This window comes from Thermobia domestica, chromosome 11 (assembly GCF_964235325.1).
Source record: "Thermobia domestica chromosome 11, izTheDome1.hap1.1, whole genome shotgun sequence".
Taxonomy (NCBI): domain Eukaryota; kingdom Metazoa; phylum Arthropoda; class Insecta; order Zygentoma; family Lepismatidae; genus Thermobia; species Thermobia domestica.
The window spans coordinates 65,886,408-65,958,496 of NC_137464.1; the positions used below are offsets into that span (position 1 = coordinate 65,886,408).

General features: G+C 37.0%; 2 protein-coding genes across 10 annotated transcripts; both read left to right on the forward strand.

Moving 5' to 3' along the window:
* The first annotated feature begins 521 nt into the window (after positions 1-521).
* Positions 522-33,169, forward strand: LOC145664133 (uncharacterized). Of its 9 annotated transcripts, none has more exons than XM_081730519.1 (8): positions 4,042-4,191; positions 17,206-17,290; positions 21,506-21,657; positions 24,386-24,619; positions 25,430-25,844; positions 28,059-28,243; positions 30,848-31,013; positions 32,607-33,169. In XM_081730519.1, the coding sequence occupies exons 1-8, from the start codon at positions 4,123-4,125 to the stop codon at positions 33,095-33,097; spliced, it is 1,797 nt and encodes a 598-aa protein (XP_081586645.1). In that variant the 5' UTR covers positions 4,042-4,122; the 3' UTR covers positions 33,098-33,169. The 9 variants fall into 9 exon arrangements, with proteins under 9 accessions (XP_081586643.1, XP_081586650.1, XP_081586645.1 ...); XM_081730518.1 differs by having other exon boundaries at positions 4,043-4,191; positions 17,152-17,290; XM_081730522.1 differs by having other exon boundaries at positions 4,063-4,195.
* Positions 33,170-33,523: 354 nt separating this feature from the next.
* On the forward strand, positions 33,524-35,509 carry LOC145665154 (uncharacterized). Its single transcript, XM_081732434.1, has one exon. The coding sequence runs from the start codon at positions 33,524-33,526 to the stop codon at positions 35,507-35,509; it is 1,986 nt and encodes a 661-aa protein (XP_081588560.1).
* The last annotated feature ends 36,580 nt before the right edge of the window (positions 35,510-72,089 follow it).

Genomic DNA, 72,089 nt, shown 5'->3' on the forward strand with positions numbered 1-72,089 from the left:
ACGGATGTAACACAGAGGAAAACGGAAAGAGAGGAGTTTATATATAAGGCCAAGATGCCACACCTTATCAAAAGCTTTTTCCAGATCGAATAAGACAAGACAGGAAGGTTTGGATGTATTGAACTGCAGTGTAATATGGGTTGTAAGGCGCATAAGCTGATCATTAATACTATAGGAAGGGCGAAAGCCTGCTTGCGAAAGAGGAAGTAAATTATGAGCGGATAGATGACGGTGCAGACGCGTAACAAGGATACACTGAGAAAAATCCGTTATCCGGACAGCGGTATGTTGTACAAATATATGGAATCCTTACGTTTAGTACGGAAATCTGTATGGAGCATACGTTATCCATATACTACATAACTACTGCCTTTTTCTCACTTAGATATTACATCATGTCGCTGCAGGATGTCTGACATCGAACAAACTTCCGTATATTACATATGTATACGTATATTATATACGTCAGCTATATATTTCATACATCCATCTGTATGTGAGATTCTGACCGCCCATGGACAGTTCTTTCTTTCATCATGAGTGACGTCATTGAACAAAGAACAACTGTCGTTTTCTTGCGAGTCGGTTTATGCATATCGTGTCAGGGTGTGGAGGTCGTAACACCCCTCATTTTATATCTTCTACCTTATACTTTTAATACTTTACTACGTAACACGATCTTATTAATTTATTATACGCTTCATATATTTACTAACTATCCAACGATATTTGTTGCCTCGGGCATTAAATTGGTGAAGAAGAACAAGAAGAAGAAGAAGAGTCATTTACTGAACGAGATTTGTTTACAGGTAAAAAGAACAAAGGAAGGAAACAAGAGCCTGAGTAAGTACAATAGTTAAGTATAACATTACTTAAATATTACTTTAATTACCGATTACTTTAGTATAACTCGCTTTAAGCTTAATAAATTACTAACATGTTAACGTGACTTCTGGTTGCAAATCTTCCTATTGTAACCCGTTAGTTAAGAAGAAAGGAATGGGCGAATCTGAATTTTGAGAATTCTTTGAACATTGGCGCGTATAAACTTTTTCTACATTTCAAGGTGCACAAAGTAAATGTTGTGTTTATTTATTTCTTTTTAGACGGTCCCTTCCTCGGAGGAGATTTACTATAACATAACACAGTAAATCTCATAACTTCATAACATGTTTGCTTAGAAACCGCTTTCAGCGCGAATAGCGACTTCGTGTAGTCTAAAAGACTGTTAGCCATTTTTGCTAGAATATTTTCACAAAAGCTTTTTTTTAACGTCCTGCGATTATCCACCAAGGTGATGATGAGATAGGTGATATTGGTTGCAAAAAGAAAGTGGGATGGAACGGGAGAATCTTAAAGAGTAATCACGCACACAGTGTTTGCCCACCATAAGCTCACTTGACAGTAGCTGGAATCGACCCATGGACCCAACGCGTCAGAGGTGAGAACTCTACCGAGTCCAAGATTTGTTTCGTGAAACACTGGGAAGAGAGGGAATCAATTTGTGAAAACAGGCGAGTAGCACAGAGAGTTAAAGCACCAAATGTGATGGGGCGGAAATTATTATCAGTCAACTTTACTTAGTTTTACTATGCATGCAAATTTGCTAGCTTATCTGACCTACTTTTAAGCGCGTAACATTCCAGTTTTGGACGTTTCAAATCTGAAAATATTATGTTGATAGGTTTTCGTCATAAATACTTTCAATATAGAAAAGTAATTCACGTGAAATATATTTACGACGTTAGAAGGTCCGTGGCATTATTCACAACTCATGGTTTATAAAAGGTATAAATAATACAATGTATATATGTACTGTATGCTGTACACTTATAACATGAATAAAGGTTTGCAATTTTATTAATAGAGGCCATGATGGGTTAGTGGTAGGGCGTTTACCTCTGGTGCATGGGGTCTTTGGTTCGATCCCAACTCGCGCCAAGTGAGCTTTGTGGTGGACAAATGTGTTCATGTTTTTTCTCGGGGTTCTCCCGTTTCCACCCACTTTCTTCATTCCACCATTTCACTCATCTCTCATCATCACTGTCTCCTTTAGCCTAGCCAGCATAACCGTGGGATGTAAAACTTAAAGATTTCATTTAATTTCATTTTTGGAGTAGTGACTTCGACTTTATTCAGCGGGGGGGGGGCTCAGTGGTAGAGTGTTCACCTCCGGTGCTTGGGGACCCTGGTTCGATCTCAGCTCGCGCCGTGTGGACTTTGTGGTGGACAAACACCGTGCTCTTGGGTTTTCTCGTTGTTCTCCCGTTTCCTCCCACTTTCTTCATTTCACCATTTCACTCATTTCTCATTATTACCGTCTCCTTTAGCCTAACCGGCATATCCGTGGGGCGTTAAACTTAAAGATTTCATTTTATTCAGCGGAAAGTCAAAGTTTGGTTTGGAAAAAATCATCGAAATTTATTTTATTTCTTCGGAAAATTCGATTACGTCATTTTAGCGTTTTAGTTCTTCTAATGTCCTTTTAACACGCAACCACCGAGCTATGTTACTGCTTGTGAAGTATTGCTTAAATTGGAGCTTTTGTACGGGGCAACTGTAGTTGCTTCCTCTAAAACAGTCGCCGCCACCGTTAGCTTTGGAACAACTGTCTCGAACAACTCTTAGTACCCGGCACTCGTGAAGAAGCATTGTGTTAAATGGAAGGATTCGTACGGGGACACGGCAGTTGACGCCATCGTACCAATGTATCTTTTTTTCTTTAAAAAAAATCTTAGTTGGAGTACTGATCACAGGCGAAAAAAGCGGAATTGTTTATCACTTTATTTTACGTCACATACTGGTGTTCTCCGATGTCTCAAAACAACTAGAGACTATTTCTATATTCCATGTATATTACAATGCAGTATCATCCCTGTGATGAACGCATAAGATACCAGGCTTACATTGTTGCCTTCTTCTTTATATTTATACCATCTTCCAAATTACGTTTATAATATTGATCCTTCTGTAACGTACAACGTGCCCATGGAAGCTAACTAGTCATCTATTAGGTTTTGTTTTATGCACATGAAGCATACATATTAATCATCCGATTTGCAGCCACCGTTAAAGCATTTCTGGATGTATGTTATTACTATTATTGAGTTGAGTTGATTTTGAGTTCAACGTCCCTTTCAGCAGCGAGACTATATGAGACGGGACCTACTGATTATCGTGGAATCCGAACCACATGAGCTCCCGGCAGGAATCGAATCCGGGTCTCTCACGCCAAAGGCGCGTACGCTAACCGCTTAACCACGAAGGAACTCATTATTATTATTATTATTATTATTATTATTATTATTATTATTATTATTATTATTATTATTATTATTATTATTATTATTATTATTCAACCACTAAAGGAAGAAGTAAAGGAGGAAAATATGTTGTTGACCAAACCAAACATACATCGATGGGATTCCTCGTGGCGAAGTAGTAGAACTTCGCTGCCTATGCAGAGGACCAGGTTTGATTCTCGATGGTAGGTACTGTGGTTTGAAAAATGAAATGAAATGAATTGAAATGAAATCTTTCAGTTTAACGTCCCGTACTTATGTCCGCTAAGGTAAGGGAGACGATGAACAAAGCAAGTGAATGATGGAAGAATTGATGGAATGAGAATGTTGGAGGAAAAGGAGTACCCCGAGAAAACCCACGCACACGATGTTGCCCACCCCAAACTTACTTGGTCGAGGATCGAACAAGGGACCTCACGCCACAGAGACAAGCGATCTACCACTAAGCCACCGTGCTCTCTAATGTGGTTTGAATTAAAGCTACGGATCTACGTCTAATGTAGCCTCGGTGTTGTATCTTTCCATGTATATCTTGTGTACTGACAACCCAGTCCCACTACAGAAAAAATACGTGGGTATTGAAAGGTTTAAAAAAAACAACAGAAAAAACAAATAATATATCAGTGTCTGCTATCAGTTGCTTGACGTAAAAAGCATTTTTTTTTTATTTCCATTGCCCAATAGTAAAATTGCCCGTAGGGGTTACTAACTGGTGGATCTTTTTCATTGGTAGCATTAGCGGGCGGGTTGTCATTATGTTTGTATTACCCAGAATTCAGTAGCATAGAAGTGACTTAGCTTCGTCTTGGCTTGACATTTGATGTGCAAAATTAGTATAAGAAGGAGAGTGGAAGCGTTTTTGATCGTGGTCACTCACCTAGGATTTCAAGTAGGTTGGTTTTCTGCACTAGAAGATCTACTATTTTACATTTCAATTAGTTTTGTTTTACTTTCACCTCAGTGCTGCGAGATTCCGTAAGCTCGTTTGTTTTTTATTTACGTAAATGTATGAAGGTATGTTTATAGAAGTAGCAGTTTGTGTAGACTACGTTAATCTTTCATTAAAAAAAAAAAAAAAAGTTTAATGGGTAATAGTATACATGAGAACCCCCTTATCTGCGTTTCTTCTGTGTTCTATTACCACTTCTACATGAAATATCATAAATTTTCTTCGTAGTGCAATAGTGAGAAGTATCCATGTGCGCAAGACATACGATATGCGTTAAACGCCCCCCCCCCACACACACATAGTCATAGATAAAGTATAAGGGCACTACACATGCAGATATAAAGTACAGGTACGTTCATTTTTATTTTCGTATCAGTCGATAAGTAAATAAAAGTCGCTTTTTTACCCCCTTTGTGAGTTCGTACATAATGAATAATCCCTAAAAGTATGAGCGTCCTGCTCCTTCGGGAACTGATGCAGCTTCATGTATACTATATCCGTTTAATGTCCCACGATTATGCACTGGGGCTGAGGGAGACTGATTATGAAATGAATGATTATGATGGAATAACGAAAGTGGGAGGAAACGAGAGAACTCTGAGGAAAAAAGGGGCATGGTGTTTGTTCATCACAAAGCACTTGGGAATAGTGTATTTATTCCGTTAAGCCCCAACAGCTTTTCAACTTTGACAGTAATTACGGGGAAGGTTCTAGAATGCTGGTCCGCACATATAAGTAACGAGAGTTGGTACCCAGGATGGTTACTTTCTTTATCAAAGCTCAATATTCGAATTCACATAGTAAGGCCAAGTGATCGATAGCGAGTCAAGATTAGTTAGTAGTAGCCAGGGTGATTATTTTATTACGATTCAGTGGTTCTATTAAAAAGGAAAAAAAAAACTGGCATAATTACGTATAAATATATTTTGGTTAGGTTTGCTTAATTTTCGTTCACTGGTAAGAGTGCACTTTGAGCAGAACAAGTGATTTTGGGTATCTTTTAGTTTCTCCCCCAATCCTGCAAATATAAGATCTCCAGTGTTACTAAGCAAAATATAACTAAGCGAGTGACAGCAAGCGAATGGGGTTACACACCCCGCAGGGCTTTGTTTAGTATTGGTTCCAATGTATGTTCTGTTTAAAGTGCATTTTTGCCCGTTCACTTACATAGTAGGTCTGGACCGACGGAGTTTATAGAACTTAACCTTGGAACAAGGATTGAACAGGGAGGAATCCCTGACGTCAGAAGTGACCACTCTACCACTGAGTCACCGTGGTCCGAGCTCTCATTTCATAACTTCTTGGATTAAGTCATTTGAAATCTTGGAGCATTTTGAAATTACTCAAAGGTGTATATAGGTTGCATAAAATATTTTTTCTTTACGTAAGTAATCGAAAAAAATGTCCTATGTTAGAGGAACGTATCTTCACATAGAGTAGTATAACACGGTCATGTCCGTAGCTAAGATGTAGGCCAGGGGGGAGGGCTTGAGAACCCTTTTCGACCATCTTCAGGCCTTCTTGAAACTTTTAGCTTATTGGTATGTATATATGAAAGTAAAGTGAGCTCAAATTAGCTTCCACAAAAATTAACTCATTCCCTTGTCTTAGTAGTTTGAAATACTAGAAATTAGTAATATAATTTTGAATAGTTAGTGATGTGCGATGGTTCTAGCTTATGACGAACTGGTTCCTTGAAATCTCTGGTTAGTTCATATTTGGTCTAGAAAACGTAATTTTCAAAATTAAAACATGTTTTCATCATTTTGGATACATAAATTTGGAATTTAGGTATACATTCCTCCCTTCCCATCTGCGTTAACTTGATATGGAGAGTTGGTGTGTTTGCGATTTGTATTTGTCTTCGCACTTGATTTGATTATTAAACCATAGTTGAAAGCCATGGGTATGCACGCAAGCCGCCACGAGAGTCTGCAACGGACATTAAAACAAATGCCTGACGTGGGTTCGAATGCCAGGCAGTTTTACTTTCACCTTTCACAGTGAGACTTGTAGGATTGGACTGGGTTCATATTCTGTGGCTGGTAAAAACTTAAAACAACTGAATTTTAACTTGGACAGATGCTATAGATGTTATGAGACAGAGCATGTTACATTCAGTTATTATCGATAAGTAATAGTAAAGATATAATGTGGTTATTAACAGCAACGTGAAGACCACATAGTAGTTGGTAACTGTATTTTCGTTGTTTTACGAGTGGTGGTTCACGGTATAACCAGATCTGATCAATCAACTACTTGTATTATTACATTTTATTACGTTACAAGCAGTGGCGGATCTAGCCCGGGGCATCCCCCCAGTTTTTACCTTCTAGAACACTCTGGTTACAAGCGGGACGTAAAACTGAAAGATGTTTTACTTTGTTTCCATGTGTTTTCTTTATAGCTGTGCCCAACCTGGGCTAATGCGCCTGCCTGCATTCCCTAATGTCACGAAGATAATTGGGTCTAATTCTCTAGTTGGTATAGTTTAAGGGCACTGTCATAAAAATCGTTCCGTGATATTGGTGTGTACAGCTCACCATTTCAGATGAACTGCGTTAAATAGCATACTAATTATATACCCTGTTGGCATTTAGAATAATATTCCTTCTCAATTCTTTACACTAATTTGATTTCTACTTTACATTAAATATATTGTTACATTGTATTTTAGTAGTCTTCCCCGCTGGTCTAGTGATTTCCGTGTGGCCTTGGGGAACGTGGCTCCTCGTTCGATTCTCGGTGGGAGGGTGGAAACAAATTAAGTTACTTCCACAAACGCGTTTGCTTCTATCAATCATCAGTCTCTTTTGGCCTAAGGTCGTAGCTGTGCGACATGAAAAAAGAAAACTAATTTTTAATTTCCTAGTTTGGCTTTTGTGTAGGGCTACTTGCTGGAGTTGAGAACTTCAACGGAACAGTAAGTTATAGAATTTATAACTAGTTTAATCAGTCGGAAATTATTCCGGTTCCTTGAGATTCATTCGGTTATTATTTTTTCTTCATAGTTTTGTTTCACTATTTCTAGAAGGAATTAGGTATTAACAAAGCAACTAATATGCAAAAACTCGCTATGCTAAGCTTTGATTCACTTGAATTATTTCTCCTATTCCGTTTAATGTGTTTTGATCCCCAGTTGCGCACATTCTAGTGTTTTGTTTTTAGACCAGGCCCGCAACTAGAGGGGGGCTAGCGGGCAACTGGCCCCCTAAACTTTTCGTGGCCCCTCCAGACCTCAATACGGAAAACACAATTTAGATATTTGTAAGAGAAGTTTTGATGACTTACCCCCCCCCCCATATATTCATGGTCCCTCCAAACATATTTGGCTGGTTTCGGGCCTGCTTGAGACTGTACGTTTACCCTGCTGTATCCAGGTGGGAGGTGCAGTAACTCGAAGGGTTCAAATGAAGCTTCTTACGAGAGGGTGACTTTTCTAGATATACAATCAAAGCTATTTATATCTGATGCAATACGAGGGTTGCACTGAAAGTTTCGGGAAAATGATAGAACGCAAGAACATCAAAGTGCAATTTTTTTTTTTTTGTTTTGTTTATGAAAGTATTCCCCCTGAGTAGCAGTGCATTTTTATGCAATAAAACCAAATCTTGAAACAGGTATGCCACTCCGAGGTTGGTAGGCCTATCTGTGAAACCTGCAGTTTGTATGCCTCGATGGCTTCTTCTGGAGGTGCAAAAGCGCTTCTCACGCAACATGTTCTTTATTGTTGGGAACAAAAAGAAATCACTGGGAACTAAATCAGGGAAATAAGCCGGATGTCATGACTTCGCTTTCCTGGTCCAGAAAATCACTTGTGGTAGCTGCTGTGTGCGAGCTGGTATAGTCGTGATGCAGAATGATACGGCGGTTGAACTGTTTGCTCACATTCAGTACTTCTGATAGGCATATGGTTGTGTACCATTCTGCATTGACTGTTCTGCGATTCTCCAGTGGGACAGTTGCGATATGCCCTGATTTATCAGAAATTTATGCAATCGTTTGTTTGGAGGCACAGTGTGCTTGAACAAGTTTGATTGGTTTAGGTTCTCGTGGAACACCCACACAGCTTTGTTTCCGGTTCTTACGTATAAATCCAAGTTTCATCACCTGCTCCAATGTTAAACACCGAGATGATCCAGACTTGAACCGTTTCGTTATAACTTTGCACCACTTCACACGGGCGTCTTTTGTGCGCGACTTAAATTGTGTGGAATCCAACGAGTGCAAAGTTTTTTCACATGTAAATAATAGTGCAATATTATTTGTATTTGGCTCATAACAATGCCTAAGATTTCCTGAATTTCGCGATAAGTCACATGCCGATCAGTGTTCATAATTTCACGAACAGCAGCAACGTTTTTTGGCACAATGACCTGCACAATCCCGATCAGTCAGGCTGAGCTGGCCACACGTGAATTCCTGAAACCACCTGTAAATTGTCTGAGATGGGGCTTCATCAGGAAAAGTAGCAGTTATCTGACGAACACATTGTTGCTGTGTTTACCCTTGCCGAATATCGTAATAAATCATAATACGAAAATGCTCTATCAGGTCAATTTTTGTTCAGGATCACCTCACTTCAAACTAGTAACCCTGTAACGGCAAAGATTGAGAGTTGTATACGGTTTATCTTTAGAGTGAACAATATTAAATTACTTGGAGAGGGGAAATCTTCCTCATCCCTCTCCGTTCATTCGGATCTTGTGGAAGCTCATGTGATGCGTATTCCACGTTAAAGCTCTAGAACCAAGTCTCAGATAGCCTCGGACCTGAATTGAACGCTAAACTTACTACTAACAACGCTTGTGTAATGACTTGTGGTTTATTAATTGCGAAAGATTGGTAATGTAATGTAATTATAATGTACACTATATGTATTTTGTTAAATCATTTTTATCTTAATGTCCCAGCATTATGCACTTTAGACTAAAGGTGACGGATGATTAATGAAAGTGAGTGATTGTGAAAGTGATCGAAGCAGGGATCACGTGCAACGTCACATGTGCTACCCATTAGGTCATCTGGGAAGGTTGCGTTTTCCCTGATGACGCTAGTATAAATCATTCCCTTATATTTCATTTAAGGTTATGTTACGAGCATAGTTTTCTCTTTTTTATGCCACAAAGTAGTAGAAGAATTTTCTGAATTTATTTAGTTTAGCGTCCGTTCTAGCAGCGAGGCTATATGAAATATGGACCTACAGTTTTAACATGAAATCTGAATCACATTTGTTCCCACCAGAAAGCGAACCCCGGTCTCCCTCGCCAACTTACCTTATATATTTACAGAATTGAGTTTTTAATATTTACGTATTTTAGTTTTAAAAGGCAGATTAAAAATATTTTTTTTTGAATATTGAGATAATGGAGTATAAAGTATGTTTTGTAGGAGATCGTTGAAATGAAATCGTAATCAGTGACGCAATGCTAAAAATTTTTTAGTAGGTATACACTCCACCCTGAGTGTGAGATTCATTACGTCCCTGAATGTGAGGGATTACATCATCAAGATGCAACAATCTTGTGTATTTATTTACTTCGCGACTTTGAGATTTTTTTTCTTTCAGTTTTTAATTTTGATTATTTTCGTTCCGAAATCTAATTAATTCGTCACCGTGTCCTATTCCCACAACCGATTACAAGTTTTGCTTACTTAAGGTAATGGTTCGCAACCTTCTTGACTAAACTCCAACGACATCACGATATATTTGTTTTTAGGTTAATTTCCGATAAGCCCAGTCTCATCAAACCAAAGGTAGGCATACTAAGTAAACTAAACCAAACCAAACTTGAACTAACCTAACCTAACCTATCCGTAATTCATTGTCAGAAACACGGCACGGAGTTAACGGAATAAATGCATATTTTGTATTAATAATATAGACTATATTAGTGTAAGCCTATAAGTTTCTATAAAGTACCGACTATGTAGTACTAAAATCTTAAGTGTTGATGCTTCTGGAGGCGTTAACTGGTAATGTCTCCAAATAGATTTTAACTAAATGCTTCGTGATGTCTAAAGTTTCGGGACACACTGGTTAAAACCACTGACTTAACGAACTATGCCAATTAAGGAAGTTCACATGTGCAGTAGACTCATAAGTATCCGGCTCACGACTATTCGACTTCCGTACTATCCAGCCTAGTTTTCTTGTATCGTAATTGAGGAAGGCAAGGCGTTGCATTGGCAACATTGCCAAGGCATTGGAAGCAGGCGTTTGCTACGATCCTCCTACATGTCGTGTGCAAAACACAAGTTGTGACAGGAAAAGACCAGCGTTCTGCTCCTTGTTCATTGTTTCGTCAATGTGTAACGGACCTCAATACAGTACGCTTCAGTTATACCTGCTTATAACTGTACGGTACTGTATACGTCAATTGTTCTTGGGGTATGCTTCATGTAGACTGTACTCCGGCCTATTCGGCTTTTTTTGTTATCCGGCCTGCCCTTCCGCCACATTAGCCCGGATATTCTTGAGTCTACTGTATTCCGTTTGCAATATGTGTGTAGATGAAGCTGAGGGGAGGCATGCGAGATATGACTATAAAATTTTCTCAGCATAAATCACCACTTAATGTCTTAAATCTTACTAATTAGTAACCTCTCACTAAATAGTAGGTATGTTGGGATGAGGATTAGCTTAGTTACTCTTCGGTCATTGTAGGGAGCGAAGGCAGAAAATTAGCTCGTGGAGTTTGCGCCTACGGCGCAGGAGTGTGCACTTTCCGAAATCTTAATGGATGCGTCAAGTAATTTCATCGCTTCCACTCTCAACCTAATTGCATGGATATGAAATCCACATTTTTGGTTCCGAACAATACCTACGCTAGATAAAGCATAGGTCGGTGTATGTTTCACTTTTCATGTAACTAAGATTCTCTCTTATCTTTATTTGCTCTTTGAGTTTCCCTTTTCAACAACTTAATCATATATTCCGATCCTTTCTGATTATAATATTTATAAATCAAATGAAATACACCTATTTGTAAGTCCTATATCAGCTCACGACTTCGAAAACCAGCGAAAACAAATGAACAGCGAATATTGGTGGGTCGGTAAGGGAATATGAATTGCTAATTACATTAAGATTGTACATGATCTACAATAAATCAGTGCCATTACTTTTTTTAGCACTACAATATACAGATGGTGATCAGAAAAATGGAAACACCTGAACGAAATTGCAACTTACCAGATTAATATGGTGTCGGGCCACCTTTCACCTTCAGAACAGCCTTGATGCGACGTGGGATGGAGGCAGAGGTCGTGAATGATAGCAAGTGGAATTTTACACCATTCCTCGTCCAGGGCGTTGGCCAGTTCTGTGAGAGGAGATGGAGGTGGAAATCGTCGCCGGAGTCGTGTTTCCAAGACGGACCACAGATGTTCAATTATGTTGAGATCTGGGGATTGGGCGGGCCAGGGGAGGCGTTGAACTTCATCCCGATGTTCCTCAAACCACGCTGCAACAACTCCAGCTGTGTGAATGGGTGCATTATCATCCTGGAAGATGGCGTCATTGTCCGGGAACAACATCCGGACCATAGGATGCAAGTGGTCTCCTAAAATTGCGACATGGTAGTTGGCAGTGATTCGTCCGCTAAGTGTGACCAGTGGCCCAATGAAAACCATGATATGGCGGCCCACAGCATCACCGAGCCGCCGCCATGTTTCACAGTTGGGCGGAGACACTCCAGATCATAAGCTTCTTTGGGCGTTCTCCACACACAAACACGGCCCATGGTTGGGAATAGGGTGAAGGATGACTCATCCGACTATATCACACGTTTGCAGTCCTCAACGGTCCAAGTTGCATGGTCACTGCACCATTTGCGACGTGCGAAAGCGTTGTGGTCCCCGATGAGCGGTTTGGCCCGTGCAACACGACCCCGTAAGTTCATGTCATGTAATTCGCCGCGGACTGGGATTGTCGAAACAGGGTGGGGGAGGTGCTGATTGAGTTCCTCCGTCACTTGCTCCGCAGTCACAAGACAGTTCTGCGTGACAATGCGCTTTAATACCCGGCGTGACCTGTCACTCATGATTTTCTTCCGCCCACTGTTCCGCTTCCCCGATGTGGTTTTTCCGTGTTGTGTAGGCCGTTATCACCTTCGACACTGTCCCACGCGACATACCTAACACAGTAGCCACTGCCGTCACACTCACTCCACATAACCGCGCACCAACAATTTGCCCTCTTTGAAAATCTGAGAGGTCTCCCATTTTACACTACCTCCGTCTGCTGCAGCCACTGGACACTGCTGTTCCACTGCGCCTGACGTGTTGCCAACTACAGGTGTTTCCATTTTTCTGATCACCATCTGTATATATATATATATATATATATATATATATATATATATATATATATATATATATATATATATATATATATATAAATAAATAATAAAATGGTTTCTACGTACACTGCAAAGTGATAAAAAATTACTCTTAACTATTTTAATGACGGTATCATACAAAATTTAAGATATAATATGCAAAATGTAACTAAATTTAACCTTGTGTGTGTAATTTACATTATTGCTATTTCTTTTACTTTTATGTTTAGCCTATATATAAAGATCTGTCCACTTCAGATGCATTAGAATACAGTGCTAAATGTATGTAAAAAGGAAGAAAATACAATACCATGCTTCTTGCTTAACTTGCCCATTGTTGCGCCCTAAAGTGAAAATACACATGTTTTAATTCACGCTCAAATTCATTCCAACATAGCTATCTAATTTATAGTTAGCCAGGCTATTCGCCTGTCAAGTTTACCAATACCCTGTTTGAAAATAGAAATTTTCTTATACGAGTATTAAGGCGTTCGAAAACTGACAGAACTCGTTGGTGCGTGGTAAGAGTGGCTCGATCCAGAGATTGTGTGCGTCAATGAAAAGTTGACCCACCACCCATCGTGACCCACTCTGATCAACCACTCACCAAAACCCATTGTCATCAACTCTGCCTCATAATCCACAGTCTCGTTTCCATAGACTTTACTAAGATTACACTTGTAATAAAATAAGCCTTTGAAATTCACTAATCGAAGTTTGAATTTCTACGAGTTTGTTTGGTCAATCGTTGAAGTATCGCTCTGTTACAATACCGATGGACCGGACCTTTATGATATAAAATTGTGAAGTGTTGGTCATACGGTGAATTTCAATTTATCATATACAATTATTTCTTTGTTGAATTAGATACTTTTCAGTGAAAAATAGAATGAAAGTTGTCTTAAATCAAGGTAAAGTAAACCAACGTAAAGGAAAATACGAAACAGAGTAAAATTTTCCATATAATTAAGCATGCCGTACAAATTTAAAATTTCCATGTAATTAAGCTTAAAGTAAAAAAATTGTCTAGTTTTCTCAATTTTATGGTTCGATTGCCTAGTGCTCTGAACGCTCAATATAATAAACATAAGCTTCAGCAATTAGTATAATAGAAAGCAATGTATATCGATTGCGGAGCGCTGCAGTTTTTGTTTTTCAATAGTTTCTCAATTTATTTCTCAACTAATATCGATCGTTTTCGATTATTTTTACATATCAACCCACTACGAATTTCCTACCTATAGTAGCCGATCCCCATTAAAAGAGAATTTCAATAGATGCTAGGACACGCTCTGTTTAATAGTTAATATACTGAATTTCAGCTCTCAGTAAGTTCAACGGCTCCTGAGATGTTCAATTTGTATATAATTCATATATTACAGGTGATTAAAAATATAAATATTTATTCCAATAGTCAGCTCTTCTAAAATCGCACAGCTAGTCTCGAATGTCAAGTAGTAAGTCCTATTGCTATTATTACAATTACAAATATCAATATCCAAACGTGGCTGAAGTTCATTTTCACTTATACTTACCTCAGGTAATAAATAGAAACTAATGAAAAAGGAAGATAATGGTGGGTCACGGTGGGTGGTGGGTCACAGTGGGTCACGTCCTGATGACCCACGACCTACTAATCTACTCACAAATCTTCACCCACTTGACCGACGACTCACTGACCCACTCCACCTATGGCTCGATCCAGCCTCGTGTAAAGATGGCGTTTAATAGACCATTTCCGTTATTCAAAATGAACTGTAAATCACTGCGGATATGCATCTGAGGCTTTGGTACCTCACATAGCACTATCTACTGGTTTAACGGTTATTGCGCCCGCGTATGTACACTTGGTGACAGCTTTGATTCTCGCTGGTAGAGTATACATAAAATTGTGATTCGGGTTCTATCATTCCTAGGTTCATGTCTCATATACCCTTGCTACTGAAGAAGATACTAAACTTTAAAAAGTGAAGTGTCCTTCTCAGAAGGACCAATTAGGTTTACTTCGAAACATCGAACCATATGACGTGTTTTTGACTTTACTATTGATAGAACTATTTTGTATAATATACAGGATGTATTAAAAGTTTACCATCCTTTTTAAAATCTATAAGGATATAATTTCATTGAATGTGGAATGGGCGATACACATTAAGTCCAGGGGAACACTTTTAGAAGTATGTCATGCGGACGGCCGCGGCCGCTATCTTGTTCCGCTATCCAGATTTCAAAATTGTTATTATTAACAATAGGTGGATAATGTGATACTGTACATGACCATGAGTTAGAATTGTGTATGGATTGTCAAGTATGCAATCAAATTTCATATAACTTAATTTGGTGAAAAGTTATTGACAACTGAAAGATATGTTTACCTGTTCCACATGTCCACGCTGAGCAATTGCTGGGACACGAAGCAGAATATCGAGTAAAATTTGCGATACGTTGTTCCAGATGACAAAGATTGCAAATGTCTACAGCACAAACCATAGACTTAACATATCCCCAAAGGTAGAAATGAAGTGGCGTTAGGTCTGATAATTGGGCAGGCCATTCAACTGGCCTACGTTGATCAATTCATGTTCTAGGGAATTCAAGTAGCGAATCCAAGATGGCGATCGTCTGCATGATATACAGGGCGAGACATAAGGCGGTAACACCGCTGTAGCACACGAACGGTTGGCGTTCACACTTGGTTCATGGTATACGTTGTTCGGGTGGGTAATTGACCATATTGCATGACATTGTTGCCCTGGCGGCCATCTTGTAAGCCAACATCTTGGATCCAATTTTGGATTTTTAAATAGGAAGGGGGCATGTGGGGTATCATTTGATACGAGCTCGATCTCAGGAAAACAGTGGTGTAGTTTATTTTCACCTATCGTTCTTGAAGTTATTGCGTCACAAAGGGGGAAAATTTGGCATTACAACATGTGCTCTATGTGCTGTCCTTCTTGAGCAAGGCACTGCAAGACGCATCTGCCAATCCTTATTGACTCGCAACAGCATGTCCGGATCGACGGTTTCACAACATTACAGAAGGCGCTGCATCACATAGTGGATATCACGGATGGGTTCTTGATAAACCAGGTTCTTCAGATGGTCCCAAAGGAAGAAGTCTAGCGGCGCAAGATCTGGAGATCGTGGTGGCCGCTCTATCGGTTCCCGTCGCCCTATCCAATGTCCCGAAAATTGTCTATCGAGCAATTGGCGTGAACATAACGCATAGCGAGGTGTAGCCCCGTCTTGCTGGGAAAAGGAGGGGAAATCAATCCTCCTTCAAGAGAGCAGGGAAAACCTCATTCTCGAGCAGATCACGATATTTCTCACTAGTCAGGGTGTCGTGGATGAAGTACGGTCCAATAATGCGTCCCCCAGATTCCACATCACACCATAGCCATTTCCCCACCAATCTCTTTGCTGTCTTGGTGTCAATCTGGGTCACTCTAGTATCTATGCTTTTGTTCATTGACCTCTTCTTGAACGAAAAATAATGCATCACTGAAAAGAACACGTTGTGGGAACATGGGGTCCTCATCATACCTTTCTGTGGCCCATTCAGCAAACGGCATCAGTCTGTTCGGATCCCTCTGTTAACCGCTGCTGGAATTGTTGCTTGTATGGGTGCCACTTGTTCACACGCAGCAATCGTAGCACGGATCACTGATTCCTGTTATAGATTCCATACGACGATCCTTGTCGATCAGAGCCCGTCTCATGGAACTTAAACAACTTGAATACTGTTACGTATGAGATGTTCTTCCCTTTCGGTGGGATGCATTAAACTCAGCCACATTCACCCTGGCAGATCATCCACAACTCTTCTCCACGGTCTCGATTCGTTCTGGAATTGTTAGCGACATCTTCCATCGCCTGGAACAACGGATAAAAATATGCTGTAATGCCAAATTTTCACCCTTTGTGACGCAATAACTTCTTAATCAATAACGGTAAGTGAAAATGGACTGCACCACTGTTTCGCTGAGATTGAGATCGTGCCAATACCCATGTCCCCTTTCCCATTTAAAAATCCAGTTGGATCCAAGATAGCGGCTTTCAAGATGGCCGCCAGGGCAACATGTCGTGCACTATGGTCCATTTCCCACACGAACAATACCATGAATCAAGTGTGAACGCCAAGTCGTTCCTGTGCTACAGGGGTGTTAAGACTTATGCCTCACCCTGTACTCTCAAGTATTTCACTGGGTCTAGAGTGTATCGCCCAACTCACATTCAATAAACCTTCATCCATGTAGGTTAGAGTGGTAGAGGGCTTCTGATACACTCTGTATATATTTTTAAAATGTACAGATGGATTTCTCTAATTCCACAGTTATACCCCTATCCCCCTATATATTCTTTTACTGAACTCGTTATCTTATGACATATTTGATGTCACTATTACTGTAGTATAATGTAGTTCGTTTAAATTTACCATTTAATACAAGCAGATTCTGACTTACGGGATTTTCGATGCAACTTTGTCTGTAACTAATGAATTCTATTTTATTCAATTTAATATTTAATACAAATTCTTTTATCTTCATGATTAACTTAGTGGGTTTGTATTATACTGCAACTGATTATTATAATCCCATTATTGCTTGAGAAGAAAGAGATGGACAAATCTTCCTGTGGAGAAATCAAAGCTCTATTGGAAAGCTGGGGATTACAATCGTTACTTTCCACGTTTCAAGGTACGCAAATTAGATATTTTGTTTTATTAATTACTATCATTATTTATTACTATTGTGTTTAAAATCAATCCCTAATCTCATGATTTTGTACACTATGAAAATTAGCACAGAATATTAAGAAACATAGCTATGTCATTTGGGTAAGGAATACCATTGTAGAATTAACTTCCTGCTGGTAAGACAGTCGGTGCAGAATAATAATACAGCTACTAATATAAAAGTTGTTCATACACCTTCGCACAAAATCGAATGTTATTACTTTCGAACATTGTACTGTACATGCGACAGTCCATTCCTCGGAGTTTTAGTACAGGACTTCCTTACCATCCTAGCTAAGAAAGTGGGGAAATTCTGTATGAAATTCGTTTCGTATATTCTAGAAAACTGATAGCTACTTTTACCAGAATATTTGCCCGAGAATATTGTTTTTAATTATTTGCAGGGAGTTTGATATCCTGCGATTAGGATCGATGTTAAAGAATGAATGGTGAGATGGATAATAGGGGAATAATGAAGGGAGAGGAAACGGGAGTTACCTCAAGAAAAACAACGCAGCCTTTCTTTGATCACTATAAAGGCTTATTTATAATTCACTAGCTTATCTTACCTATTTAGTGGTAGTGCTTTTACCTCTGTTGCGAGTGATTCTGGTTCTATCCAACGTCACGAGTTTGTTGTGGACAATATTGTCCGTGGAGTTCCTCGAGGTTTTCATTAATCATTTAACTTCAGCCTACATAGAATAGCAGTACGTAAAACAATTTTCTTTTTGTTTCCATGAAATTTCTCTGTAGTTATAAAATAAGTTCGTAGATCTGTATGCTGCTTACCTGCTTTCGTGCTCAGCCGCCTACACTTCGAATATGTGGACAAAGCAAGCCTAATTTGTAATTGGGATGGTTTTGGAGGGATGTGAAATAAGTAGTTCCATGATATGTGTGAATTTCATTAGTGTAGATAATTAGTAAATAGACTAGCAGTTACTCTAAGTAAATGTACTGTCCTGTGTATTAAGTTGTTTTGGGTGCCACGGAGCTGTAGTAGAGCGCTCTCTGACGCTTGGATTCTTGGCTTGATCCCAGCTCACGTCAAGTGGGCTTTGTGTTGGACAAACATCATTTGAGTAGGTTTTCTCAGTTTCCTCCCACTTTCTTTTTCACTATTGCATTTGTTGTCAGCGTCAGTTTTCTTTAGCCTACCTGGTATAACTGTGAGACGTAAAACTGATAATCTTACGTTTTATTAGTCTCTTTTGTGAACTTACTCTTGTGAAGATATTCAACATTAATTAGTTATGGTGTTAATAAATGATAGTTTAAGCAGTCTGAAACCACAATGGTTCTTTGTGTTCTATTACTTTGAGTGGTGTTTCTTTATAACTTTGTTCCAGATGTCTCGAAGAAATATACAACTAACAAATCAGAAACGGCCAGAAAACTCTTTGCCCTGCTTTACATAATATATTTGTATTATTTCTTCTGCTCCACTAAACATTTGATCTTCAGATAGCGCATACTTACAGTACGGCTGGTTTTGATTGGTATTGTAGAGTTAACACGCTTGTGTATAACTTCCTCGTTACCATACTATTAGTGCCCGCACCTTAGCTGTAGAAGACCTGAGTTCAATTGTCGGTGGAAAGTCTTATGGTTAGGATCTGACGTTAAGCAGTTAAGTTCGTCTCATATGCCGTCTGTGCTGAAAGGGATGCTAAACTGCAAACTAACCTATCTTGTGTAATGAGATTTTTTTTATTGCAGTTGATTGACGTAATATTAATGTATGATACGTGTTTTCTGTGGTGGTGGCGTAAGCATAAACCACTCACGTACACCTCATTTGTCATTGCTTCAGAGCATTTTCAGTGCGCATGTGTAGCATGAGGGTTTTCGGATTTATGTAGAGTATTGTGAGTTTTTGATTTTTGTTTAATTTTTAACGTGTAAATTAGAAGTAGAGATGGTACCTTATATATTTGTTTTAAAATTGTTGAAAGTGTGGTGTGAAGAATTTCAGGATTCCCATGTTACGTCATAGAGCGTTAGTTTCGTTTACTCCGACTTGGATTAACCTTTTTTTGCCTTTCCGCTTTTAATATTTGGCTATTTTCTTTCTGAAATAGAATGCATCATTGTATCCTATTAACATAAATGTTCATACATTTTACTTTAAGGACTACGCCAATGAAGTTAAACAATCAAATCGTTGCATGCAGACACCCTAATAAAAGTGATACGCTTTATATGAGTTCCGGGACAATTGTTGTGCACAAAACGCTGTATTCGTAGGAATAATGTCAAATACTGAGGAATTCGTAGGAATAATGTCAATATTCACTGAGCCACCCCCCCACCGTTCTGGTCTACTGGCCAGTGCGTTTCCCTTTAGTGTACGTGGGCAATGTAGAATCTATTTTTGTTGGGAAAGCAAATAATTTGATTTCACAATAATTCACTCCTTGATCATTCACTACTTTGACTTTACAATTAATCATCCGCCTCCTTTAGTCTAAAGAGCACAATCTTGGAACGTTATACCAAAAAAAAAAAAAAAAAAACTAATTTTCTGCTCACTGGTACCTTGCTTCCAGTTTTCTATTCGTCCTTTATATTGGTTATTTTTGTGATTAAATGAACAGGATTAATTTTGCTGCTTGTGAGTATATTACTAAACATGTTCTGCGCTATTAACTTGTAGGTAATATCTAAAGATAAATTACAAATTGTTTTGAACTTGCAGGAAACAAACTGAATGTTCAAAAAAGTGAAATAGCAATAACAGTATAGAAAGAAGGTTATATATATATATATATGTGTGTGTGTGTGTATGTGTATGTATATATGTGTATGTGTATGTATATATGTGTGTGTATGTGTATGTATATATGTGTGTGTATGTGTATGTATATATGTGTGTATGTGTATGTATATATGTGTATGTATATGTATATATATATATATATGTATATATATATATATATATATATATATATGTATATATATATATATATATATATATATATATGTATATATATATATATGTATATATATATATATGTATATATATATATATGTATATATATATATATATGTATATATATATATATATATATATATATATATATGTATATATATATATATATATATATATATGTATATATATATATATGTATATATATATATATGTATATATATATATATGTATATATATATATATGTATATATATGTATATATATATATATGTATATATATATATATGTATATATATATATATGTATATATATATATATGTATATATATATATGTATATGTATATATGTATATATATATATGTATATATATGTATATATATGTATATATATATATATGTATATGTATATATGTGTGTGTGTATGTATATATGTATGTAATATAAGATCTCGGGTGTTCTAAACATGGCGCCAACGGACCACAGATTACTCTCCTACAGATCAAAATAAAGCGAAAATGTTGTATGATGAAATGCCCTGCGGGGCCTCCTTCAGCCGCTATGGGGATCAAAATTTCACAATGTGGCAACGTCGCAGATTAACTTGGAGCCATTAGCATTACACTATGAATACAAGCAGTTGAATCGATTACTACACTAAGTGATACTAGTGTCAATATCGACTTTAGCTGCCATCTGGAAAGAATCGATATAACTATTTGATAGATTGATAGATCCAGGGGCGGATCCAGGACCGACTTCTGAGGGGGGCGGTGGATTGTCATACTGCTACTTTTAAGGGCTCCAAACTTTGGGATGATTTTTATTTATATATATAAAATAAGAAATTTTCCTCTTCTGGGGGGGCGAGCGCCCCCTGGATCCGCCCCTGGATAGATCTAATTAGTTTTTGTTTAATTGCGACGTTGGCACATAGTGCAATATGTGACTCCAGACGATAACTCCAAAAGTATACAAATATATATATTTTGTGCTTTATTTTGACTTGTAGAATAATGCTCTGTGTTCCGTGGGCGCTATTTTTAGAACACCCGATATATATATATATATATATATATATATATATATATATATATATATATATATATATATATATATATATATATATATATATATATATATATATATATATAAAAGATAAATAGATGTGTGTGTGTGTGTGTACTTTAGTTTGTTTTGATTGTATGTATGACTAAATGTAAATTTTATTTCATTTTTTTAAATAGAAAATCTCGTCGATGTACCCGCTTTGCGGCTGTTAACAGAAAGTGATTTGAATCAGTTGATACCCCTTGTTGGATTGAGAGCTAAGTTTCGGGAGAAGTGGAAGGCGTGGGTTAACCCATCGAATGCTACTGATAACTCTTCGGTGGGAAGTGTATGTATTTTGAATAAGTGATTGAAAAACGTTAGCAATTTTACTTGAAAAGAGGACCTAACACTTTAAATAACATAATTTCTTAACAGCCATTTAGACTTAGTTTAAGCTTTCTCAAACTTTTGCACAGTGGAGCCATTCAAATAGTTTAACAACCGGATCTATGGTCAGTATACTAAGTTGACGTAATATTAGTACTATATAATTATAATTTCAATGATACTAACAATAGTAATTAGGATTAAATCTTATACCATCTTTAGATTTATATTTTGTATATTGTAAGGTGCGTTGCAAAATGACACGATCCGTACAAGATATCGTCATATTATATGATCATAAAGGAAACTGAAAATGAGAGGTATAATAAGTGACACTGTTGTATTTGTTACACGAAAACAGGTATTGTAGGAATAGATACGTATAGACGACAGGGGGAAACGAAAATGAATAATAGCCCAAGAGAAATGTAAAATGATACGAACGCAGACATGTTTAGCATATCAAGTAGTTTGGTCGCTGCTACGGAACATAGAGGGCGTTGGACGAGAATGCGAGATGTTTAGCAAACGAGTGATAGAAGTTAAGGTAGTGAGTGCTACGACGAGGACGCTTGTGTGAGGTGGCGAGTAAGAAGCGTAATGGACCGTAACAAAGTATTGTCTGAGTGCGAAAAGGGGCAAATAGTGGCATATAAAGAAGGTATGTTAATGAAATTGCATGTCGAAGTGGACGGACTGCTTGTGTCGTGAACAATTTTCTTAAACTTGGGATGCGGTATGGAGTAAGGAACTCATCAGGAAGGCCGCATACACTAACTCCACAACAGGAAAGACAAGTTGTTTGAAAGCTAAGTTGTGGTGGAATATCTCTTACACAGTTGGCAAGAGACCCTAACATTCATGTACATAAATCTGCCCTATCAAGAGCTGTGAAATGCTGCAATCATCTCTGATATAAGAAACACAAGCGTCAGCCACGACCCACGGTGCATCACAAGGAGCGACTGCTGGTCTGGACCAAAACACATGTGACCTGGAAGCAGAATTGGCGTCGTGTCATCTTCAGTGACAAAAATAAATGTAATTTGGGTTGTTCCAATGGCTGACTGTACTACTGCGGAAGGAGGAACAAGTGTTCTCTAAGCGACAGTACGGATGAGTCTGTAATATGGGAGGACTTTGGTTATTATGGTACTACAAACTTCGCATATTCTAAAATTCTGACATCAACCACGTACCAAACAGTACTTGCAGACAATTTGTTGCCATTTGTCGCGCGAATTGCTGGTCCCGAGTGGATCTTCCAACAGGACAATGCTACTGCCCACGTTGCTGGAACCACCAGGGATTGGTTTCGTGAGAAAGACGTGATTGTCCTTGCTTGGCCTTCCAATTCCACAGACATAAAAGCGATGGATAACCTATGGGAAATGTGTCGCTCAGTATACGCCAACGGTACCCAGTACAACAGTGTTTGCGAATTGCAGGATGCCATCATCGCTGCATGAAATCAAATTGATGTAACGCTGCAGTAAACGCTGCTAGACAGCATGTTTGATCGGGTGTTCAAGATGGTGTTACGCAATTGCTCATAGAAGTGGCATTTGTATTGCGTTCGTTTCATTTTGCTATAGTCATTATCGTATTTTGGCTGCTTTTTTCAGTTTGCCTAGCCGTGAAATGAGTGAACTATCTGTGTATATATATTCTCCTTGTCCATCTCTACATATCATGTATTCCATCCATGACATAAGTTTTCTAAAGTTACATAACATGTTTGCATCTTCTGCATAATTTTGCAACATACCTTACATTTGTATAATTTCCTTAAACGGCATCTAGATTTTTCATATACGTCATTTACACTTCGCTCTGGGTGGACAGTTATTAACATCCCTATTATCCACCATCAGTAGGATTGTCCACACCGCCATGCAAGACAATAAAAGAAAAATAAAGATAGTCATTTGACTGCTATTTTCATCAATGAAAGCCGTAGGAAATAGTTTTGTTCTGTTTTTCTGTGCACACTGACGATGTAACGACAGGAGCGCATGTGGTTCAGATTCCATGTTAAGATGTAGGTCCACATCTCATATAACCTCGCTGCTGAAAGAGACGCTAAACTGGAAACAAAACCAAATTAAACTAAACCATACAAATTAATGGATAAGTAATCAGAGGCGATAGGTAACTGGGGCAGTCACAGCAGCTTCCCGGATCTCAGAAATAAAGGGGGCGCGGTGGCTCAGTGGTAGAGCGTTCACCTCCGGTGCTTGAGGACCCTGGTTCGATCCCAGCTCGCGCCGTGTGGACTTTGTCGTGGACAAACATCGTGCTCGTGTGTTTTCTCGGGGTTCTATAGTTTTCTCCCAACTTCTTCATTCCACCATTTCACTCATCTCTCATCAGTCTCCTTTAGTCTAGCCGGCATAATCGAGGGACGTAAAACTTAATTTCATTTCATTTTCGGAAATAAAGGGAAACTTTAATTCCAGACGACACTAAGAGGTTTCTCGTCTGGTTACTGGTCACAGCAGCTTCAGGCAGCGTATTGTGAACTGAGGCCCACATCTAAGGGTTTTGTATAGGTAATGTTAGGTTGCTTGTATGATGTTAAGATCAGAGTTGAAGTTGTGTGTACCTGAAGTATAATCAATAATAAATGAAATCTTTTCATTAACGTAGATCTGTTATTGAACATGGAAATGTTTAATTTCCTTAAGGTTTCTGTTCATTCCTATAATGATGGAGACTGCTTAGTGGATATATCTGATGCTGTTCTAAGAGCTACAGGAGCTAAAAGTGCAACAGACAACGACCTTGTAGAAAGACGACAAATTGAAGATACTTACAAAGCAGAAGGACATAACGAGGGTGTAAATAAAGCCCCCTCCAATTTAGATGGAAGTCAATCCCAGATATATGGAAATTGTTGGAAGCCTTTTGACCCTTTATATGTATCAATACCATCGATATTTCCCTTACTATTTTGCTTATTGTTGCTATATTTATCATAGTAAATAGGATTGGATAAACAAAAAATGTTACAAGTTTCAAAAGTAAATGGATATTGGGATACACATTTTAATTCATACTTTTACTAATGGTAATTAAATTCTTTAAGCTTTTCATTTATATTATGTAAGTTTATGGTGTGTCCCTCCACATTCTTCACTCATATTATGTTCACTTTAGTTACATTATCCTATCAAAGGTTTGTCTTTGTATACTATTATTTACCCTCACTCTACACTTATAAATTACACTTACCAATGCCGAGCATTTAACTTCTTTTATTTATTTTTTAAATGTACAGCTTTCATATCTAGGACATTTTCTGAGACTTGCTTCCTCCCTTCATATACATATTCTTGATATCTGGGGTTTGTTTCAGGTAACGTAATGAGTTTACAAGTGAATGTTACGACTCATAGTTCATTTCATTCATACTTCTCCCCAATGGCATCACTCAATTGGTGCCACATATGACCACGATCAGTAGAAAAATTGAGAGTAGCAACCATGTAACTTAGCAGTGCACCATCTTGCCATGTTCTGTCGTCTTAAAATACAGAAAAAACAGAGGAAGGATGTCAAGTGCTAGAAAGGTCTGTGGTCTTGAGATTAGGAAGGAACAGGACGACCTTCCTGTTCTCATACTGTATATGAAGAAATGAACATGTTGTCTATTTAATCTCAAATACTTTGTTTCCTTAAGCACATCCAGTGAGTGCACACTGAAAATGTTTTCGGATCTTTTGTTTCAGGTCTTTAATGTTCTGAACGAAACACTTGATGGAAAGGCAATAATAAATTCATCAACACAAAACAATGGATTGTTGCGCGGAAGTCAACGAAAAGAAGTAGGACGGCTTTTGATTAAGCACATCCTTTTTGAAAACCCATACAGAAAAATCCAGATGTTTGACTTCACAACCTTGGCAAAGCAAATTGTAGACCTATTTCCTAAGGAAGCTGCATCTCTTTATTATACAGCGTCGCTACCTGCAACACGATATCAGACGAAGAGAAATGCTAGCGGAATATTATACGAAGCTTACATTACACGGAGAAGGAAACTTCGGGAGTTAAAAGATCCCACCTCACCTCAGAGTTGTCCATCAAGGCGTTCTACGTCTTCGAATTTATCTTCAGTACTAACAGTAGAGGAAGAAAATGAAGGTATATAGATCTTACATTAACTAGCTTTCGTTTCATGCTAGTATGTAGTTTAGATAGTATGTAAAGTAATTTGTTACATGAAAGCAAGTATATAATGACAAATAATAATTAGTCCTGGAAAGGGCTCATACAGAGCTTGTAGTTTAAAAGGGCATGGGTTTTGGGTACTAGATTTACATATTAACTCTTATTTTCTGTCAACGAATACATACTGAACGAAATGACTAAGCTATTATCTTCCCATGGTAACAAGACATTAGAAACGCGAACTTATTCTAAATGTTATTAAATTGCATGCAGTGAGTACTTAATGATATTACACCAATCATTAAAATATTAAAGAATAAATGACTTCCATGATAAATCATAGAACGTGCAAACCAGGTATAGTTGGAGCTTTTTGGTTTTATTTTAGTTTAGCGTACCGTTCAGCAGCGGGGCTATATGAGACTTGGACCTACAGTTTAAAGTAGGATCCGAACTTCTGCCAGAAATCGAACCCGGATTTCCCACGCCAGAGGCACGTACGCAAACTTCTTACCCACGGGTACTGTACAGTATTACTGGTTTTTATACCGTGAAGCCTACTCAGGTGAATTATTGCATAAACTACTTTTACTGGCGTATCTAAACTAATGATGTACGATCAAATTAGTTTTAAAACTTCGTATTATCTACAGGTGTAGGGAAATATGCTTTATTAAAATTCAGCTCTAATCAGTGATTGATAAACTTGTAATAGCAATGTCAGGCGGATTTGGCATCTAACTTTGCATGTCACTCTACCTGAAAATATGACTAGATATGGATCACTCGATCAATAAATAGTTACTGGATTTCGCTTTACACTTTTAACTAATCACTACTAATCAATTACAGGAAAAACAATATTTTTCGAAAGTAAGAAATGGTGTTTTTTTTAGCATAACAGCACACAAAATAAACATTGTGTTAATGACTAAAATCATTTTTATAATTTAAATGGCAGGATTTAGAACGTAGTTAGTAGTATCGATTAGTTCTTCACTTGTGCTATAGGTTTTTCCCTGTTCAATGTTTAGAGGTACAACATAATATACGCTGGGCTTTGCGGCATACCTGATAGAAAACATGTTAACTTCAGTACTTTTCTATAAACTTGACATAACTGATATAAACGTCTGCTTAATTAGTAGTACTAAGATGTTTAATGAGGCTTTTCGGATGGTTGAGAGAATTCGTTGTTCAGCTCAGTTTTTGGCTGCAATCTTCAAAACAGAAATCTTTTTTTTACGTTCCACAGTTGTCATAGGCTAAGAGAGACTGCACTAATAAGAATGAATGAAATGAAGTGAAGAAAGTGGCAGGAAGCTGGAGAACTCTTCAGTGTTTGTTCAACACAAAGCCCACTAGGCGCGAGCTTGGTTGAACTTGGGACTCACGCACAGAAGATGAATGCTCTACCCCTGAGCCACTGCGGCCTCTTCAGTTTTCGAGCTACAGTATACAGGGTGTTAACTGATACTTGCAATACTGGAAAGCAACTGGAAATTTATATCGATAACGAAAATACTGAAAATATATTGAAAATTGTGTAATATTGGAAAATTCCTTTTGAGACGCTTCAAGATGGCAGCCCCTTCATCTGGGTGTAGGTAGTGATAGAGATAACTGGTAACCTAATCAGAAACCTAGCTAGTTCGAGAAAGCAAATAGTTATTTTATATATAGTTACGTTCATGTAATATGTTTGCAGTATCAAGACAGTAGCACACCTAAATGTGAACATTAAACACGTTACTCTGATATTTGTAATTAGTTGGTCTTGACTGTTTCTGTACAAATGTAATGAGACTGTAAAAATATGTAATACGGTGAACTAGCTGAGAAAAGTTTGCTGTGAGGAGTGGAGGACCAACACACCAAAAAAGTGGATTGAAAGGCATTCTGAGTGAAAAAAAGTTCCAGAAAACTCTTCTGGTTGTTGTTTTAGTCCACTAGTTTGATTTTTCTATTAGCATACAGAAGACTGCTTGTGTAACATTTTACAGGCCATTCAATACCATAGCATACAGTCGTATGTGGCACTCACGTTGTTTTGGTTCACCATAGTTTTCTAAACATTTTTCGGTCAGAATACTGGAAATATTTGAAATACCGAAGTCAACTCCAGTAGACCGTACAGTTCCTTATCTTTATATTTTAGTCATTTATACTGTGTATTTTCTTTTCTAGATGAGCCGATTGTGGATGAAAAAGTTCAGTGGCTTCAGAACAGTAGCGATCCATGGGCACTAGTTGAAATAAATTGGAACGACACAGTCCTCAATCGCATGCGGGAAGTCGAAGATGGTGCAGGAACTGTCGTGGACTATTTTAACAAATATCCTGCTCTAAAACAACCTCAAGGATTTCAATTAGTAAGTGTTGTACGTTTATATATGAGAAATTAATCAATATTGGGTGTCCCCAACTCTCAGCATTTAAGATGTTTATCAAAATACGATGATTATACGATTCTAAATTCTTCTAGAGCAGTGTTCAGCAACTAGTGTGTCGCGGCACACCAATGTGCCTTGTCAAGGTGAAAGCTGTCACGTAAACGTTTACCTATTGTAAGACATTATTGAACTCTTTATCCCTGTTTCTGCGTGCCGAGGGGGTGTCAAAGTTCTCAGGAGAACTGCAATCACCTAATCACCTAAAAGAAATCCACTTAGGAGAACTGCAACAAGGATGGTATTAGTACCTTTCTACATAGTCACTGTGCCTAGCGACACATTTTTGCCAGCGGTTCTGCACTTTCCGTAAGCCTGTTTTGTAAAAGTCTGCAGTTTGGCTTTGAAACCATAGTTCCTCAGAAATAACGTCTTTCCTACTGTCAAAATAACATTCTCTGAGTGGATGCTTCATTTGTGAGAAGAGAAAGGTCACTTTGGTGGGTCAACCTTTCATATCCTAATTCCACTGCCTTCATGGACACGAGCTGGTACATTGTCTGCCAACAGTAGAACCCCTTGTGTGGCCACTCCACGATGTTTCTTCAATTCCTCTCGTGACTTAGTCAGGAGATGGGAATAATAGGTAATAGTTAGTTCCTGTCGTAGGTAATCTTCGTGATGACCCCTTCAGTCTCAGAAAACTAAAAGCATCACTTTGGTGGCCGACTTCTGTGTTGTCTTTTTAAGGGTTGGAAGGAGGGGTGTTTCCATTGTTTGCTCATTTCCTTTGCTTATGGATCATAAAAATAAACCTAGCGTTCGTCAGTTGTCATTAGTCTGCCTAGAAGGTCCTCTTCATCTCACAGCGATGCAACATTTCTTTGCAGCGTCGTCGCGATCCCTTCTGGAATGATCAGTCGTGGCACTCATCGTATTGACACTTCCTGAAAATGCAGCTGGTTGTGAGTATTATTTCAGGTAGACCCATATCCATATCTATGCACACAGAACATTTTCAATGGTAATCCTCCTGTCTTCCATTATCTCAACTTTCTCTATCAAGGCGACATCATTCATGAAAGATTGTCTTCCAGATCTACAGACGTCCGCGGTGGTCATTTGTAAGTTTGGAATTGGTTTCCACTTGGATCCTTTCATAGGATGGGGTTTCATCCTCAGACTTCTCTTCATGAATCTACTTTCGTGATTTCCCCTGCAGATGGAGGAATTTAATGACGCTTCATGCTTCAAGCTTGCCAATCATCGCACATTCAGAGGTTTATCTGGAAAAAGTTGTAACTAGTCCATGTTCACGGTTCACATACGTGGACCTAACTATAAAATGCATGTCCAAGGGGGGTTGTAGTTCGTCATTCTAGGTGATTGTACGAACTTGTTGATGCTTCCTCATATACTTGTACAGTATTTAATTTCCTGTAATTTTTTTTCGAAAGTTGTTGGATTAAAACAACTTGCATGACTGTAATACTATGTCTTTCGCAAAGTGTTCCGGAATTTAGTGATAAGGTAGTCAAATTATCACAGAGGCCAAGAACCCATTTACAATATCCGTAACGTTGCTAATGCTTCCTGCAAGGATATTATGAAAATAACCTCTCTCAGCTATTAGTGAAATTTGAAACATTCTTCTACTGAAATTACTTAGAGTTCATTTCCAATTCCATTGTATTTGTGAGAGTTGTAGTTTTAGACGTAGCCTGAAATTAAAGCGTCAAAAAAGGAGACTTCAACCATTCAATGAAGAAATGACTTGCATTAACAACTATTCCTCCACGAACCAGTGAAACGGACACAAATGTCACATTGGAGGTATAACTAGAATTATTTATTAACTTATTATAACAAAAGTATATTTATTTTATGTGTTCTGAAGTATAACTTCATACACACAGAACTAAATCCATGTACTTGTGCCATAATATATTTTAATACATTTTAATTGACATAAATAATTTATAAATGTGTGACTCAATTTGTTTAATAATAATAATAATAATAATAATAATCTTTAATAACGTGCTTAGAACTAAAATCAATAATACAACTCTTGGTCGTGTAATTCAATGATACGAATATAAACCTATAGAATACAATAAAACCATAAAACGATAGAAAATATTATGCTAATTACATATGAAATAAGTGAATTAAACCATAGTCAGTGCATTAAGTCATTGCAAATCAAGGTAAATAAAATAGTTTTAAGATGTTCAATGATTGTAATGCTTTACAGGTCTTGAGACTAAAACTTGTTTTGTTGCTAGGTTAGGTGGCTCAGTAGTACTTAACTCTCGTGCATGGGTTCTTAGTTTGATCCCCGGGTAAGTTTGTGGCTTACAACATTGCACCTGTGGGTGGATTTCTTACAGTATTAATTTCTTGCAAAATATTACCTTCAATCTCATATTGATTAAAAATAATAAACAAAAATATTTGTGAAATAGCTGCAAAAATTAATCGTAAGACTGTCCAACTGGTACGTGTATGTATCGCTGTTGGTTGAACATATGTACTTTTTTTTTTGCTCCATTGGTGTTTTAATGTTTACAATTTTCTTTTCAGCTGTTACACGATTTTTCGTACCTCTATCCAGAGAAGGACAACTGTTTCTTCAGTACTATAGTGGCAGTACGAGATAGAATAATCAATATCGCTGAAGAACGCATAAAGACTTCCAGGGATCCAGAATTAAAGCATCAAATTTCAAATTACATAGGACAAATTAGAGGTAATGCAAATTCAATTTTAATTTGAATTTTGAAGTATCTCTGAAAGTTGCGTTTCGAGCATAGACAATCATGTTACCTGGACCCACTCTGTCCTAACACTACATATTTCTAATACAGCTTAAGTGGGTCATATCACAAGTAGGTAGTATTTTGTATTTTTTTTATTTTTATTTATTTTTATTTATTTATTTTTGTTCAAAGGCTTCCATGAAAGGCTCCCTAAGCACGAAATATATTTGTTTCTGGGTACTTTACAAGAGTTTAAAAATTATTCCTCTCTTAGACAGAGTGGGTAAGGTACTGGTAGGCCCACAGCGGTATAAACTAGTTTTCCAACTAGACCAGTAACTATCATTCTTTGAAAAGGAATGAAGTTTCATCTTAAAACAAAATGCGAAAGTTATTATTCCTTATCATGTACACTTATTATGTTTCTGCTCCATATTTGTATGGCATTTGTTTAATCGTTCTGTTGTATTACGGAACTTATATTAAATTCGTTGTCACCTTATTTCTATTCTAAGGAAGGCTTTGGATGCCAGATGAAATTTCGTTGATTGAAGCAGTACTGTTGATATTGGCTTCGACGTTATGCACCAAGGCTAAAGGAGACTGTGCTAATGGTGGTGAACAAAATGGTAAAATTGTTTGAGAAGTCGAGAAAACCCACGCACACTGTTTGTTCACCACAAAGCCATTTGGCGAGAGCCTCTCCGTTGATCTAGTGACTAGTGTGTGCGTCTTTGATGCACGTGGTCTCGAGTTCAATTCCCAGTGAGAGCACACAAAAAAGTTTAGTTTAACATTCACTTTAGTTTACCGTCGTTCTGTCTTTTACCCTAATGAACATTACCGTGTAACATTAAACAAAAATGTAAATAAAACATATATGAAAACTTACGATCATGATCAGCAGAGTAGAAAATAAGGACAATTATATATATTTAGAAAGTACTAACTTGGATATTGAATGGATTTTAGAAGCTAAAACTAGGGATGACATATGTTCATAATGAGCTATTTAGCATGTGCTGAATTCGTAATGCAATCAAGAGACTGAGAACTGAAATTAAACAGAAAACTTAGTGAACCTTCACTTTTACAATAAAATAGCTTAGTTTCACATACATGTTCATAGACTAAGGAATATTGTCAAATAATACTAGGATTTAGTTCGACCTAAACAATACACTGGTATATATTTTGAAGCTAGTTGTTAATTAAGTGTTAAGATAACTCATTGGAACTCTTGGCTTGAAATCATTGAATAATAAAACCATATTAGTCATAGTAGGTAAAAAATAGAATGAGAAAATGTTTCGACATCCAACCATAATAGCGTGTAATTTTTCTTTACTATGACTGGTGTTATCAGTAAATATCAGCTGGTCGCTTATCTTCGTATTTCTGAAATTATTCTCCGCATCATTCAATAGTGATTTTATTTAATTCTTTCAATTAGTTCCCTCTTAGTTATCACCAATGTTTGTCAGTTACCGGTAACTGAAATACTCAGAAGTGTCGATTATAATTTAGCTCTAGTTTACTTTCACACTGAACGACCCGATTATAACTACTGTTGTTCTTTTCAGATCAAGATCCTGACTCAAGGAGTCTAGTGGCCCTTCCGTTAATTCCTTACATAATTGGAATTCCGCCCTGCAGACGGAAGAGAGGATTTACAACATGGAAACCATCGCGCTCAGAAATAAGAGATGGATTCATAACTCAAGTTGCATCAGGAGATGACGTACAGGTGTGCGTTGAATCCCGAAGGAACAAACTCCAACGTCTTGGACGGTCTTTCCAGCCCCTTGTGTTATTTGTTGGTGACAATCTTACGGAAGTGAAGGGAGTGTATGTTGTAGTGGATCACACATATTATTCCATGCACAGTGTAATCCAAGCTGTAGATGTTGCTTTCAAAATTTTTCAGTCCGTTGGTGCTCAATACCCAGAAGAAGCATCAGATATTTGGCTCGTCATACAGAGAGGATTTTACAACATAGAAACAAAATTCGATCGTATAAATCAAGCAGTGAGGAACTTACTAGCGGATCTTTGCCTCTTAACTATTACATAAAATGTATACGTGTTACGGATGTGCGAAGAAATTCCCTGTAGTATCTAACTTAATAAAGCACATGAGAATTTACTGCAGGAAGTTAACTACTGGTACGAGGGATTTCCGTTGCGGCGAAAGAAGGTGCTTTCGCCTCTTTTCATCGGGAGTTACTCTTAAAAGACACTTAGAGTCCATTCAACATGTACTTCGTCCCCATCAGTCATTGATTCCCAATCAAACCTAAATATTGTACTTTCTGATACCCCTTCTACACCCACGCAAGATTTTGTTCATGAAATAACAAAAGAAAACGCTATAGCACAATTTGTATCATCACTGCATGCAATGCCACTTATTCCTAGTTCTACAATTCAGTTCATTGTGGAAAACTTGAATAATTTTTTACATGCCTCAAAAAATATTCTTGAAACCGAATTTTATAATATGGTTGGTAGAGATAATGTTCCAAGATACATTCAAGAATGCTTCGAAAAAGTGTTGTCATCACATGCTGCATGTGTAACGGATCTTCGTTCAGAATATAAACGTCTTCAATTCTTTGAACGTTTGGAAACGTACATTGCTCCCATAGAAATTACAATTGGGCAACGTATGGAGTCCAAACGTTCAGGAGATGGTGTCGGTTTTGTATCTATACCTTGTACAATGCAGCTTATACCTATCAATGTTGTTCTTCAAAAATTTTTTTCAATTAATAAAGTCTTATTTGAAACCTTACAATATTTAAAGTATTTAGAAAATGATGCAATCTGTTTAGAAAACATTGTGCAGGCGAAAATTTGGAAAGATGTACTGAACACAAGTGAAGGAAATTACCTTCACCTTCCCATGATACTGTATTTCGACGATTTTGAGATTGGGAATCCTCTTGGTAGTCATGCTACTATTCATAAATTAGGTGCAATTTACTTGTCGTTGCCCTGTCTCCCCACTCACTACGCTTCCCTTTTGAATCACATTTTCCTTCTCGCATTGTTCCATTCATCTGACAGGAACAAATTTGGAAACAACATGGTTTTCCAAAAAATAATTGAAATACTCAATGAATTAAACCATACGGGTGTATCAGTGGCCACCGATGTTTTCAGCGGAGCTATTAAGTTTCATGTTGTGTGTTTATGTGGCGATAATTTAGCCTTAAATGGCATATTGGGTTTTGTGGAGAACTTTGTGGCAAATTATTACTGTAGAATCTGTACTTGTAGCAAACAGCAGATGCAAAGTATGTTGTATGAAGATAAAACGTCATTGAGGAGCATGGAAAATTATGAGCAACATTTACTCTTAAATGATACGTCGAGAACAGGTATCAAGGAGAAATGTGTTTTCCTTAATTTAAATGGATTTAAACTTTTTGATAATGTAGGAGTAGATATTTTACATGACTACTTAGAAGGTGGTTGTCGTTACGTAATGAATTTTGTTATTACTTATTTAGTTCAAGAGACGAAACTAGTTCCATTGAATATTGTACAAGCTCGATTGTTTAATTTTGATTACGGTCCGGATTCTTCGTCCAAACCTGTGAATGCATTAACAGTGGAAGGATCCAACTTGAAACTTAGAACGTCTGCTTCTGAAATGGTTATATTAGTTAGGTATTTTGGTTTACTTTTTGGCTATTATGTTCCAAGAAAAAATGAAGTGTGGAATTTGTATACAGCGTTACGTAGAATTTTGGATAGATTGTTAAATAAGAGGGTTTATAATGATACGTCTGAGCAACTGACATATTTAATAGCAGATCTTAATGAGACATATTGCAACCTTACTAAAAGTTCGCTAAAACCAAAATTCCATTTTCTTTTACACTATCCTAGTATGCTTCTTAAGTTTGGACCTTTGACCCAAGTGTGGACAATGAGATTTGAGGCCAAACATAAAATTTCTAAAATTGCTGCCAGGGCGTCTTCGAGCCGTGTGAACATATGCAAAACAATTGCAATGAAAAACCAACTAATATTGAACGACATGATTTTAAAAAATAAACCTGTGTGCTCTTTCATTTGTGGAAAAAAGCGAAAAGTGGGAACTATCATCACTAGTTTGCTGAAACAAAAGTTTTTTCTGACATCGAATCCTGTGATATATTCTGTAGCCTGGGTAAGAATTAAAGGTGTTAAATTAGATGTTTCTTCTGTTGTTACTGTTGATCTGTGCACTGAAAACTGTTTACCTATATTTGCCCAAATAACGGATATATGGGTTACTGACGATGAAAGAATATTTTTATTATGTTCTTTGTTCGAAACTAATGATTTTGACCTACACTTCTTTGCATATAAAGTTTCAAAAAAGAATGAATCTGTTTGGCTTCGTTATAGTGATCTGATGACGTACATACCAAACACATTTACAGTTATGTCCGATCATAGTCTCTATGTAACTGTTAGATCGCCTATAAACTAGTTTACATACCATAATGAACAAAACGAATAAAGTTACCGTTCATTTTTAAGTAACTAATAGGAACGATGGTACTTGAAATAGACCGCACTTAAGATGGAATCCAAAACACACGATATTAGGAAAACTATTGAAAAAAGAAATAACAAGGTAGTGAAACATATCTACTTGTAGAAGTTATAGGGCACATATGTAAGAAAAGTGGCTTACCTTGTGTCTGCATATTACTTTAGTTAAATATATTCTTCCTCTAGATATGTAGTCAGCACCATTTTTATTACGGTTACCGAATTCTTACTTTAACATCTATTAAGTTTTGCATTATTTAGAGAACAATTGCTGCAAATTATTCAGTGATTTAATTTAGTTTTTTGATTCCTTTTAATCATTGTCCCTGTATTTGCTGCCTATTAAAAAAAAAACTTTGTTCACAGTACTGATTATTGTGGAAATAAAAAATTTCTTTAATTTATTCTTTACCTGGTTATCTTTTTTGGAAACTCTTTTGCAGGTATAATACTTGAATTTTAGGACAAGGATATTTGAAAATGTATTTTGGCTTGTGTAGTTTGTCAATGTCTAAGTTATTTTTGTTTTGTTGGCACCAGATGTGAATTATTTTCGAATTCCAGGTAGGGGCAATGTTCAGATCTAATTTTTGAAGTAATGTAAATGTCCCAAGGAAACGAGATTTTGTTAGATTCTTTGTAAAATTGGTAATAATCTTAACGGTAAAGTTGTGTAAACTGGAAAGATTTGTAACAAAATGTATAATACAATATAAATGAATAATAAAGAATTATCGTTTACTTTCTGAACAAATCAACATCCAGAATTATCCTTTATCCAAGTCATGAGAATGGGGTACTTTGCACATCGCTATACTTTGTATCAGGTGTTCCATGTTCGTTTCATAACTTTGTAACTTTTCTAGTGCTGCCATCATCGCAGGTCAGTAGGAGCGTTTAAGGATTTCACTCATGCAGCCTGATGACTAACGTGCGTTCTGTTATGCATGGTACTTGGCATTAAACAAGTGCGAAAAACGACACGAAATGAGATACAATTGTCTGTCATAGGCAGTATCCACAACGAACAATGCTGAGTGTGCATGAGTTTTCTATTTATCATTTGGCTGAATTCAATGTTGCATTTACTGCTGAAATCTGTACTTTATTTCGTACTTTGAAGATGCAGTTTGATGTAAGTTTTAAATTCTTGCGTATATATGCTGTACACTTGTATCTTACACGTAACTTTAAGAATCACTCTTTAAGGATGTATGAGAAAGTTACTGTTCTCCATTAAAAGTGCAACACTAAGACGACATCGTTGGAAGTCCAAATTTACAGTGCGTGGAGCATGGAAGGTTACAGTTCATTAGTATAAGTGCCACGAAGAAGTGCCAGTTATGTCATATAGTGACAGCAAGTGAAAACCAGTCAGTCATATTTAAATGGTAAGCGAAAGGTGGTGTGGCGTGAGTGATTACAGAGCGTAGGTATGGGATACTAGAATGGAGTTGATTATGAAGAGATTGGATATTTTCTTTCCAAAAGAATCCTGCTTCTGTATGCAGTATCACAATGGCCGCATTCACTTCTCTCGCCCGTGGCACTAAGCTGGACGACGCCTGTATTTTGCTTCGCCACGTTCAACAGGCGCACAGTGTTAAGGTGTGGGATGTCGTTATGTGCCTGTTTATGGCTCCTACGTATTGTCGGACATTGGACAAGTCAACGGTACATTAACAAGGTGTTGGATTCTATTGTAGTCCCTTTATTTCAGGTCCTGCCGGATATTTCATTTCTGCAGGAAACTCCCTACACTACCTCACTAGATATACTACACTTGCTCTGCTTTCTTGTTCAGCGCGATCCTCCCACCTCTCGCCGCTTAAACATGTCAGATCGATGATTCCATAATGTTTCTCATACCTGCAAACTTCTCGAGCTACAGTTGATGAGTTGTGGCATCGGATCGAAGATGCATGGCTTACCATACTACAAGAGAAACTATTCTCGATGCCTTGCCGTGTTGCAGCCGTTCTGGCTATCAATGTTGGGCTCCAGTTCTGCTCCGCTGTCACCACGTTGCCACACAGCGAATACAGCGGTAAATTTAAGCATATTCTACACTTACTATTAGGTATCGGAATGGGAACTTTGGCGCAGCTACCCTGTATCCTTCTTGGTGTTGCATTTTTAATGGCGAGTACTGTGTAGGAATCATGTGAGCGAATAAGTTTTAGGCTCTCATATTTTTAATTATATCTATATTTTAAAAAATAACTTATCTGTTAAAATGTACAGAGAAGTTTTCTGAAAAATTCTATTCAGGCCTCTTGTGGCAATAACTTCTGTATTTTGGAAGATACTATTATGGAAAAGAAGATATGGAAGTTTGAATATAGAATTGTACAGCGGGGGACACTTCTAAATGGTACACCTTAGCCGTAAATCTCCATATGGCTGTACCATTTAGAAGTGTCCCCCGCTGTACATTGTTGTGAATTTTGCATTATTATTGAAGTGGTGCAACTAACTTACTGCAAAACGTATGATAATTTTTTACAGTAATATTGTCACATATTGATTTACTCTGTATGAAAACTAAAATAGTTTAACATGGTTAACCGCCTTTCTGCGAATATTTCTAAAATTAACGTTCGTCACTTTTCAACACTTGGCTTCGCAGTAGCTTTCCAACGAATTAGCAGGAAGTCCATACTTATAGGACACCCTGCAGGCAAATACATTTCTTTGGACAGTTTCACTGCTCCAAACTAAAATTTGAAAAGTGTAGTATTGTTAATTTTATTATTATTGGCACAAAGGAGATCAACCATATTTTAAGCTATTTTTGTTTTCATGCAGTGTAAAACAATATTTGACAACATTACAGTAAGAATGTATCATGCATTTTGCAGTATGTTGCAGCTCTTTAATAATGGTGCACTATACGCACAATCTAGATCCTAAAAATGTCCAATCCATATATTACAAGAAGGCAATACGTATGCGATACAGGTAAAATCCGTATATTTCATATAGACAACCAATTAGCTACATACATCCAATCCATACATAACATATGGCCAACCTGTACGCGACATAAGTATAATCTATATGCTGCATGCAAACAATCTGTAAGCTACATATGTGCACTCTGTATGGTGCATACGGATAAGCTGTGTGCGACATAAGGAAAATCTGTATAATACATACGTACAATACGTATACTGTATCTAGTCATGCGTACGGGGCATAAGTACAATATAGATGCTGTCTCGGGGTTGAACGCAAGAAACATACGTATAATCTATATACTGCATACGTCCAATCCGTATATTACAAAAAGGCAATACGTATGCGACATACGTAAAATCCATATACTTCATACAAACAACCTATAAGCTACATACACCCAATCCATACATTACATATGGCCAACCTGTACGCGACGTACGTATCATTTATATGCTGCATGCAGACAGTCTGTAAGCTACATATGTGCACTCTGTATGGTGCATACGGATATTCTGTATGCTGTATCTGGACAAGCTGTGTGCGACATAAGGAAAATCTGTATAATACATACGTACAATACGTATACTGTATCTAGTCGTACGTATGGGGCATAAGTACAATATAGATGCTGTCTCGGGGTTGAACGCAAGAAACATAGGTACACAGCGTATAATACATACTTCTTGAAATTATGCTTCGTCCTGAGAGTCAGTGTGTGTCATCATTGTTAACTAATATGCTGTATATGGTCCTGACGTCACAAAGCTAGATATCACCTCCGTATATACTTGTTACTGCAGATGACGTCACACGAATGACGTCATTGCACTTATGCAGACAGTACGTATAATACATACTTTTTCAGCTATACGTTTGCTGCAGGATGTTATATACGGTTGTACGTTAAGTCCAGAAACTACACGAATTACGAATGTAACCTACGTTTTTAAGTATGCCACCTACATTTTTTTTTCTCAGTGTACGTTCTAGAATTTTGCTAAACACTAGCGTGAGCTGAATGGGCCGATACGAAGAGACAGCCTGTGTAGGCTTGTTTGGTTTGGGAAACATGAGAGTGATCGAGGATTTCCAAGAAGTCGGAATGAAGCCTGTGCGTAAAATAAATGTATAGATAGCAGCCAGTAAATGAAGAAGAATATATGGAGCCTCTTTGACATGTCGGTAAGAAATACGATCAGCGCCTGGAGCCGACTGACGTTTTCTGGCGACTGTGATGTGGATATCTTCAACCGTAATAGGAGCAGTAAGATCACTATTTGCAGGGAGATGGTGGCTGGAATTGGGTTGAAGATCTGGTGTTGAAAGATTGAGATTATCGGCTGGATGGCGGCGTAGAGACGGATCAGGTGAAAGAGGAGTGAAAATTCCTTGAAGGTAATCGGCAAAGGCGTTTGCTTTCGCAGTATCGTCAGCAAGGGGTTGGTCTCCGTCTAAGAGTGGGTAAGGTGTGCGAGATGAACGGCCAGTGAGTTGGTGAAAACGCTTCCAGTATTTTGTGGGATGAGTGGTGGTGGAAAGATCATTGCAGGTAGTGAACCAGCGACGGCGTTTATAAGCAACGATGTAGTTATGGACAGTGCGTTGATATTGACGGTGGAGGCGGAGAGACTCAAGATTGCCTGTGTGAGTGTAGTCTCTATAATGCGACACCAACGATATCGCCTTCCGAGTATATCAGAAATAATTCCGTTATGGCTGTGAATATTTTCATTTCTCATAGCCAGTAAGTAGTTATTTCAAAGCTTTCCGCAGTATATTTGACATTTCTGCAAAGCTACAAATAACGTTCTAAGTCTCCTGTAATTGGCCAAAATAATCGTTTTTTTAAACTTGTGAAATGTCTGACAAGAGTTACACGGTAACGGTGGCGCCATCTGTTATTCTTATATGCTAGGACATAAGAATATCATTAGGAAAAAAGATTACAGCACTGCTATTCATGCATTGTGGTTTCGATGCAATGATTGTTTTTCTTTTTGGCGCTACTTTCTTCCTCCGCAGCCTTCCGCTTGGACCGGAGCTAACGTTGCTATTGTAATCGTGCTCTGTCAAGATATAACTCTGCATAATTTCGACTGAATAGACAGTAAATAACAAACATGTGTTGTAATTTTTGTAATACTTAATAGTCCACTTAAATCAGCTTCGATTAGACTATATGTTTCATGTATCATGACACTTTCCGTTAACCAGGTATGACTCAAGTGTTGGTTTAAAATTCTCTACGGTGACATATAGTAATTTTGTTGACCCAACGGTTAATGCAGTTGGGTTGCAAGTGACCACCCATCGTTCCTAAAAAACCCAATTTGGTTTAAATCTTTTTAACCACACCGCATGGTCACGTTTCAACCCAATCATTTTTCTCAGTGTGGGACAGTCGGGCAACTAACCAGCATTATGATCAAACCGTGTGGCCTGAAAGAACGGAGCTTATTCCAGGAACACACAATGTGATAAATGAAGCATTAGTGCCCAGGGAAAAGATTCTCATGCCAACATTACATATTAAGCTGGGATTGGCAAAACAATTTGTGAAAGCACTGGATCGCAATTCACCTGCCCTGCCATGTATCAAACAAATGTTTCCAGCTTTATCAGAGGCAAAAGTTCTGGCTAGCATTTTAACAGGGCCTTAGATTCGTGTCATGCTTAATAGTGCTACACTAAACAAAAAATGCCGGAGTTGGACAGAAACTCTTGGCAGGCTTTTCATAAGTTGGTGACGGGATTTCTTGTGCATAACCGAAGTGAAGCGTTTGATCATCAAGTTAAGACACTCATTGATCAATATCGAGCATTGGGATGTAGAACGTCTTTAAAATTACATATGCTTCATTCATACTTGGATTTCTTTAGGGAGAATGTAGGACATGTTAGCAAAGAGCACGGGGAACGTTTCCATAAGGACATTCAGGTAATGGAAAGCTGGTACAAATTAAGGTGGGACTGTGCAATAATGGGTGATTATATTTGGGGCTTAGTCCGTGACGAAGTGAACGTTTCCCATAAAAGAAAAAGAACCACTAACCTTTACTTTTGATTATGGAATTCCAGTACTTGATGAACACTTTCCTCCAATCTCAAGTACTTTTGTGTATTTTTATGAGAAATGCAATATTCATATATTTTGGTATTTATGTATTATGTAGATTTTTGTTACCCAGAAAGTTGATGTCCAAAATGTGTGTGTTATGTTTGTAGTTCAATGTTCCTATAAGATACTATTGTATAATATGTTACTGTTTCAATAAAATCTAATATGCTTATATCATTACAAATTTTGATATTACGGGAAAATAACTGCATATTTTATCTACCATATTTGTGTTCAGCGGGTGCAAATTATTAAGAAACCAATAAAAAATCAACAGAAGCACGACTACAATGTTTGTGTTATGCTTGTAGTTCAATGTTCGCATAAGATACAATTGTATAATATGTTACTGTTTCAATAAAATCTGATATGCTTATATCATCACAAATTTTGAAATTACGGGAAAATAACTGCCACACTTCTGTTCAGTGTGCAAATCATTATGAAACCAAGGAAAACCCAACATAAGCACGACCTTGATCGAAATTTGTATACCAGTGTATCTTTTTAGCAAAGTTCATAAGAGTTGATGTGTTCGATCGGTATTTTAAGGATAATTTGAAAAATGGTACACAGAATTTCGTGACAGCGGAAACGGCACTCATATTAAGGTAACTATGCCCACAATCATTCCCAAACGTTTCAACAAATTCCTGGTTTTCAATGAAAACAAACAGCAGCTTTTTTACCTGTTGGCACAAGAACTTGTGAAATGTAAGTTTCAAGGAAAGTAACTTCTGTGTACCTTCTGATGAATTTGTTAAAACAATACCAAAAGACATTGATGTGAGTGATATAACTCAATGCTCCCACGAAGAAGCTGATACGCAACTACTTCTTCACACAAAGCATGCTGCAGACGATGGACACTCAAAAATAATTATAAGAACTATAGACTCCGATGTAATTGTTTTATCTATTGGAGCTTTTGGAAAAAATAAGAACATATCAAAACTATGGATAAAGTATGGTATAGGAAAAAAATAAACAATTTTTTTCCCATTCATGAATTCTGTAACAAGTTGGCCACTGATTTACAAATAAACCTGCCGGCTTTTCACTCAGTTACAGGTAGTGATGTGAGGCGGAAAATTTTCCGTTCTAAAAAAATATCAGTAATCAAGTAGCAATTCCTCAGCAATCATGAAATTGATTGAATTCATGTATAGAAATGTTAAAAACTGAAAGATCGTTTAAAGAATCTGAAAATTTTCATGGCTCAGACAATTTTCAGTACTATGTAGGAACAAGTTAAACAATTTTTCATGAATCGACATATTTTCTGCCTTATATGGAAAAATTGAAGAATTTTTTAGGAGTCGGAAAGTTTTCATAGATCGGAAAATTTTCATCACGATGTAGAAACAAGTGGAAAACACTTTTCATAGGCCTGACAATTTTGGACATTATGTATAGTGATGTTAGGTGGAAAATTTTCCACTATATTTAAGTGCACATAGAGCTACAAAATTGAATTTCAGTAGAGGAAAGTTAGTCAGCAACAAATTATAATTTTCCAATTAGCTTTCGGGAACGGAAAATTTTGTATTTCAAGTTGGGAAATAAAAATTTACACGGTGTTTCTCTCTCTCTATAGAAGAAAATTTTTCACCTCACATCACAGTTAAACGACGATGTAGGAATAAGTGGACTATTCTTTTACGAATCGGAAAATTTTAATCACCGTACAGGACAGACAATTTTTCGATTCATGGAAGATTGTTCCACTAGTTCCTACATAGTACTGAAAATTATCTAAGCCATGAAAATTTTTAGATTCTTTAAACGATCTTTCACGTTTTAACATTCTATATATGAATTCAGTCAATTTTATGAATACTGACGAATTGTTACTTGATCATTGATATTTGTTAAGAACGGAAAAATTTCCGAAAAAATATAGAAGAAAATTCTCCACCTCACATCACGGCTAAACAACGATGTAGGAATAAGTGGAGTATATTTTTACGAATCGGAAAATTTTCCGTTTCAAAATTTCCCGGAAAATTTTCATCACTGTATAGGGCACAATTTTTCGATTCATGAAAAATTGTTCCACTTGTTCCTACATGATACTGAAAATTGTCTAAGCCATGAAAGTTTTCAGATTCTTTCAACGATCTTTCACTTTTTAACATTTCTATATATGAATTCAATCAATTTTATGAATACTGACGAATTGTTACTTGATCATTGATATTTGTTAAGAACGAAAAAATTTCCGGAAAAATATAGAAGAAAATTCTCCACCTCACATCACGCCTAAACAACGATGTAGGAATAAGTGGAATATATTTTTATGAATCGGAAAATTTTCATCACTGTACAGGACAGACAACTTTTCGATTAATGAAAAATTGTTCCACTAGTTCCTACATCGTATTGAAAATTGTCTAAGCCATGAAAATTTTCAGATTCTTTAAACGATCTTTCACTTTTCAACATTTCTATATATGAATTCAATCCATTTTGTGAATACTGACGAATTGTTACTTAATCACTGATATTTGTTAAGAACGGAAAAATTTCCGGAAAAATATAGAAGAAAATTTCCCAACTCACATCTCAACTAAACAACGATGTAGGAATAAGTGGAATATATTTTTATGAATCGGAAAGTTTTCATCACTGTACAGAACAGACAACTTTTCGATTAATGAAAAACTGTTAAACTAGTTCCTACATCGTACTGAAAATTGTCTAAGCCATGAAAGTTTTCAGATTCTTTCAATGATCGTTCATTTTTTAACGTTTCTATATATGAATTCAATCAATTATATGAATACTGACGAATTGTTACTTAATCACTGATATTTGTTAAGAACGGAAAATTTTCCAGAAAAATATAGAAGAAAAATTTCCACCTCACATCTTAACTAGACAACGATGGAGGAATAAGTGGAGTATGTTTTTATCAATCGGAAAATTTTCCGGAAAATTTTCATTGTACAGGACAAACAATTTTTCGATTCATGGAAAATTGTTCCACTAGTTCTTACATCGTACTGAAAATTGTCTGAGCCATGAAAATTTTCAGATTCTTTCAACGATCTTTCACTTTTTAACGTTTCTATATATGAATTCAATCAATTTTATGAATACTGAAGAATTGTTACTTAATCACTGATATTTGTTAAGAACGGAAAATTTTCCGGAAAAATATAGAAGAAAATTTTCCACCTCACATCTCGACTAAACAACGATGTAGGAATAAGTGGAGTATGTTTTTATGAATCGGAAAATTTTCCGGGAAAATTTTCCGTTTCAAAATTTTCCGGAAAATTTTCATCACTGGTTACAGGATGTGACACAGTATCAAGCTTTCGCAGCATTGGGAAACGAAAAATCTGGAATGTACGGACGTCTTTTAGAGGTGCTAGCACTGCATCTGATCAGCTGCGTATGAATGAAACTTCTCTAGAGGATCGTGTGTTATATTTGATAGAAAAGTTTGTTGTTTTTATGTATGATCGCTGCTCTACTTTTACAAGTATCAACGAGTGCAGGCGAGTGTTATTCACTAAAAGGAATCGTGCAATTGAAAATATTCCCCCTACACAAGATGCTCTTAAACAATACTGCAAACGAGCAGAGCGTGAATGTCAAATATGGAATAAATATTTACTACAACCTACAGAATGGGGATGGAGAAGAAATGAAGACAATAGATACAAGTCAATATGGGTGACGCTTCCAGATATTTCCCGCGATTGCCAAGAACTTGTCTCCTGCTACTTTCGTAAACAACGTGTATCGTGTACATATACAAGGAACAATTTACCTTGCTCACTGTTGTGCTCCTATGAAGGGCAGTGCTAACTAAGATAATGACATTTAATACTAAATTCTGATGTAAGTGCATATTTAGCCTCATGTTATTATGATTTCAAAGTTTGTACTGTAAATTAAACTCGAAGAAATGTTTTTAATTTCAATATACCTATATATTTAAATGTTATAAATATTTACATGTTAACATGACAGGATTGAGGGTGATGCTTTATAAAATCAAAAATAACTGTTAGAATATTTCAAAGTGTTTAGTAATATATTTCTATGTATACTTCGGTTGATTAAAGTCGCATGTGCAGTAGTAGCCAATGTTTTAATACAACATGGTCACCTAATCATATTTTTTCAACTTCCATTGACTTCATAGTATACCTATATGTACTAATGCATTCAATTTAGACATTAATGGTCCATATTGACATGGAGGAAGATTCTTGAGAAGGGATGAATCAAAGATTTTCGTGAGCTGGTGTAGGTCTGAGAAACAGATTACGGACTCCTTTTTTTTATTTCCCCACTAAATTATCCTACATTTTGGGAATCAATTTACCATATTTACCACTCATTGCTAAATTCTATCAATGGTAAATTATATAATCAATCTAAAGATAAATTAGACTTGTCCGGAAACAAATCGAAGCTTCATCTGAGATAAATAATATTGTAAAAAAAATAATAAAATATTTTTCTTGGGGGGGCGCCCCCCGCGCCTCACTTCTGGACTCGCCACTGGCTTAGAGTAAGCTTTATCTTTACACCGAATATACTTATACTTTAATATTTGTTTATTTGAAAACAAAGATGCTGATTTTAGCATCTTTAGCTATCACTTTATTTATTATTTACAGTTTTGTGACGTAATTTTGATGACATCATCACTTGATGATAGAGGGCCGGAAAAATTTGTGTCTCGGATGTTTTAGGTTCAAACATTCATAAACTAACTACAAGCCAAATAGAATGTTGGTAGCCAGCTCTGAAATATTTTTTCACTTTAAGGTTGAGCGGGATTTTCGTACATAAATAACCGATGAATAGCCGGATCATGATCAAACTTGCGGGTGACGTAATGTATTCCTTCTCGAGTAACTAGCGCCAGGAATGACGTATTTGGGACATGCGCAGCAGTTACAGCGAACATGGCGGCAAGCAATGTCTGTGGCTGTGGAGCAGAGGTTTGTAATCAAATTTCTTGTGAAGGAGAAAGTTAAACCAGCTGAGATTTTCAGAAGATTGCAAGCACAGTATGGTGAACAAACGATGTCACGGACAAGAGTGTACGAATGGTGTAAAGAGTTTCGCGAAGGACGGGAGCTGCCGTCCGCTAGAAGGATCATGGCAAGTGTCTTTGGGACATGAAGGGTGTTATCCATGTGGGTTTTCTGGACAAAGGGAGCACAATTAATGCCCAGTATTACTTCACATCGTTGAGTAGTGCTGTACGAAAGTTCATTCGCAAGAGAAAACCTGTGATGTTGTCTAGAAATGTCATTCTTCTCCATGGCAATGCCCGCCCTCACAGGCCAATGTGATAACAACTCTGGCCGAAATGCGCTGGGAAGTTTTGCCCCATCCCCCTATAGTCCAGATTTAGCCCCAGTGATTATCATTTGTTTGCACCCCTTAAAGACCATCTGGGAGGGAAGAAATTCATGACAGATGAAGCACTGAGGAACGATGTCCTCCAGTGGCTACGACAACAACCAAGTTCTTTCTACGCCGAAGAAATCAGGGAGCTGCCACAACGATGGCAACGGTGCCTCGACACGCACGGAAAATACTTTGAAAAGGACACATAGCTTGGTGCTTCTTGTGTTATCTGTTTTCTCTGAAGAAATAAGAGTCCCGGTCCACCTTGAACGACCATTCACATATCTCTCTCTCTCTCTCTCTCTCTCTCTCTCTCTCTCTCTCTATATATATATATATATATATATATATATATATATATATATATATATATATATATATATGGCATGTTCCCTTTGAATAATTAGACAGAAAGTCATATGTATATTGATATCTCACATTGTTCAATTCTTTTGTCGCTGCAAATGCTTGGGATCTCGCATTGAAGCCGTTACTGCGGATGATGGTGGTTACATGGAATAAATCTCTACTTCAATTACTATAGCAGTGTATCAAATTTTGGATTGATACTTTTCGTCATTTATTACATACGGTTGCCTTTTTGGCTGTCTCCAGTATATCCTCAAATGTCTTACGACCCTGTAATTGAAGTTTTGTTTTTTTCGCTCCTCTGAAGTGGAATTTACGAATGTCGTGAATATAGATTATGAATTTGTTTAGTACATCAAAAAGTCCCACGTAATGAATTCTATAGTTTTTAGTCCCAAGGACTAAAAAATTCTCATCCCTCTCCTACGTTATTCATTATTCATTAATTTAAAGCAAATCACGTTTTCTTGCTTGCTACTATTCTCAAGACATTATCTCAAATACCCACCATTATTTTTTAAATGTTTTCAATATACGATTATCCAGAGAACGATGTGTTGTGTTTATCCTCTGCTAAACACGGATAAAATATTATATTTTCAGTGGATACAACTCTCATTTCAAAATATGCATGTTTCAAATCCAAAAATGTACAGGTAAGTCTGTGGAGTTGAAATCAGGCGACTGGTGTAACCATTCCACACGTACACATTCTTCTGATAAACACTTATGTACTCAGTAGTCATTCAAAACACTTTATAATCGATTATGGCTAGTATAGTAAGTTGAATTATTATTATTATTATTATTATTATTATTATTATTATTATTATTATTATTATTATTATATGATATTACATTATTACATATTTGCAGGGCCGAATCCAGGATTGTGTGAGGGGGTGCACAAATAACTACCAAAATAACCAATCACACTGAAATTTCAAAGTCACAGTGGCAATATTCTTTACAGCTGACAACGTTGGTACATAGAACGGAGAAGGGGAGTATTTTAAAGAGGGTCACAAGTGTTATGCAGGAAAAATATTCTCTTCCCCTGGTTTCTGGTTTCTTCCTTACTTAACAAATGTTATATTGTTTTGCTTGGTGAATCCTTTTCCTTCAACCTTTTGAAAATCAACTTAAACTATTGCTTTTGCAAAGCACTGCTTTCTTTTAAGCCCCAAAGGGAGCTAGCTTTTCATTTTAGATAGTATATATCTACAACGAAGGGGAGGTGCACGTGCACCTTTGCACTCCCCCTAAATCTTTCCCTCCATATTTGTATATTATTTACTTATTTTACGATACAAGAACAGTAACTAGGATCAAATCATTCACTATTTATATTGGCCCTTTGTTGACAAAACTCACATTCACAGAATTACAGTTAGGGGGCGCGGTGGCTCAGTGGTAGAGCGTTCACTTGCGGTGCTTGGGGTCCCTGATTCGATCCCAGCTCGCGCTGTGTGGACTTTGTAGTGGACACACACCCTGCTCGTGGGTTTTCTCGGGGTTCTCCTGTTTCCTCCCACTTTCTTCATTCCACCATTTCATTCATTTCTCATCATCACCGTCTCCTTTAGTCTAACCGGCATAACCGTGGGACGTAAAACTTATTTTTTGTTTTTACAGAATTACAGTTCCATTGATGGCATGCTATAAAAAGTTAAAGTGTGATTTCTCAACTAAAGAAGGTCTTAATTGTCTCTTTATAAGCTGGAAAGGAAAAATATATAGCAGTAGATACTCAAAACTAGTACTAGAGAATTATATATTTATAACATATGGGGGGTGGCTGTGTAGAGTGAGCTAAGTCAAAAGTTAGTGTTTTACAGAAATCGCATTTGAAAGTTCAGTCATAAATCCAAAATTCAATTTTGGGTTTCAGAAACAAATCCAAAAAACAGTTTGTTTTCTTAACATGAAGAGCTACAACAACTAATCAGTTTCCCAAAACCAAATTTTGGGCTTATTTCTGAACTTTCAAATGCAGATTCTCTAAAACACTAATTTTTGACTTAACGCGCTTTACACACCCAGCCGCCATATTATAGGATATTATATATAGATAGATAGACATAGACAACATATATATATATATATATATATATATATATATATATATATATATATATATATATATATATATATAGATATAGATATGTATATATACAGGGTGTCTCAGGAGAAAGGGGGCATATTTTAGGAAATGGTAGTATGGGTGATTCTAAGCAAAAAGTTCATATGAATATAGGTCCTAATCTCAACGGTTTGAGAGCTACAGGTTGTGAACTATTTTTTATTTTATATTGCGTATTGCTCACCCTGTAGTTATTCTACAGAGGTGCCAAATACCGGATTTGAAAGGTAATGGAATGATCTTTCCAACGACATGCAATATGTGACAGTGGTATCTTTGGAAGAGAAGTTATTGAGGGATATTTGGAATCAGTGTTGCCATCCAATTTCTTTAAATAACCTTAACTCTCTCAAATTTCAGTCAATAGCTTCCCTTCCAAAGACGACATCACCACATGCTGCATGCTGTAAAATAGTTACAGAGTGAACAATATACAAGAAAGTCAAAAATGGTTTACATCCTGTAGCTCTCAAACTGTTGAGATTAGGACCTATGTTCATATGAACTTTTTTGCTTAGAATCACTCATACTACCATTTCCCAAAATATTGCCCCTTCCTCCTGGAACACCCTACATATATATTAAATCTTGGATCTGGAGGTTTCGGACAAGTGAGAAATTTCTATGTGACAAACTTTGTAGAGTTAAAATCAGGAAATCAGGGGACTACCGTGACCATGTCTGTATTTACGGACGAGCCACAGGGTCCGGGCCGCATTTTCGCGGATCCCAAGAGTTTCAGATATCCTTTAATCTTATTGGCCGATACAGATAGGACATCAAGAATCATGACCTACATATAGCGGAAAGTAAAAAAGTAAAGGCCAACTGCTGTCGACTCTAGTAGCTGAGCATGCTAGCGCATCATAATACTAATGAAAATCGTTTTGGCGTGGGTTCAAATCCTGCCTAAGGAAGTTTTTTTTTTATTTTTTTAATTTTCATAACACTTTTTTCATTAAAATAAGTTTGAAAATAATACTGAAAAAAGTAATTTACCGATTATTTTTTAAAAATTTTCATAACACTCTTTTCATTAAAATATTCAGTTTTATTATACGGATCCATAGTAAAAGTAGTAGTAATAGTTGTAAAAGTAGTAGTAGTAGTAGTAGTAGTAGTAGTAGTAGTAGTAGTAGTAGTAGTAGTAATAGTAGTAGTAGTGGTAGTAGTAGTATTAGAAGTAGTAATAGTAGTAGTAGTAGTAGTAGGAACGGGTTAGAAGCCCCGCAGGGATTGGTTAGGTTCTGTTCTCTTGCCCAAATTTTTCTGTACATTTTACAGACCAACTTCAAACAGCTGGCTAGAATAGCGTGCGAAAAATAATACAGAGTAGCGCGCGAATACTGAAAATCTTGGGATCGGCGTAAATGCGGGCCCAGAGAAGCAAATTTGCAGGGGTGGTATATCGTCTTTACTGGCTTTGTTTGCTGGAGATCGCTATCCCTTTCTTTCATGTAGCTTTATTGTCCTTAAGATAGCCAACTATCAACGCGTTTCTTCCTCAGCTGCACTTGCTTTCTAGAATCAATATTAGAGTATGTCGTAATACTTTGGTAGATTATATATATATTTCAAAGATTATAAGTTAGATTAGTATACATTTAGTAAGGATAATAAATTTGATTTGTAATTAGTTGAGCTTATCTTTCCACATATTGTATGTTTTAACTACTTCAAGTTAAAATATTTCGGAAGGAGACATTCCATCACTAGATGCCTTCCTACTCCTACTCTGGTTCTGTTTCGTGTTAACTGCCAAACGTAGGGCTTTATCGTTGGAGAATACTTCTGTTTCAAAGGATTTGTATTTCTTAACTCGGAGGTTGTATACACGATACTCCTATAATATTTGTAGAATATAAAATTTTCCTTTATTATTACTATATTTTTCAAGACTTGTTGACAGAAGTATGCCTCCTTCTGAGATTGGGTGAGTGTCAGAGGAGTCTGGGGTTACAGCTTCAGCTACTGAACTACTGAAATAAAAAAATAAAAAGAAAGAACAAAACAAAATACTACACATAAACTTATTTCAGTCGCTAGTCACATCAGAGACAAGGAAGTTTGAAAAGAGGGAAACTCATCTTCCTGTATTATCTCATTATAGGTTAATTCGATAGATAATAAAACTGATAAGACATTTGGTTGGAAATTATACGATCTTACTTTTACAGTATTTCATTCAAAACGACATGCATTTGTATGTCTGTCAGGTCTTCGATAATTTTTCGTAGATATTTTCCGATTTTAAGTTTAGTTTGTATTTTTTCTTTCAGGTTTCCCAAATATTAACTTTCGGTTGCGATTAAAACTATTCGGTTTTAATAGGGGCGAATTTAGAACATTATTTGCTGCATTTTCACTCAAGTTTAGTTTACACGGCTTTTGAAAAGGAAGAGGTAAAACATAGTATGATAGTTATGCCCTTTAGGCTAAATGAGACGGGTGATTCTTGAGAGACAATGACTATTATGAAAGAGAGGGGGAAATAAGAATATCGAAAGAAACGAGAGAGCCTCGGGGAAACATACAAAAGCTATGTTGTCCACAAACTCACATGATCTGGTGCCAAGCCCGGAACCCTTCACAACAGACAGCGCCGTAACTTAGATTTTTCTGGAGGGGGAGGGGGCAAGCATTAATATTTGGGACCCCTAGATAGTTTGTTTTGGATTCACCCGCAAAATTCGAAAATAGGTCCCTTCTTTCCATCTTTTTCTTACTCTTTGCTGGCCTCCGGAGCCTGTGGGCCCTCTCCCAGCCCCCTGGGCCCGTTCCGTATACATGGCAAAGTAATTTAAGGGGGCAACATTGACAAAGCCACACGAATAAATATTATTTCTAGGGTCCCTAATAATATACTTTTTTTCTTTTTACAGAAATGGGCCTACGACACATTTTTGTCTTATTTAGATTTTGTGTGCTGTTTTGTTTATGTAATATAGTGAACTTGTTCCATGGTTCATTTGTAATTTCATGTTCGTATCGTATATGAAGTAAGAAAATTTTATCTTAAAGTGGCCCCCCTCGAACGGCAGGGAGCTTCCCTGGAAGGGCAGTTGCCCCCTGCTCCCCACAAGTTACGGCCCTGACAACAGAGACCAGTGTTTTACCACTGATGCATAGTGACCTCAATAATGGAAAAAGTCATGGAATGAAAATAGAGAAATGAAATGGGAGAACTTCGAGACAAACGCATATGTTGTCTTTCATAAGTTCACATGAACTGGGACCTTTCGCAAAGAGATGCAATCTCTAATGTTGGACTATCGTAGCTGTTTTGAATGGTATATCGTCTAAAGATCTTGGCTGTCGATGGTATGATTCCCGTTCAAGGCATGGATTGTGTGTTGTTCTTTTATCTTTCATTTCATTATTTCTACTTATTTCTAATCGTACCCAATATCTGTAATGGAAGAAGCGTGGAACGCAAAATTTAAAAGTATAATATAATATCACACTAATATATTGTGTTCCTCTTGCAAGAAAAACAGAGTCACGTTTGTTTGGACTGCCTGGAAGTTCAATAAGTCATTTCTTTGGCATCATTTAATTTCTCAAAAATCCACCAACATGAACTAAACGTACTTACTCTTACATGAACGTTCTGTGATGCCGCTATACTATCAGCAGCCGAATTGATGTTCGCCAACGAACCAATAAGAACGCGACGTGCTATTGCCACATCTTCGATAAGAAATTAGCTTTCAGCGTTCGAATGTTGACACGGTTCTCATCTTTCTAAGAACATACAGTATATCAGCCGAAAGCACACTACGACATCGCAACTTTGGCAACGTCACCAAAAGAGGATTGGTTAGCCGAGTTGAAAAAAGCAGTTTAATTTAGCTGCCGTGCACTATAATAAAGTAGCTAAACAAAAACCCATGAAGGCGGTTATTGAAAAGGCTTATACTATTGCCTTTCAAATGTAACACAGTTTCACGTGACAGACTACTACCATAATAATACAGTGTGCATTTTCCCCATCAACTGAGGACAGGAATGCGAAATAAATGGAAGTATTAGGTGCTATGTAACAGCTAAAACCCACGCCAATTGTTTGTATTTTATTACGTTTGTCGTCCTTCTCGACGCAGTAATTTGTCAAAGGACGAAAGCAGATGGGAGTTGCATACCTAAACAAAGTGACCTAATTCATAAAGTTTGTTTCTGCTCTGAAAGCATTCATATGTCACGTAATATAGGTCCTTTCAATAGATATCTTTCATTGTGGTAGTACAGGAAGAACTCCTACGGAATACGAAAGAAGCAAGGTAATGAGGTTTTATAAATTCCTTTTTTAAAAAAAAAAAAAAAAAAATTCTTAAACTATTGTTAGGCCATATATATGGTTTAATATTTGCTCAAAGTTGCATAAACAGAAGGTATTACAATAAGGTATTTCTTTTAGAAGATATTCTAGTACATGGGATGGACTGCTATAAGCAGTACATTACGAGGAACTTTGAAAAATTATATCGGTTAAACTACCATCGTGGTCCTTTAGCAGCATACGTGAGTGGCTCGGGCGAACATAATGGTAAGCGCCACTTAGGTGAGATTGAGTTATTTGGTAGAATATACTTGGACTGAACCATGGAGCAGTATGTAGGTAGTTTTACTTCGGAAACGTACTTGCAAATGCACTGAGAAAAAAAAACGTTCTCCGGGCAGCGGTATATTGTACAAATGTACGGAATCCTCTTGCTTATTAGAGAAATCAGTACGGAGCATATGTTATCCATATGCTACATATTTTTTCCCGCTTAGATGTTACATCATGACGTTGCAGGGTACCTGACATCTAACAGTCTTTTATATATTACATATGTATACGCATGTTACATACGTCAGCTATATGTTACATACGTCCATCTGTATGTGAGATCCTGACCACCTATATACAGTTCTTTCGTTCGTACGAAAAGTACGTTTATTCGAAACACTTATACGCAAAGTGCGTATAAAATATGCTTTTTCAGTTATACGTTTGCTGTATGTTAAGTCAAAAAACTACAGGGTTTTCACATGTAACGTACGTTTTTACGTATGCCACATAGATTTTCTTTCTCAGTGTGGAAGGGGAATCTCGTTTGTATGTGTCATTGCATTGAATTGCGTAGAAATGTTGAACTTTATTTTCCAGTTTACTCGAAAGTTATAAAATGTGACGTATATATCTATATCTATTGGATCCGAACCACATGAGTTTCCGCCGGTAATCAAAGCTTGGTCTTCTGCGTCAAACATACGTACTCTATCCACATAGGCACAAAGGAGCTTCGAATGAAAGTATTAGGTATAACGTTTATTTTAAAAAAAATGAACATCATGTGCAATAGTGTCCAAATAAAAATTCTTACAACAGACATATTTCATGAACTTTAAAAATCAATACTTTGAGCATATGATTTAGCATACACTACAAAGATTCATGTAAACATGTATGTTAGTGCTGAACACTGTCAATAGGTGTGCATCTATTGTGTTCAATATACGAGGGAGGTTCAATAATTATTGTCTCCGGCATATTTAAAATACTTGGGCTGGGATGGCTGATGAAGGATATTGTAGCCTAATGTCTTAGATGCCTATATGCTAAATTTCAGAACCATAGCTGCTATATTAATATTATTTTTTGTCGTTTCAGGTGTGAGAGGAGCACCTAGCTTGAAAAATAGAGAAAACCGAACAATGAGCTGTCATTAAGTACCTCCAGAAAAAGGGGTTAAGCCCAAACGAGATTCATGAGGACATGATCAGTGTGTTTGGTGATGGGGCTCCTTCCTACCAGGTGGTAAACAATTAGTGCCGCGACTTCCGTCGCAGCAGGGAAAGCTGTCGACAGGCCCCTGGTTCTGGTTCTCCAACAACAGCATGCACCCCAGAAAACATTGCTACTGTGCATGATACGATTATAGCAGACAGACGAATCACGGTACAACAGTTAGCAGACATCATGCACATCTCTGAAGGCTCAGTAGAAACCATTGTGCATGAACACTTGGGGTTCAGAAAGGTGTCAGCGCGATGGGTACCCAAAATGTTATCTCGTGAAAATCAGAAAGACAGAGTTCGATGTTCAAGGGCAGGTTTGGAGGTTATGGGGGCAGACCTGAAACAGTTCTGTGATAGATTTGTAACAGTGGATGAGACGTGGCTCCACCACTATGATCCCGAGTCCAAACGACAGAGCATGGAGTGGCGGCACAGCAGTTCGCCTCCCACACGCAAGTTCAAGGTGTAAGCATCAGCACGCAAGGTTATGGCCACATTTTTTTGGGATGCGAAGGATGTGCTCCTTATTGACTACCTGGAGGTTGGACACACTAACACGGGGGCCTATTATGCAGCCCTAATCCCTAAGTTACGCAAAGCAATCAAGGAAAAACGGCGCAGGATGTTGTAGCGAATAGTGCTGTTGCATCAAGATAATGCTCCGGCACACGAAATCCATCTTACTGGTGCCGCAATCCATGCTGCTGGTTTTGATGTGATGAAACATCCTCCCTACTCACCCGACCTCGCCCCTAGTGACTTTCATTTGTTCCCAAAGTTGAAGGAGCACCTCAAGGGGGAGAAGTTTCACTCAAATGCAGCTGTTATTGAAGCTGTGGAGGAATGGCTCACGGCTCAGCCAGAGACCTTCTTTGAAGCTGGCATAGTGGCTTTACAGCATAGGTGGAAAAAGTGCATTACTATGAAAGGAGGATTTGTTGAAAAATAATACTGCTTATAGGTCAGGGACAATAATTATTGAATCACCCTCATATACTAAATAAATCAAGAGGCATGAAGTAAAACATATATCGGTCATCACTAGCAATAGTTTAATTCCAACACTCGGGTAGATTTGTGGATTCCACGATGGTAGAACCCAACGTAATGTAAACTAAAGAAATCTCCTAGCATGTGCTATCTATTTGAGGGTTTGGAACCGTCATTCCGGCATTGGTTATCTAACAAGGTGCATAACTCTTTGGGATAGCCCATCCCCTCATGATGATTTTGTTTTTATGCAGTCTTGCTCTCATATTTTAGTTAACGACGAAGACTGAGTCTAAGGGCCCAGTGGTTATGCCGCCACCGTAGCGACTGATGGGAAAATTTTAAAATATTTTGTTTCAGATTCATTAGGGGGATGCATTATCTTCTTCAACTCAGGCGCATAACCAGAAATTTTTGTTGGTAAGGGTCCAAAGTTGAAGGGGAACCAATACTACAAGAGAATACGTCTGTGTAGTATTGAATCAGTGCTATTTTGCAACCGAAAGACGATAAGTAATTGTTAAATAAATACTGCCACCGATATTCTCAGATAGAAACGATAGAAACAAATAGTTTGTATACAAAAAGAGAGTTCAGAAGTACAGATGAAGTGTAAGATTGAATCTCTATGGTACATCGATCATTTCTTTGGTAAACAAGTATAGTTTTATTAGGAAACTGTAAAAAATGTATGTCGAGTTACGATTTATTTGGGAGGGGGGGGGGGAGTTAGACCCGGTCGTTTCAAGATAATTTTCTCCGTTACGTGCAACATTTCCTGATGACAATTAGGTATTTATGTAGCTTTGATATTGCTACAGTTAAGGAATTAATTTATTAGATACAGTCAGTGTCGACAAATATACTTAAAGCATGCTTAATATTGACTTAGAGGTAGAACATATTTAATAATATGCATTGTTCCTTAATTATATTATACCTCGCTTTCATTACAAATCATCTGGATTACGTATCTTTTGTAACCACTAATATTGAACGATTGCTGGTTATATTTTTCATAAGGTCTTAGTTATAATAAAACGGAATGTCAAACATTACTACTGTAATGTTACTGTTACAGAAGTATTCGAATTTGATAATACCATTATATTCGACTATCAAGGAACGTAGCTATTCCTTCAGCTATTTTATATATCTTTATAACTACATATTAGCGTAATATCAAGTTGCATTATTAGAACCCTTATTCATTATTCTTCATAGCTAATTCTGTTGTCCATAACATCCGTTTCAAATCTATTTATTATATACCGTATTTAGGTATTTTATTTTTTTTAATCGTTTCTTAATCGGGTACTATTTTACTAATTAGACTTTGAATACTTCACTTGCAGTCGATCCAAAGTACGATTCCTGAGACAATCTGCAGCACAAGAGATGTGTTCTGAATATAGTAACGGGCTTAATCTATCTAATGCAGATTCATGAGTATCAGAACAATACGAAAACCAATCGCCCGAATGAAAGCAATTGACAATCCCTAAGCTTTAAAACGTATGCTTTATTAGGTTTCTGTTTCGACATTTCAGTTTAACGTCCCACGATTTGTCCTTTAGGCTAAGAGAGATCATGATTAAGTCAAGTGAAAGATGATGGAAGAATTAGTGGAATGAGAAAGTGGGAGGAAATTGGAGTACCCTGAGAAAGCCCACGGACACGATGTAGTAAACCACAAACTTACTTGGCTGGGATCGAACCAGGGATCCCACGCACCAGAGATAAAGAAAGCACTCTACCACTGAGCCACCATGTCCCCATGACATTATTTTAAGCTTACATTATAGCGTACTTAAAAGATATTCAAACTATTCTTTTAATTAAACAGCTGATTTTGAGATCTCTCTCTATCCAAAATACCTACATAACGAAGGTGGTGAGTGGTGATGGAATAGGGCGAGAACACGATTCACTCTCGAAATCTCTGCTTATTTACTGACTTTTCATCGCTTTATGCGTTATAGCTTTCTAAATATAAATTAAATCAGATTAAGAAGTTTGTAAACAAATGTCTATTGTCTTCAATCAGCAGATTTATCTTAGTTTTACTTCTTACTCAATATTAGTTCTGTACTCTATTCTGAAATGGATATGAGGCTAAATAAACGCTTACATGATCGAAACGTAAAATCAAACGGAATCTTTTAGTTCAACGTTCCACGATTATGTCCTTTAGGCTAAGGGAGACGGATGATTAAGGCAAGTGAATGATGATGAAAAAATCGGTGGAATAATAACGTGGAAGGAAACAGGGGTATCCCGAGAAAACCTATGGACTCTATGTTGCCCAGGCCCACCACAAACTTATTTAGCCGGGGATCGAATCAGGGGCATCACGTACCAGAGTTAAACGCTCTACCACTGAATCACTGGGGTTTCCCCCTAAAACTTCGTAAATTAATTTATATTTTAAATATCCTACAACTTAATATCAGTAGTCGTATTGTTTAAAATATATGACATTCAAACTCTTAACATGTAATTTTAATTAATTTGTATTCGAAAATTCTTTTGAGCTGCTTTATGGCTAAGTGGTTAGCGTAAGCGCCTTTGACGATGGAGACCTGGGTTCGATTCCCGGCGAAAGCTCATGTGATTCATATTCCACGTTAATCAGTGGGTCCCTTCTCACATAGCCTCACTGCTGAAAAGGACGTTAAACTAAAACTCAACCCCAAAATTCATTCTCTTTCTCAATTATTTATCAGAGAACGGTACAATTTCAAGGAGATCTCATGTCAATGTTACATATAACTTCAACATATGAATTCAAACAAAAGACAATAAATTAGAACAAATAAAATAAAATGAACTAATGGATTGTAATGTGATAGTGTAACTAGCAGGGTACTATAAAGGAAACAAATGGTAATTCAACGGTACAATATGGAGGATACATTAGAGTTTACAAATCAAACATTTTGTCATGGCGGACCTGAAATGGAACCAGAGTTTCGGTAGGAGGATGCGAAATTCGGATCCCACTTAAGCTGTAATTTAGCTTGTTTTCTATGCGCTTGTTCTTAGATTAACATAAACCGCTGGAAAGTATAATGCGTCTTAGCTGCTAGTGCCGATGTTACTTTAATAGAGATCTTATTCTTTACGCTAGTACTATGCAAAATGTAAATTAATTTAATTTCTATCCACATTCTAAATTCCCTTACATACGCTAACACAAAGTTAGGAGGTACTAGACAAATTCTACTTTAGCGTCAGAAGAACATATTCAATTTAATCAATATAGGATTTCTTCTCAAAGTAATATTATAATGGTATTACTTTTGTTTCTTATTATTACAGCACAAATGATTTTCTGAACGGCAGAAGCTGATATTCAAATAATTAGCCTAGTACTTTTCTGATCAGAGTATATACTTGTTTATTAAAATTAAAACAAGCCGTAACAGTTTCAGTAACTTAACGTTATCTTCATCAAACGTTAACTATCAGACATATCTTTATAACATGAAATAATTATTGTTGTATAATTTTGATTGTTTCTATTATTGTAGTTAATTAAATTAAAGGACAAACAATTAAAATTTATTATTCATCATAATTTAATTACATTATTTCTATGATACAACCATAAGTAATTCAATTATATATATTATTGTAATAACAATTTTATTCATTGTTGAAATAGTTATATTATACAATCAAACTGAGTAAATTTCAAACCAGAATACATGAGAAGCTTATGGACCAATATGACAAAGAAATACAAATGAAATTATAACAAACTGTATATGAAAACAAAATTATCAGGAAATGTAGCCTACATGTTGCGCAAACGACAAACAATAAAAATGGCACATTTATTAAATAAATTTATGAAACAATTAAGAAAAAATAACTAAGTCAACAGGAAACATATTTCGATAGTCGAACCAAAGGAAGGGGTAGAAAACCACCTATCAACGGTATCACATCCAATGCCACTGCCTGCCTATCCACGCCATCCAATGACACCACACCCTACTTGCATAGCACGTCGTCCAGTTGTACAAATGTTCAGTATTGTCCTCTGTGTTAGAGAAGAAATATCTCATCTAGTTCTTTTCCATGTGGTAAGGTGCCAAGAATCGACGACACGTTGCCACGTTGGATAGCAATAGATATGCGTTGTATTAAGAAAGATGTTGAACGAATATCTCCAGTAACGATAGAAATGCGTCTGCCTACTTCTCTAATAAAATCAAGGCTTGCAGATCCCCAAGCACCACTAGTCTCGATGGCAATTGGAGCAAAAATAAATTTATCAAGGAGGCTGTTATATTTCCTTTGCTTTTCTACTTCTCTACGACTAGCAACAGCCCCAGCATTCATAACAGCTAAAGGGAGACTTGAATGGGCAAATGTATCTGAACACGTAAAGTCCCAAACTAGTGATTTGCCTTTCAACCAAGGAACTAGTGTCATGCCATCAGGTCGTTTACCATCTGAACGACAACATCCTGAAGGTTCACGTATTGAAGGAATTCCAGCTGTAGTAAGGGCTCGTAAAATGATATCATTCACAGAGGAGTGTCTAGCGTGTCTACCCATGCTCTTCATGCATGACAGGCCATGCAGGCCACGTTGGTTAACTTGATCCCCGCAAGCTGGACAGCGATGTGGCTCACAAATATCTGCACCTAATCTTACGGCGACAGAGATTCGAAATGCCTCATTAGTCATATGAAGACCCAATGGTGGGGAGGGTAATGCATTCAACCATGCCCCAGCATGTAGGGATGAGGCAGCGCGAATCCTGGCTTTATCCTCTGGAGCAATAACTGACTGTAAGAGAAGTTCATGAAAATGCGCTGCAATTGGTGTGTACCAAGATGCCTGAGAACCTATTTTGTTAATCTCTGGAAGATCTGTATCTGTTAAATTTTTCCATTTGGTAGAGCCTTCTTGAACTGTGCCATCTGGGTCTAGGTGGTAACCTTGCGGAAGAAGAGCCTCGACTAAACGAAGAGATCCGTGGTAGGACGCTAAAAAGGAAGGAATCGCCATATCCACGGATCGTCGAATACCAAGACCCCCTAATCTCACAGGTAAGGATGCTTGAATCCAAGATTCGTCGCTTAAGGAGCAGTTTAAAATTGACTCCAGACCCATTTTAAGGATATGATCGTATTTCTCCAGTAATGGAGTCTCATTCCAAGAAGGAAAACATCGTAAGAAGTAGTTTAAACGAGGGATCGACAAAGAGGCACGTAGAAGAAAGAAAGTTGCATGGACAGAAATCGAGGCGAGTCGAGACAAAAAATATTCTAACTTCGATATTTTGCTTAACAGGACATTTGTAAAAGCTTCCTTTGTGAGAGCGGCGCCTAGAAGACAAGCATCCTGATTAGTTAGGAGACGTATTCCTGGGGCAGTTTCGTCAAATTTTTTAAATAATAGGTCGAACTTGGCTTCGTCTGACCCAAGGAAACCAACTTCACACTTTGAAAAATTTAAATATAGGCCAAGTGCAGATGCCTTCTCATTTATTTGTGCTAGAGTTGAAAGAACTACTTCAGGTTCATCAGCGATAGTTCCATCATCCAAATACCAAATGTTTAATTCAGTGTTGATCGATTTCACTAAGGAATGAATGGTTATAGCAAAAAGTGCTGGGCCCAGGGGATCGCCTTGTTGTACTCCTCTCTGGGATGAAATAGTGTCTTCACCTAAGAATAGATCACTGGGTTGAGCGTAACATTGGTAAACATATGAATAGATTGAAGGAAATTCATTCAACACTGTAGTGAGCATGGAGTCCCGGCGAAGCTCGTTAAATGCGTTGCGAAAATCCAGCTTTAAGATAGCCTTAGGAGTATTGTGAATAGAGGAAAAATAAACCCTGGTTGCATGTACAGCTGCTTCGGCTCCGTTGGGAGTACAAACACCAAGTTGATGGGGAGACAAAAAGTTCTTAAAATGCTCCCGTGTTCTGAAGCATATAATTTTTGCTGATATTCTGCGCCAGACATTACCAACGGCAATAGGTCTAATTCCACCAGATTTCTTTTTTAGAGCAGTAAGTTTGGCTCCGAAAAACAATGGCCGAACTTCCAAGGGAACTTTTCCTGAAATAATTAAATTAAACAGATCGCATAATGATTTTAAGAGCTTTTCCTTCGATTCAAGTACTTGACAGGATAGGAGATCTTTGAGAATCGAAGGGCGAAGACCATCGAGACCTCCCGCGCTACCAGATGGAAAAGAATTAATAGCGACCTTAATTTCATTAATTGAAACTCCTTCACAGTTGTTTGAGTCATCTGGAAAATTCGGTAAAGTAAATTCACCAGGATGGGCTGGATGCTTCTCCAATTGCGTCTCAAATACAGAAATGTCGGGGGCTGCAACAGTATCATCTGACATTAGTAGACGGACTGCTCCACGGATGTCACCATCTGCAAGTTTGTTTTCTACAATCTTAAGATTGGAAACATTCTGTTTTGGAAGAGATTTCCTGATCTTTGTTGGATGCCAGGTTAAGGCGTCAATACCTACATCACACCAAAGACGAACTCTTTGTTTTACCCACGAGGTGAGATTTTTTACATTTTCAGATTTTTTGGGAGCAGTTAGTGCAACTAATGGAAATAGTAACATGTTGATCCAATCTCTTTCGTCATTTGAAATGGTTACTTGAAGTAACACATCGGCAAGTGCATCAGCAACTGCAGCTCGAGCACCTCGAGGGACACGTCTTAAAATATGTGTTGAGGATCTTAACGATATTAATATTTTGCCCAAGTTAGACAACGTCAAATCCTGTGTGCCTTTATTGCGGTTAGAGATGTTAGTTATTGTAATTATATAAGAATTGTAAAATAACAATGATTATTAAAAAAAACTGTTATAATGAAAATTTCAAATGAAACAGTAAATATCTATTCTTCGGTACTTTGTTCCCATTATGTTCGGCAGGTACTACTAAATCTTCTGCTTTCAAAGGCTCCAACAATATTAATTTTTGTTATGAAAATATTTCTGCCAGTTAACGCCTGATGAAGATAACGTTAAGTTATTGAAACTGCTAGGACTTATTTTAATTTTAATAAATACGTATATGTTCTAGTCAGAAAAAGAAGTATTATTATTTGAGTAACAACTCCAGAGTGGAGAAAGTTGATGTTCCTTGTAGTGTGACATTTCAGTAGTAAACGTGTGTCGATTCAAGAATAAACTTGTAAAAGTACGTAATTGATCAATAGTTGAGACATAAGAAGAACAAAGTTGATGATCATAATGTGTATTGTTGAAGGTTTTGAAGCGTATTAGTACTCACAACAAATTTTGTCTCCATTAGAATGTAAAGAAAAGTCGTTCTGACATGAATAGATACTTCGTTTCCTCGAGGAAAGGATTAATCGTATAATTTAATATGGTGCTTGAGTATTTTATCACAGAATTTATTATTGTGAGGTACAATAATAATTTAAACTGGGAATTTCTACAAGAACGTAACAGAATTCTGAAAGTAAAAAGTTGGCCGTTTTATAGCAGATGAATTGAAACAATATAGTTTATGATGGATTGGAAAGAAACGCAACGCAACAAATGTTTAACACCTGTTGCTGGTAATATATGGCTCCCACAGCTTCACTGATCTATCGATCAGGGAGAAATGCGTGAGCCTTGGCGACATCATGCGGCTATTTCTTGAACTAGATCGACAGTGAACAGGCGAAGTAATAGCTAACATTTAGTTCAGAATACTTATTATAAGTTGCAAGTCAAGGTCTAATGAATAAATCGTTTCAATGCATGAGATGTAGCTAAAATGTGTAGTATTTATCACATATATTTTTACGTATTATTGTAATTTACCATTTACTGCTGAAATGCACGTTCTTCGTATGGAGAACGTAAGCTTATGTAAAGTGTTTGAACCTCTTTCCTGCTTACCATACGCATTTCAGTGATAGTATAATGATGATTGGTATACATTTTGAAACACTCTACCTCCATAGAATGCGTCCTTTAATCAAAGCGACATGACAAAATTCCAGCTTGTGGCAGGTACTGGTATTTCCCAAAATAATTTCAAACTGTTAAGAAGGATCACCATGATGGGAGCACAAACAACAAACAACATTGTTTTCAATGTAAATAAAGAAATTATCCTCCATTTTTCTCCTTAAAATGAAAATTATCAAAAAATGTTGGGACATATTTTCCTTTATTTCTAATAAGGAGTTCGTAAGCCGAGATTCACCTTCCTAATTTGTCGGGCTCATGAGATGCTAAATTTTTCGCATAAATTATGATGAGCGGATGCATTTTAATCAAAGTAACATGATAGTTGATAATTATATCCAAAAATTTATTTCAAACGATTCAGTTGTTTTCTTGTGATTCGATCACACTTTCACTTTTATATATTAGATTAGATTGCATGGATTTAGAAATAAATGCGGAGAAAACTAAATACGTGGAAGTGCATAATTTATACCGTTTACCAAACATTGTTAGGATCAACAAGTCTAGGAGGCTCAGGTGGGCAGGTCATGTACCAGAATGGAAGAAAGTAGGAACTCTTTCAAAGTTTTAACTGGATCCAATCAGAAAACGACCATTAGGAAGATCTAGGCGCTGATGGGAAAACAGTATTAAGATAGATCTAGCAGAAATAGGAATACAAAGTAGAAACTGGATGCAGTTAGCTAAGGATAGGAGTCAGTGGAGAGCTTTTGTGAACGTGGCATTGAACCTCCGGGTTCCGTAGGCCATTGAGTTAGTTAGTTATATTAGATTAAATTATTAAATTAGAGCAGAGATGTGCGTCTACGCGTAAAAAACGATAGTTTACGTTTACGTGTCAACTATACGTAGACAATGTAAACAACGTAGACTATGTAGAATATGTCAACAACACGTAATTTAATATGGCATCGTGGACAATAAAGGAGCTTTATTTTGTCGTTACCTTGCGAAATTGCGTACAAAATAAAATGCCTGGGCCAGCGAATAGTAACTTTCGAATACTTAGTTTCGTCTTATTGAAGGAAAATAAAAAAAATATATATATTATGCATTTTGTAAAATATGCAAAAAAAAAAAAAAAAAAAAAGGCAAATACAGCAGATTCAAGACTGAAAGCCCACAAGTGAGAATTAGTTTTATAAATTTCATTATAAAAGCAGTGTTCAAAGTGGAAAATCTAAGGAAGTGGTGGGGGCCGCGGTGACTCAGTAGTAGAGCGTTCACCTCTGGTGCATGTGGTCGCGGGTTCAAACCCTGCTCCGCCAAGTGAACTTTGTGGAGGACAAACACCGTGTGCGTGGGTTTCCTCGGGGTTCTCCCGTTTCCTCCCACTTTCTTCATTCCACCATTTCATTCATTTCTCATAATCACCGTCTCCTTTAGTCTAACCGGCATAACCGTGGGACGTAAAACTCAAAAATTTCATTTCATTTCATCTAAGGAAGTGGTGTGTGCAGAGCAAACATACAGATTAGATAATTCCCTCTACTTTTTATATGTTAGTTGTTTCCCTAATCTTTCGCTGCACCGAAGCAATACAACTGAATGAGGAAATATGAACAAACGAGCAACGAAATTCCTTCTCACATTTGATAGCGGTTGTCTACATAGTCTACACGGGAAAAGGTGTAATGTAGATTACGTATAGATTACAGTAGACAATCGCGTAGACGTAAAATTATAGTTTACGGCACATCACTGAATTAGAGTCATGGTGACGCAGTTGATAAGGAGTCTTCTTACTAACCGGATATCTCATGATTCGATGCTTACTATAAGTGTAACTTATTCTCGTGTTCTATCCTGACCCTACCCTAGTTACAGTTCCGAGTTTCATAAAGTTTTTGTCAAATGGCATCTGGATAAATGCGAGGTACAAAGGCAGCCGGAGTATGTTGTTTTGATATTACTTCCTCTATGTGCCGGTGTCAACTCCACATCTCCCGTAGATTTTATTGGCTTGTTCTGAATAGGGTAGGATCTTTATCTTTTAATTTATCAAATTAGCAAGAAGGAAATGAAGTTAAAGAGACTAAACCGTTTAATTTCCTTAATGTTGGCTACATGTGGATGCACGGGAGAAATTATAAAGTTGGATTGTTTGCTTTAAGGGGAACCTGTATATCAGGCGCGCACCCAGAATTTTTAGTTGGAAGAGGCTCCAAGCTTTGGGGGATCCAACAATATAAGCCAGTTCATTTATATAGTATTAAACGGTTATTATTCTGCACCTGAAAAGAAGGTAAGTAATTGTAAAATACTTCCACGTATATATTCAGAAAAAATGATAGAATTTGATTGTTTTTATTTATTTATTTATTTATTTATTTGTCATCAACACAACAAGGATAAGCCCAAAGTGTTGATGTATTACAAAATAAATTTACAATAGTTTTCTTAAACTGTTCGTATATAGTTCATATTATATATGCCAATTTCTTTGTGTTCTATACATATTTTGTTATAAAAAGAGAGCATATTCTTCAGATTGGTGATTTCAATAATACCTTGGTCCTATCTTTTCTACAATAGAACAGGCCAGAGTTGTCAACACGAGTTTTAAGCGTTCGGACATGAAAATTTAGTGTCGATATGAGATCCGTACAATTAAATTCGTTTTGTACTATTTTATGGAGAAAAATAAGATTTATCACGTTTCGCCTTTGTTCAAGTGTAGAGGTAAGAAGTTGTCTATTAATGTTAGATAATTTTCATAAGATGTATAGATTCCAATTTTCTTGTATGCCAAGTATTTGATAAATTTAGATTGGACCTTTTCCATTTAGTGCGGTATTGCTGTTGTGCAGATCACAGCAGCAGTATTCTAGTTTTGATCAGTGCCGTAACAAAACCCTTCGGGGCCACAGTGCAAGAAGATATTTGGGGGGTCCTCACAAGAGAACATATTTTTCAATATAATCGTAAAAGCAGAAAACACAGTGTTACAAACACATACTCACACGTACCCATACACAGAAATGCTTTTCTTCAAAGTAATCGTAAATAATGGAATAACATAAGATAGAAAGAGTATATTTACATACTACAGCATTTCACAATTTACAATGACTTTACAGAGCTTTTAAAAAGCGCAGTACCATATCCATCGTGCAAAGTAAGTGAAATGTCTTTTCAGTATTAGTCAAAATGAAAAAAAGTATTAATCACTTACATGTTTAAAGAGAAAACAAAAAATATAAGAAATGATGTTATTTATAGTGTACTATAGTTATAGAGATGTTATTTATTAAAAAGAACATCAGGATTAAGAAATAAAAAGGGAATAACAGGGATGCTGCACAACTGCTGAAACAATCTATATATATGTTGGGAGCAATGTTCGAAAACGGCCATTGGCCGAAGAAAGTGATCAATTCTAAGTTTGGACAGATGCAATTATCCAAAGTACGAAGAAGTCTATCATTTCGGGGTTTGGTCGCTTAATAGTATCCAAAGCTAGGTTTGGATAATTACAGTTCATCCAAAGCTCAATTTAGAAAGGAAAATAAGAAAAAAATTTATTAATTTTTTCACATTTTACACATTTTACAAGATTTTTATTTTTCAATGTTTAAGAAATGAAAATGTATATCACAAAATTCTGTCAAATAAGAAGTATGAAATTCATATATGAATAAAAATAGTTCTTCGTATTAATTCCTTCTAATTCAGCTTACTTTCTTTTTTAGAAGACTTTTAGAAAATATGCACCATATAAAAATAAGTACAATAATTAATTAAGCATTAACAGCAAAGTGCGTTAAATGTTTTAAGTTCAGTTATTAACACAATGAAACAGTGAAGAATTTGAAAAACGTGTGCTGAAAATTTTAAGCTGTAAGTGCGAAAAAATATAATGAACTTACAGTTATAAAATGGAATAACTGAAATGCAGATTCGCCACATATACAGGCTCTTCAAGTACATTGTAATAGGTCAACTGTCCAGTTACTTGTTCCTACACGCACTTGAGGAATGACACTTTGAGTTACACTTTACACCCTTCTTTACACAATTACATTTTTTGTTCAAACAGAAGTTCCTGCAGCCGCACTTAATAAACCCCTGCCTGGAGTGTGTTTCTGCTTCAGCTACACTTCTAAGTGAAATGTCTCTCTGCGGAACATCACTGATCTGAAGAAACTGTTCATCTGCGAACTGGAACTCATTGCGCGCGTACAGCTTTCTAATAATTCCCGAAGAAGTCCCCAACTGGTAGAGATCGTTATCGTTTCTCCCCATAACCACAGCCATGACGTTCCTCGGAGCAGCTCTGCCTCTGTCCAATTCTGGGATTTTGATTAGAACAGTTTGTCCTACGTCTGCACGAGGGAATTTTTTACTTGACGCCATTAACATTTCATTTGCTTGTCGCTTTAAATGTATTTTGGATCCCTCACGTGCCTCTCGTATACTCTCACTTCTTGTGCAGATGTTGCATCTTTTTTCTTGATTTGCGCACGGACATGGAGATTCATTTGCTTCCACAATTGCAGTGTTGATGGTCTCTAAAGAAGCTGGAAATTCTGGAAAAGTCTCTCTTTCCTGCCGAAGATTATTAAGGGAATCACGAACGAATGAATGCTGTGCGTCCTGTCCTGAAGTGTCTTCTTGTACATCACGAGTCAATGAATACTGTACATCCTGTCCTGAGCCTTCCTCTTCCTGCATGGTGTCACAGTGTGGATCACGAGTCAATAAATTCTGTACATCCTGTCCTGAACCTTCCTCTTCCTGCATGGTGTCACAGTGTGGATCACGAGTCAATGAATTCTGTACATCCTGTCCTGAGCCTTCCCCTTCCTGCATGGTGTCACAATGTGGATCACGAGCCAATATTTCTTGTAGATCTTCCTCATTGGTCAAGTCTCGTAATAAATCACATGGAAGAGATGAATCCGAAAGTCCATTTCTCATGGGAACGCCAAACAAAGCCTCGTAGGGGCTCCGGTTAATGCCCCTATGGAAGGACCTGTTTTTCTTCATCTGGACAAAACGAAGACCCTCAGCCCAAGACGAACAGCTATTTTCTGCCATCCATGTAATAAGAATGTCTCGAACATCTTGGTTCGCTCTCTCAACACTTCCTTGAGACTGAGAGTGGCGCGGCTTGCCGTGCACTATTTTCGACCCAAACACTGAGGCCAGCTCACTTGTAACTTCAGCTGCGAACTCACGTCCGTTATCACTTTGAAGAATACAAGGTGCACCAATAATGCAAAATATATCCATCAGATGATAAGCAACTTCTGATGCTCTTTTTGTCTTTAATGGGCGCAAAAACAGAAACTTTGTGAGATGATCCTGATAATTTAATATGAACTTGTATCCTTTGTCCGGTTCACTCTGCATGTCGATAAGATCAACCTGACCCCTAGAATTAAGCAGATTACTGAGAATAGGTTTAACAGTCAGTCCTTTGCACTTTTGCTTCTTTTTCAACTGACACTGCCCACACAATTTGAGATAAATATTGATGATCTCTCGTGTTACATTACAGTACTTTAGCTTAAGTTCTTTGTCCAAGCATCTCAAACGTTTGTGGCCAGTGTCAATGTGAGCTTTATGAATGACACTGTATAATTCTCCGGTGTGACAGAAATACCTAATAACACTATCACCATCTTTACGTTTTTCGATAAGTTTCTCAACCCCACCAATACTTAAAACATCATATCTCTTCAGGCGACGATAGTCCAGTGACGTCAGTGACTCACCTCTTTTCTTTTTCTCTTGCGAAGCCTTCACCTCCAACAGCAATTCATTGTACTTCTCTGGAGATAACAAGAACGTATTATCTGCTGTACTAGCTCTAACGTAGTCGTCTAGTTTTGCTTTGAAGTCTTCTGCTGCAACCATACTCATTGTTGTGCACGGTCTTCAATTTCACTTCAACGAATAAACAATTGTGAGTGGCAAAGAAAGCATACACGTTAACACATAAAGCTACCGCCTGACTGAAGACTGACTTCTGCTTTACCCTCCCTATATTCTCCGAATGCGCATGCGCCACGAATAAAAAATTGCAATGACATCTCGCAAGAACAACTGGAAATAACTAAATTGAGCTTTGGATGAACTGTAATTATCCAAACCTAGCTTTGGATACTATTAAGCGACCAAACCCCGAAATGATAGACTTCTTCGTACTTTGGATACTTGCATCTGTCCAAACTTAGAATTGATCACTTTCTTCGGCCAATGGCCGTTTTCGAACATTGCTCCCAACATATATAAAAGAGAACGTACAATTCTTTGTCCGCTCATCACGCTAATACGGCTGAACCAATTTCTTTCATTTTTGGGGGGTTATTAGGATTTGGACCCTAGATGGTTTTTATCATATCACTTTAATTTTTAATTACCAGTGTCTTGAGATAATTGACCATTCAGGTGTCCACAAATCCTTTGTTAGTTCATCATAGGTAAAAATAAACGTATTTATATGCAACCCGCATGACCGTGTCACTCGGCGGGTTAACATAAATGACAGGCGATATACAGCGGAAAATAGCTTGAATCTTCTGTTTAAAATTTTTTAATTGATTTGCTTATTTTTACAGACACTTTTACAATATGCCAGCACCGGGATGACCGCAGCGAAGCGGGGCGGGTTAACATAAATGACAGGCGATATAATGTTAAGATTTACTGCAATCTTCTATGGTTTTTATCATATCACTTGAAAGCGAAAAAGTAAAAATTATCTAAGTAACAAAGTTTATTGCGTTCCGGGGTGACCGCAGCGAAGCGGGGTGAACGCTGCTAGTTCCAAAATAACCTTATTGTACTGGATTCAAATATTCAAACATGCAAAGTGCCATACAATATAACAAAATTTAAAGTCGTTTCAAAAACTTTTTTCTCCTAGCTTTAGAATCAGCAAAATCTGAAACAATCTTCTCTATGTTTAATCTTGGAGTTTTTTTTCGTTCTACGTTTAATATAGCAATATTTGTTAACCTTTGTTGTGAGGTACTACTTCTTAAATAGTTCTGTACGAGCTTTAATTTCGAGAACGAGCGTTCAGCAGAAACCACACTTACTGGTATTGTTAGAAAAATTACACACGCGGTAAGTATATCAGGAAAAGACACAGAATACCAATTTTCCACTAAGAACAAAGCTATTTCCCGAATTGTTTGAAGATTACGTATTTCAGCCATATTATAATCTCTGAATACCAATGTTTGCCGTGGAAAATATGTTAAACAGGAAGTTAAGGGGAACCTGTATATCAGGCGCGCACCGAAAAAGTTTTGTTGGAAGGGGTTCCAAGCTTTCGGGGATCCAATAATATAAGCTAGTTCATTTATATAGTATTAAACGGTTATTATTCTGCACCTGAAAAGGCGATAAGTAATTGTAAAATACTTCAATCTATATTTTCAGGAAAAAATGATAGAACTAGATTGTTTTTAGAAGAGAACGAGTACAAATGAAGTACAGGTACAGGTATAGGATCAATTAAGTTTTCATACTACAGCCATCATTTCTTTGTTAAGCTAGTATAGCTGTATTGAGAAAAAAAGTACCAATGTACGTTGAGGTAGGAAGTCTTTTTTTTGGGGGGGACTGGGGACTCCCCCTATAGGTGCGCCCCTGTTTATAGCCACTACGCTTTAATTTCATTTACCATTTTACTGAACATTTTAGTTATTAATGTCTCATGATTGAAACATACCTTAGTTTTTATTTCTGTAATTCTTTCGCTGTATGCAACATTACTTACTTGCGTTTTATGTTATTCACTGGAAGACTCGCTGGCTCACT

Excerpts from the sequence above, each read along its gene's own strand:
- LOC145664133 (XM_081730517.1), top strand. The coding sequence starts at position 537 with ATGAGTGACGTCATTGAACAAAGAACAACTGTCGTTTTCTTGCGAGTC. Across the intron at positions 25,845-28,058 it reads AGTAGAGGAAGAAAATGAAG|ATGAGCCGATTGTGGATGAA; the intron begins GTATATAGATCT and ends TTTCTTTTCTAG. Across the intron at positions 28,244-30,847 it reads AACCTCAAGGATTTCAATTA|CTGTTACACGATTTTTCGTA; the intron begins GTAAGTGTTGTA and ends TTTTCTTTTCAG.
- LOC145665154 (XM_081732434.1), top strand. The coding sequence starts at position 33,524 with ATGGTTGGTAGAGATAATGTTCCAAGATACATTCAAGAATGCTTCGAA.